The sequence below is a fragment of the Lepeophtheirus salmonis genome, chromosome 11, assembly GCF_016086655.4.
Source record: "Lepeophtheirus salmonis chromosome 11, UVic_Lsal_1.4, whole genome shotgun sequence".
Classification (NCBI taxonomy): Eukaryota; Metazoa; Arthropoda; class Copepoda; order Siphonostomatoida; family Caligidae; genus Lepeophtheirus; species Lepeophtheirus salmonis.
In genome coordinates this window covers 21,511,936-21,584,024 of record NC_052141.2, presented here as the reverse complement: position 1 = coordinate 21,584,024, position 72,089 = coordinate 21,511,936, and positions in this window count along the sequence as shown.

Here is a 72,089-nt window from a genome sequence, read left to right as displayed (position 1 = left end):
GGGGTCAACTGAAGGGAATATATTTCCGGGAATCGTATATGAATTTATGTCTTAGAAGCGTTTGGGGTAGAAAAAAACAACAACAACAAATCTACCCCTTAAATTACTTTTTGAAACCAATAATGAAATTTTATAGTAAAAGCGATAGGTTTACAAGACTATAAATTTCGGATGTATGATAAATTATCTATAACTACATCAAAATCATATCATGTTAAATTAGCTTTATTGCATATGTTTGATTTACATATCTATCAACTGATAATGTTCTGTAGTTTTCTTTCAATTTGAATACAGATGAGGTTCTTGGTAAAGAAAGACTGGTGGCATATTACATCGAATTTCAATATAGAACCATTCGATTTCAGCTTTTTCCGATATGTTAAAATTGGTGAATTCATAGACTTGATCTGGTTTTGTAAAGTGACCACCTATAGACTTAAGTAAATTTAAGTAAGCACTTCGTTTTCTATTCATATATTTATTTTGAGCCTCTTTAGCGCTAAGTCCCATTTCTTCCAACTTTTGTTGTGAATCATTCCATCTTTTCCAGATTGTCATCTTGACGTAGAAGACTACGGAATTTATTCATTTCATCTACTGGTTTCAATTTCATAAGGTCAATTGACTTTGCCGTCACGATGCTTTTACTCGCAGAAGTCGAATTATAAGCCCCACAAATGGATATTTCATATTGAACTGAACCTGCCACATACCTGGTTGCATTATGGAGTTTGGATTGATCGTTTTTACTAGGAAGGAGACTGCTGTTTGAATTAAAATCTCGAAATCCAAATGACTTTTTCCATTCTATCTTAATGTTCATTTACAACACAACTAATTACTGAAAGAATTTCGTCCTGATATTTACAGGATTGAAATGAATTTAAAGGCTGGCCTGGAAATATATAGAAGATATTTTGGATTGGGTGTCTTAAGATCATGATAAGGTTCCTTCATCCTATGGGTCAATTTATTTTATCCCACATTAGTGGATGATGTTATTAAGAGGAAAAGCTCAATTAAGTAAATACCTATCAATACACCAACGCCCAAATGGATTTTCAGAAAATTGACGTCCTCAAATGACCTCAAAAATCAAGCCACACTGTTAATGACATGTCCATACCTTAAAAGAGAGCACCAAATATATGAATCAAGGTAAATAATCACAGCAGATGGGTAAACAAAACGATTAAACCGTTCTCTTTGAAATCCTTGAGCTAAATCCTTCAAAGGTAATATATAAATTGAAAATTGTGAACTCTGATTGTATGATTTATGATTAAAATATCGACTGAAAAGATTCGTAATACAAAAGAGAAATGGTTTAGTAATTCAATTGTGCTGACTTGTAGATGTCGCCAGGAACTTATATTGTTTCCTAGCCTATTCCTTCCTTAATTAATTTAAAAAGATTGACAAGTTCACAGTTCAACATTAATGCTGGATGTGTATGGTATAAGAGGTCATCTGGAATATGATCAGTTCTTTACTCAACTTCTCCAATTCTCAAATTGTTACTAACTCAATCAGTAAGCCTAATTTTTATTTTTCTTGAATATATATCCTTAACGTCGTTGACTATCAGAGCATTAGTCCGCTCAAGAAATCCTGAGTGCACTCCTGCTCCGTTACTAATTTTGTGAGCGCTCTCCCGCTCGTTTTGTAAAGCAATGAGCGTCGCTCATTTTTTCGTGCGTATTTGAGCTTGACAACTTTTTATGTATGTATGTTACAAAACTCCAAAAGGTCTATGAAGAAATGTATATGTCTTTTGGTGTGCATTGGGTACGAAAAGTTTGGGAACCACTGTCTTACAGGACAAGTAATTACGAGGTATCGTGCAATTACATGATAATCAAGCCTGATAATTAGTTTGAGATTAAACTCTTGGTTCTCAAGTTTTCTAATTTCTGTTTGCGTGAGATTTATGAGCAGGCAACAAGTCAAACTTGAGATGTAGTGGCGCCGTCTGTCTTCGTATCGAAATTGGAAAAGTCTCTGAAACAGTCATAATGGCAAATGTTACTCTAGATCTGCGATATGAGTTCATTGTGTCATGGCATGGTCTAAGAAAACTGAGGATACGCCTGAATGCTTTCTTCAAGTCTATTCGAATGAATCTATCATCCTCCAAAATCTCTCCAAAAGTATCAAAGCCAAGTACAATGTGTAATTGGTGAGTTTGATTCTATTGACTTATTGGGAAATCGCTTTAAAATAATTACAGACCAATCACCTCTCATAAAATAATTCGTGGCTCTAATATAGACTTAATTGTAAATTAATTTTTATTTTGATACTGAATAAGTCCCAGGGAAAGAGCACCAAAAAGCTGATGACTTATCGCCTTATCAATTTATCCAGTGTTTAATCCTGTAAATAATGAATCCGAGGGCTTGCATTAAGCGCTTCACAACCAGGAGTTTTGATATTGAAAATTTGAATGATGCCAGCAAACATGATACATCATATCAAGCAGTGATATCAGCTCTTATAAAAAATATGAATCAAAAACAACTTCCTCATTCCCGTCTAATAAGATTCGTCTCCAAACAGTAGGATCTGCTCACTTTTGATGAAAAGACAAACTTATTAGTTTATAAGGGTCATTGTTATTGTTGGTAAGCCTTATACGCAGTAATATTTCATCATTTTCTTGTAATCTCTGACTGGGAAGAGACGGCTTCTAGTCTTGGTGGGATAGGCAAGATTTTATTTTTTAGCCTATATATTATCTCTTGGACTTTAGAGATGATTTATTAAATTTTCAGGCTCTGTTTGTATTTCGAAGACGTTGCTAAAAGCCTATCTGAAGGGTAGAGTTCTTGGCTGTACTTTTCACAGATAATACAATACAACATTTTAACAAGGGGAGCCACTTTTGAGTAAAAATAAAACAAAATGAATGAGGTCTCGATATTTTCTTTACAAAAAGAGCACATTCTAGACTCAACCATTTGTTTTGAATTATTTGTAAATAAAGAAGAGGTGGACAATCGGTATGTTAAGCATTTTTGATGGGAATTTGTGGAGTAGTTTTTCAGTATGTTTTTGGGTGTAATACCTTTACCATTACTTCCAGGGCCAGTCTCTCTAATCTTCTCTTGACGATAAGAGACGACGCTCCGTTGTTATCACCGTTTATTGCAGATCTTATTCTACTTTAAGAGAGTGCTTCCACTGCTATGAAGAAGGGTGTTGAAGGCTCAAGGTTACTGGTTTTGGAAGGGTAGCATAAGACTAATCTCTTGGTTCTACTGAATAGAATAAAACTGCCTAGCTTCATATCTCCACGAGATAGGTATTGACCAACAAAAGTTAGTCCCCCTTCCCTTAAAAACTTGTCCCGATATCTCAACCTTGGAATAAAGTTAAGAGATTCGTTAGAGCTCATGGTATGTAGATTGCCATCCATAATCGATTCCCACGACCTGCTCATCTGTCTCCAGTATTGAACACATCTTTTCATCACCCCAAATAGCTCCGATGGTCCCATAAATAATCTGTCAATCAGATCATGATCAATTTTTTTTCTCAAACTTATCCTTGATCCTCAACGCCCAGAAATCGATATTTTTCCTCATTCTTGTCAACCAAGAGAAGTTCAGCACTTTCCACAAAGCCTCTATATTTGGAGATCCGAGGCCCATTTCTTCGATTTGCGTATTTATACGTCCTCTAGAAATGTAGGCTCTTGATCCCCCCCGATTAAATTATTCTCCCTCAATTTGTAATCATTTTCACATATCTCGTTGGACAAAGGAGTATATCGCGAGGTGTGGATGACTTTAGTTATTAGGATTCAATCCCACATCTTGAGATTTTCAAATTTGGTTATGGGTACACCTTTAAACTCCTTTCAACGATAGATATAATTTTTTCTTCGTTTCCTTTTAAGGATCTCAAAGCGGACGTGGGCACTTCAAACCCAAGTAGGGATGCCGCTGAAACGAATTTGAATTTCCCAAATTGTGTACTCAGATCTTCTTTGCAATTGGTAACGATCATCATCTTTCCTATATTAATTGATAGTCCATACTGTAAGTATTGAAAATTTTCCCAATTTATTGAAGATTGCACGAAGGGATTCTGTTACTTCCTTTATGGACCCCGAACAGAAAACGGTGACAATCACCATGTAAAAGACATTTCAGAGGTATATTTCCCATCGATATACTTTTTATCTTTGAATCCAAGTTTTTCATCTCCCATAGACCATTCATTGCTATTATGAAAAGAGAGAGGGAAATTTGATCTCCTTGTCAATCCCCTCCAAGGATAGATCATCTATCAGATGATCCCGTCATATCAACTATTGTTTTGGAGTTTCGAAGTATTGCAGATATCTTTTCAATGAAGCCCTCCGGGAAGCCAAAGAGTGTCAATTGTTCGATGATGTATTTAGGTGAAACCGAGTCAAATGCTTTCTCAAAACCCACAAGCACCGCCACATACTGACTTCATGTTAAAGAGTCAATAACATCCTGAACAAAACGTGGAATATCTTCTATTAGGCGAAGTTTCATAAACCCTATTTGAGCCAGAGAGATGATTTGTGGGAGATATTTTATTATTCGGGCATTAAGAATGCCAGAGAGTATTTTGTATGATGTATTCAAGAGAGAGATCGGCTTGTAATTTTTTAAATCATATTGATCTCTTTTTTTTCAGGATCAAATCCACCATTAATAAAGTCTGAGATAAAGCCTTTCCTTTAATATTTCTTCGAAAACCTTCAAGGGTATTGGTGATAGAAGTAAATCAAACTCTTGATAGAGCTCGAAAGGCATGCCGGAGGGGCCGGGAGATTTGTATTTCTTTCTATAACTACACAGAAAACTGAGAATTTCATTCTGAGTAATCGGTAAATCCAACTCCTTCATAGTGTATGTACGAGCCAAATTGCTGATTTTTCTTTCTCTGTTGTAGAATTCCCATTTGCTGAATAGTAACAGTTTCCATTTTGTTGGAACCTTAATCAGTCTGCGACTGTAGCAGGAGTCACAGAGGTTTTTAGACGCGCAGTCTGGAGCCGTACAGGTGTGTATAAGAATTAATAATTTCTCTCGTAATTTCGCAGAGCTCTTCTGTGATCTCACCCGTCAGTAGTCTAAGTGTAGATATTTCCTTTGATTGTACCGCTTCTTCCATATGTTTGATTGATGATTTCCCTTTCATGTTTAAATTTATCCCTTCCTTCCTGGAGCGTATCAGTGCCTCTTTTCACAGTAGCTTCTTCACGGTATTTCTCACAAGAAAAGAGAGATGGAGCAATTGGGAATCAGGAGGCTAGTAGGAGGTAGATGTCAAAGCATGACTCAAAGCAAGGCCTCTATAGGCTTCTAAAATTAAATAAATTATAGTAAATATATACTGAAAAAAAAAGTTCAAACTCTTTAATAGATACAAATGTAATTTAAATATTTTCATCATTGAATAAAACAAAAATTATAAATTAAATAAATTATTCTTGATTGTAATATTTATTTTCCAAACAAAACAGTCATTAAATTATTGCTTATTTATCTATTTTAAAGTGCACAAAAAACTAGGTTAAAATGATTGAATGCTTCAAAATTCTTCTTATTTTAACTCTTTATATCAAGGATATTACATAAACATTCCATTAATAACTATAAATTATGTGAAAAATAGAGAAAAAAACGCATTTCTCTAATTTCAACGTAAAAGTGATGTAGCTAAAGGTTGTCTTATCTTAAACTACCACCTTTGATAAAGTAAATATTGCCTCAATCGCTTAATTAAATGATACTTGTAATAAAACAACAACTTTCCAATAAAGACGAAGTAAAGTAAATATGGAGTTAGGTATTTTGATAACGTAGCTCAACATTGTTATCTCCTGAGGGATAATGAAGATATTTTATCCTTCTCTCTCTCTCTCAAAAAAAAAAAAAAAAAAAAAAAAAATTACGCAAGAAATAGTTGAATTTGAATTCCTTTTAAAAAAAATTTGTTTGATCTTTACTTGTTTACAGGATTAAATTTACATAAAATTTTTATTTATTTTTTTAGTTTTCTATTACTTCAAAAATGTTCAATTGAACCTACATAAAAATTATCTGTCTCTAGTGCACAAAAATCTAAATAGCAATGAACAAATTTTTTGAGGGTTGGAGATCCAACTTTTGTTTTTATCCAATCAGAATCCAAGGACGCCAAAATGAAATAAATACGTCCGTCCACTTAAATTAGTGGTTCTGAAAGAGGGTTATACTGACCCTTAGGGGTCTATGTTAGCAAAATATAATTTTAGGCAGGTTTAATAAAATATACAAAAGCACATTTTGTATTCATGAATATAATTAAAAGATATAAATGAAAAGAAAAGTTTTCTGTAGGTACAAATGTCTCAATATATGAAAACTAGTCACAATATGCACTGTAAATAAAGATTATCTTGTTTTATATTTTTTTTTTGTTAACTTCACTTTGTTTGATTGTATCAACCAATAAGTGATCACACCTAGATTGTTTATGAAATAAAAAAAAACATTATTAAACTTCAGTTGAGAAAAAAAAGAAGAAAAATAACAATAGATTTCCTTTTTAGTCATTTTCTTGAGAATATCTTGAGTCATATCTCTTCCTTCAGAGTCTTTCTCTAAAAGATAGTAATTTTGATGACATACATGGTTTTGATGTCATTTCTAACTTGATCAAAAAATAATGTTAATGGAACGAGTTCTTCAGTTATGTACCACAAAGGTGCCCATAACGCCTTAATTGCTGCATCTACAGACGTTTTATAGATCTTCAAATAACTGATCAAGTTATTGTTGGGTATGAGATCGCTCAAAGGGGCTGCTGAAGGGTAGTGGACCTGTATTTTTGCTGAGCAGGTCGATTTTTATAGCATCAAGAAGCTTAGACATCCACTTTGCTATGTGTAAGGCACCAGGTCAAATGAACTGTCGAAAGCTTTATCATTTCCCTCACTTATGTAGCTAATTACCAGAATTATCAGTTCCATACAATCCCCACTGACAGAAGTTTTAGGAGACAACGTTTTGCAAAGCTGAAGGATACGTTCTTCTTCTCTTCTAGTAGGCCGTCCAGAGATGGATAATTGAAGTTCTTGATATCACAACAAAAAAGAACATATGCTATAGAATAATTTAACCCAACTCTCAAATGTGAATGTGAATGGAAATTTGTCAAAAAGTAATATCAATTTGAAACTAAAAAAATGAAAACTTACACACTACGCAGTAAAATTTGACACATGTACACGTAATTGTACCGGTATATGTGCTCAACTGACGTTAATACCGTCATATCTATAGAAAGATGCATCTGATTCTGAGAATGACTTATAATTTATAACTTTTTTTATCAGAATATAAATATAATATTTATATTCCCAATTTACAATTTATATTATATTAAAAAAATAAGTAATAAGAAAAAAAGTGAAAAAGGTTTTTATTTTCTCTACTAAAATTTAATAATGTTTATTATATTGGATAAATGCTCTAGGAACAATCACTTATTGCTCTCTACAATCAAGGAAATTAGAGTCGCAAAAAAAAATTAATAAGCATCATATTCTTTTTTTGTTCATAGAAATATTTTATTGTCAAACATGTTTTTAAAATAAATCACATATTGTGCTTGATAAGTGTTTTTTAAATTGCAATTGTGCTTGAAGTAAACGTCATCCCTTATCTTTTTTCTTTATACAAATATATTATATAAAAACATATTTTTTTAAATAACACACACACACACAAAAAAAAAAAAAGTCTTGTGTCAAACGTGTTAAAAAATATAATTGTGCTATAGTTAAATGTTAACCCAAGTTGCTAAAATTTTGTATGTGGCTTTTACTTATTTAGCTGTAATACCAAAATTAGGTTTTGTTGACTGTGACAAAGGATTTCTAATTTAGGGGCAACTGGATTACATGATGGTCTATTATCCTTCATATGTCCTAAAAAGGGGAGCAGGTTTTTGTAATTGGTAATCCATATAAATATAATACTAATTAACAGAAAAAAACAGAATTAAAACAGATAGGAGAGATTTATGAAAAGTTTAGTTTGATTATATTCAGGTCGTCCTAATCCATAGATAATCTAATATTATTAATTGAATGTTGTGAGATTATTTAATGAGTTGAAACATTAATGATATATATATATGTAAGAGAATAGTTCCGAGAAAGCTTTAATGCATTAAAAAAATATAGTGTAATGCAATAGTTACTATGTAATTAAACACCTTTCAGAACATAAATAAGACTAATAATCATTGGTGTATCTTATATATAATATTTATCAAATATTATATAGTAATTGATTAAGTATAGTTTATGTTTTGTTAATTAATGATGTTATAACTAAGTAAAGAAGTAGTAAAAGGCCTTAGTCTCTTTTAAGGACTAAAATATGATATACTACACTTTAAATGAGTGTTATGGGCATTGAGTAATAAGTAATCTAAATATTCTGCAACTTTCATCATATGAAATATTTCCCTAATGGTTCTTTAGTTTATAATTTCTGAATGACTTAAATTAATTGGCTAAAATTATCGCAAAAATAAAATATCCCTCATATTTTCCATTTTGCAGACTATTCAAAATGCCATTTTCTTAATCTTACATTTATTTTTTGTGCTAGATGGACATTTTGTAGTGCGGTAGAAGAAAGTGTTAGATACAACCCACAAACAAACAATAATAAATCAAAGATAGTGCCACTATTCTTGGGTATGCAAACAAACAACTGATAAATAAAGAAGGATCCTGCCCCATTCTCCTTCCAAACTATGAAATTGTGAAGCCATTACTGTTAAAAATTGTGGGAGAGAAACACATTCGGAAATACTCTGTTTTTAACTTTTAACTCTACTCTAAGTTCAACAAAGACTTAGAATTATAAGCACAGAGCAAAACCCTCATTGTTACTCCTCGTCATCTTTTATGCACTAGTTATTACTTTACCCCTTAGATATTCTCTCTTCAAGAATTAAAAATTAATAATAACAGCTTTGAAAAATTAAAAATATACAATTTTTATTTTACCAACTTGAAAAAAAATATTTCACATATTTAGGTCATATTTTATACAATCCTAGGTATATCGTTGCAGTAAAAGTATTTTCCTCCATAAGAGGAATGTAAAATTTTGATTTTTTTACTTTTACAATTAAATGGGAGAGGGAGGGAAAAAGGGTTAATTAAAAATAAAAATTGTCAAGTAACAAATAATAAATGTAATTTTCTATTTTTTATTTAATTTCAATACTTTATAAGAAGTGTTATAATCATCCGACTTAAGCCAAGTATACCCCATTCTATTTGATAACATGTAGTTAACAGGAATCAAATTTGATGATGCCCGTTTTGTAGAAGCCCTTGTCCGTATTGGCAAATGTATTAGTTTTTGTTGTAGAGGCAAAACATGTCTGAGGAGTTGTGTATTTAATTAAGTTGTGTGACGTTTCTGCTTTGTCATTCATATTTATAAATTTGATTTATGTCTAAAATAATATTTTTAGGAATGGAGGTCTAACTTTGTAGCTCCATTTATATCTCGTGGATATACAGAGCAAGGCAATTTCTTTCTCTGAATAAGGACCAAGAGATTAGTCTACCGTTTTAAAACTTTTAGCCTCGAGCCTAAAATACCCTTCTTCATAGCAGTGAAAGAACTCTCTAATAGTAAAATAAGGTCTATAATAAACTATGACAACTCTTATTGTCAAGAGAAAATTGATAAAACTTGACATGAACGAAATGGAAAAGGTATTCAACCCTAAAACAATATTTAAAAACAACTAAATAGATCAGTCAAAACAAAATGTTGAGTCTAGACTGTGCTCCGTTTGCAAACAAAACATCAAGAATTAATTCAATTTGTTTTATTTTTGCTCAAAAGTGGCTCCTATTGTTAAAATGGTGGATTACACTATGCAAAAAATGAAGGTATTGGTGTGCCAACAGAATGAAACCCATATTTATTATTGTTTTTAAGGCGTATACTAATAAAACTTTTAAAAGATATAGGTTTGGCCTTTAAAGCCTTAAAAAAAACACAATTTGTTAGGATATAACTATTATTCAGTGACATATTTCGACGTGAAAGGATTATATAGATGGATATAAAAGTATTTATAATTTGATACAAACATTTTAGCATTTGAAAAATAAATTATTTATTAATATATCTTGAATGCAATTAATCAAAATTGTGTATAATAGAGTGAAATGAAGGACCTTACTTAGAAGTTAATAATTTTTTATATTTTCTCTTCAAGTGCTTTATTTCCTTTCTGAAGCGATACAATAGATTTTATATTTCCTTTTAAAACGGTCGATTTTAATGGATTTTTGTAAATTAAGTTTTTAATATTTATTAAGATATTTCAACATATGGATATAAGGTTGCGTGAATATAGATTATAATTATATTCCGGTAGAAAGTGAATCGTCTATTATAATTTATGATAAAATTATAATGAATAATTTAGATGTAAGGAGATATGTTAGAAGCTTCAAATTCAAAATAATTGTGTAGTTGACCTCATAAGCGATTATTTTTCGAAAAACTTATTGTAATCTACATCTAGGATATCAATAAATGTTATATTTTATTATTTCCATTATTACACTATATCATTATATACTAATCTTATAAAAACTATTTCAATTTTAGAACCCAGGGGATTTATGAAATATGAGTGTGATTCAATCATCATCTTTTGGATATTTTTATAATCATCCAAGGAGCTCAACATTTTTTGAAATCAATCGGAAAATATAGTTATTAATCGACATTACGTTAGGATATGTGAATATGTAGGATACTTACATGCTTAACGAAATTCTATGATTTATATGAAACTTATAGACAAAACTAAATGAAAAAAAAAATAAAAAATAGATTGTTAAAATTTTTACTTAATATATTTATTTGTTTATAAATGGAAACTCAATCCAAACTTTTGAATTTAATGATTGAAGCTTATTAATTCATATTACAGACGTACTCTAATGTGATAATTTTCTTTTTTTCCCTAGCATAATGAGTTTAGAAGTTCATTTCATTTCAGATCATTTTCGGATAAACAGACTAATTCACCACAACATTTTTGTGGTGAGCATTCGATTATACAAAAGGCTATAAATTCGCTGACGTAATAGATTACATTTCTATTCTGGTAATTTTATCTATGTGAGAAATAATTTTAGAAAAAGGTTTTTAAATCATCTTCGACGTTTTGTAAAGAAGAGTTGAATTGAATGGAAAATTTATTTTAATTATCTAAAGGACCTAATCAATATCATTATCAATAATTTACAAAATTTGTAAATTACTTATTTCTATAAAAAAAAAATGATTATTAGTTGAGTATAATTAAATATTTCAGTAATAAATTAATACATCATTGTGAATTCTATGAAACGTAGAGCGAGTTTGATGTTTGCTACATTCTTATCCTAATAGCCTAAAATATTTTTGTTATATTGATGATAATGTTTTGATTTTTTAAAAAATTATTTTGAATAGTTTATTTTATTCTAAATGCTTAACTTTATCTTCTGGTTATGCGCGTCCCTCATAAAAGTTGTTCACTGTACCATATCTTAGAAGAACTGTCTGTATTTAGTAATACGAATCAAGTTAACATCTTTGTAAGTAAACATTCCAAACAATTTATTAGTGGTAAATACAATCCCACTAGCAGTCATACTAACTTTTTTCTGACATTAGTTCCTATGTCCCATATCCATCCCAGAGCCTCTAGTACTATCAAGTAAGAATTGAACATTGTTATATTTCATATTTTAGAAGTAGTTATTTCGTGTTTCAATAATGTGTATTCTTACAATTTCAGATTTCCTCAAGCACTACGTAACAAATGGCAATTTCTCATTTACCTTTTTTTTACCAGACACTTAGATGGTAATTTTTTTTGTACAAGTTCAACTCAGCACTTCCAAAATGGCAACCATTTTGTCCAAGGTTCACAACAAAATATGGGAACTTTGTTCAATATTAAAACAGGAAAAGAAATTAAAAATAATTTCTCAATAAAGAATTTATTGATAAACGAAAACTTAAAAACATGTTGTGGAGTAAAAATTGGATTGATTGATTTTTGACTGTTTTAATTTGAGGCAAAATTAAAAAAACAAAACAAAATGAAAGGCATGTCATTAATAGATTGCCTCGTTCTTTTCCTTGTTATGTTGAAGCATAAAATATCATTTACAATCTTTGCAACTATATTTAACATTCATAGAATAACCGTTTCAATAATTTTTTCACAATATTTGATATAGTTTTTTAATGGAGATACAAATAGATTTTTTGTCTGCCTGCAGAAGAAATTTGGTCCACTATGCCACAGCAATTTAAAGAAAATTATACACAGACTACTGTCATTATTGATGCCTGTGAAATCAATATTGAAACTCTGACACATTTAGATACTTTTTTTCTCACATACTCCAACTTAAAAAAACTCTCATACACTGAAAAAATTAATTTCAATTGCTCCAAGTAGATTAATAATGTTGTAGATTAAGTTTTATGGCGGACAAGTAACTGAATATGAGTATTTATTTCATTACTCAGGAACTTTGGATTAGCCAGAAAACCGTTTTAAACTCTCTCAATCGAACTTTGTTGATTTTATTTTAAAATAAAAGTGAAAAAAGGCTCAGAATTCTTTACTTCATCCATTACGCTAGTCTCCTCATATTTGCTTCCTCTAAACCATTTGATTGTGGGGTGATGAATATCTCATCTCAAAACTCATAAAACTCTGAAATTCTCTTAGCAAAATTTGTGTTCCCATCTGATATTAATTGCACAGGATTACCATGGACAAAAAATTATCTTTCAATCACTTTTTTCATCACTTGTGATGTTTTAATACTGAGTTCCTTTCGACATGGATCATTTTTATTTCCTTTCTCAGTGAGTATATCAACCGTAACTAATTGAATTACCCTAATCACTAACTGACTTAGTATTTGAGGGTACAGTTCCAAAATTGGTCAAAGCTTTGATATTCCTTGCATATCCTTACATCCTTGCATTGATATTTTTTCCTCTAGCTATTCCTTGATGACAGGCATGTGAACGGAACGGAAAATGGAAAAATGTTCCATGGAATGTGCTATCAATGAACGGAATATATATATATTTTTTTAAAATAAAAGCTTGGTATATATATTTTGTGGTTGTGCTACAGGCGAGGAGCCAGGTTGGCCACTTTTTGAAGGCTCTAATCGAACATGAATGTTTCCGTTATTTGTCCACTTTCTCTCTGATCTCAAAGAATAGCTTTTACCTATAATCGTCTTGTTTCGTAAATGTACCAATATCCTTTAAAATATCTTAATCTACCGTTTTACAATATGGGGGTTTCTCAATAAACTATTTTAACAAGGAACATTGCCTTTTAATAGACACAACAATATTACAAAGATTTTTAATTTCCGAGTAATAACTTTCATAAAAAGCTCAAAAGAAGAAAATCATCTGAGCGAGGAAGTACAAACTCTTTTATAAATCTTCTATTTTACTTATTTTTGTTTATTTTCTTGATTCAGCATTGTATAAAACATGTACTTATTTAAAAATAAATCCCTTTGAGTTGGGATCCAAGAAAGAAATCATACATTTATTTTTATTTGTGGGTTTTCAAATTAAACAAAAAAGCAGAACTGATGGTGAATCCTTTTAAAACTTACTGATTGATATCTTTACGAAGACTGCCCCTGAAAATAATTGACCCCTAAAAGAGAACACCGCATTTTCAGGGGGAAATATCTTATTTTTTTCTCATAATCTCCTTATATCTCTATAAAGTTTAACAAAAAATATACAAATTTCAAAAGTTTTGCTTTATTGCTGTGAAACTAATTTCTGACAAAGTTTTTGCACTGAGTATGAGCAAAATTGAACAACTCATCTTTGCACAGATTTTTCATTTCCAAATTTTCAGTATATATCCGATGTACCAAACTTTGTGAAATGTATCCAGTGTCTTCTACCTTGAGCAATTTTATCCGGCGATCATCTAGTGCTGTTTTATGAACAATTTCCGTAGTCGTTACCTTATTTGGTAGATCAGTACGATACCCGTCTTGGCAGTTCTTAGGATCTAATTTAAACTCAGCCCGCCAAAATTTTATTTCTGTAAACAAAGGAGTAGAGCAACCCAGAGTAGAATTCAGTTCTACTTTTATGATTGTTGGGCTGAGGCCTTTCAAATAAAAGTAATGTAGCACATAACTCTGAAAATTTTTCTGTAATCTTACATATTTGTTGACAATGTTCACACTTGAAGACACCAAAACAAATACTGAACATTGTGGTGACTTCAAACTTGAAACATATGGTCTATCAATTAAGTACTTTCTAGTACTTGGATTTCATATATTTATATATGTATTACGACGATTTATTTAGGTTCATCTTTAATTTGATACAAAACAGTTATAATAAATTAACAATTCTAATTAAATTAAAAGTGGAAACAGTATAATCATTTAATGCATCATTACTTTAAAAACTTCAAAGACGCACATATGTATATAAAAAAAGGTGTTCTATGTGAGATTAAAAAAACAAACAAGAAAGTAACAACAAAATAAATATTATAAAATTAATCAGAGGATATATCAAGCGATATGCATCAAAGAAGGGTCATCATGTTAATATAATTTTCTAATGAAAAGTAGGGAGTCTGTTATGATACACTCTTATTTTCTATTTTCTTTCAATGCTGGGGTCATACTTATGAGCCAGTCGCCCTCCGAAATCATCACCTCCAAAAGTGCTTAATACTAAACCTTCTGCTGCCTTACGGAAAGGGGCCACTCTTATGCAGACATAATGGTGAGATTACTTTACTTCGATTTAAAAAAAAAAATGTGCAAAATGTTTTCAGTGGGTTTGAGGTCTTGTTATTTGTAAATAATGAGGCTGCTGCTAATTTATGGCGAAACCACTTATATCTCAAATTTATGAAGAGATTTTGAGGAATAAATCCCACATTATTTCGAATAGGGTGGTGGGGGGAAGGAGACCTAACTGCTCCAGGCTTATTTTTATTAAATATATCGGGTTATTCTCCAGGATTAATCCAGAAAAAGACTGTCCTCACTCTGTTGATGCTCAATATCGACAGAAAAATCATACCAATTTCAGGGAGTTCCGATGTTTATCACATCGTTGCTTAATTGTACGACCTCTCACCAAGAAGTTGTGGGAAGTCGAGGAGGGCTTCCTACCCTTTCGTTGTCCGAATGCGGTGAGTTGATCTGATAAGTATAATTCCTCATTACTACGTATCCTTATATTATAATTTAGGGGTTCATGTGGACTTAATAAATAAAAGACCGATGGGAAAATAGAATTCCATGACCACACCATTTTGGCCTTGAAGGAGTCCAAAGTCCATATTGTTTTTGTGAGATCTAATGAACCAATACTAGTTATTTCGCTCAGTCGATATCTTGTCCGGATAAAAATGTTATTTTTTATCCTAACAGGACAAAGGTCTTTGCTTTTAGCAACCCTTGAAACCCACAAGGAGCATAAGGATTTCAATATAGATTTATTCTTAAGCCTGAGTTATCCTTAAATATATTTAGTGTTTGGCAAGCTGTTATGAGAAACTGGGTTAAGCTCTCTGGAGCTCTGGTCTGACAATATTCCCTGAAAAAACAAAAATACTCAGTCCATTTAAGGATATAATAGAAAAAGAATGTCCAAACTTCAGAATCACAGAGGATATTACGGTCCTAGAGACTTGGGTTGGAAATTATGGATATATATATATATATATACAACGAAAATGAGATCGTAAAAATGACTTATCAGGCCAGTTTCTTCTTTAATAAATTTAACCTCCATGTGTGGGAAAAAATCATTACGTGGAACATGTACATTTTATGAAAAATGTTGCACTTAAGAGTTACTCCATGCTATAAGAAAATCTACCAAAAATTAATCGAAATCCAAGTCCTTCTCATAAAAAAGAGAACAAAATCATCTAACGCCAGGCTTCATGGTAAACTGAAGAAGGGGGGGGGGCTATCTATGATAAATATATCTGAAATGTGCAAAATAGTGAACTTCTTCTGGGCGAGAAAAATGTGGATGAGCAAGGAGCCCTGGTGCTTCCTGTTTAACCATTTTTTAAAACGAATTTTAGTAGATTTTAAAAATAAGTATGAAACGGCTGAGTGAGGGCTATGTGGAAGTTGTTTCAAAACTTAAACTCTCCTCGGGATGGGAATTGCTTATACATGAACATTTCAATTTCCCTGAAATACATATAGTTTCCTCAGATATCGCTACAGAGGTTCATTGGTCAGCTTCACTGATAAACCAAATGGCTCAACTTTCCATTAAGAAAATACTTGGTAAACTTTCTTTTGCTCAAAAGACTACAAAATTGCTCACCTCCTCAGAAAAATGGTTTAAATAGCACCAGTTTTTTGAACGTTGCAAGTACGATCTAAGTTCTTTGATGGCCAGCCTTTATATTTTCTACACAGACATGAGGGAGACAACATATCATATAGAGCACTATATAGAAATATACCAAAAAGAGGCAGATTATATGTTAAATCAATATTTGGAGCACATATTGGCAAGGAGGAATTCTTGGCTTACGTCACCTGAAACGAAGAAGAGAAAGTCAACGCAATATCAACAAAAACGCAGGAATCCGTATACGTAAAACGATCAACAAAACGCACCACCCTAAAAAATATATACTACCTATCGTGGAGATGTCAATCAAAGTATAAAAAAAAACGTCGTGAATTTTATCAGTTAAGTAGTTTTTATTGATGTTATTTATATGGGTATTTTACATTATGTGCACATTTTGTTTTTATTAGGTTGTTTTAACCGAACCTTTATATTGTTTATATATATTCTTATGACACCATTATTACATTTGATAAAAGGTTATAACTGAACGCCTAAAAGTGTGAATAAAGTATAACCTCTTGGCCAAGAACAAAAATGCTTGGGAGTACATTTGCCAATCTCATTTTTAGTATGCCTGTAACTAAAGTAATTGGTCTGTAATGACTTATATCTTAAACATCTTTTCCTTTTTAAGGGAACATCACCAAAGTTCCTGAACTAACGAAATTCCAAACACTACCTTCATCAAAGATCTCCTCGTGGGCATACTCAAACTTGCCACTAGTAGCTTGAATTACTTTGTCTCCAACTATCGAAGAAATTCCACTTGATGTCTTTGTTGCAGTATTTGCATTTATATAAGTTCAAAAAAAAAAAAAATGGTCGTCAGTTTTGAGATGACTTTGGATGATTGGATACTGAGCCGAGGGGGAACCTTAACGTTTTCTATTTTGAAATTATTTTTCCGTTCATTTTAAATTACCTCTACCAGAGATGTTGCCTTTAAACAGCTCAACTTTTGCTTTTATGATATCACCCTTGTTTTTATATGCCACTATTTTCTTCAATTTCTTTTTTTTTTCTCTTCAAATCCCTCAAATGCTTCGATTTCCCCTATGACCGAATATATTTTCCTTGTCTCAACCTTCCCTACATAATAAGTCTTGACGATGTGTCCATTTTTCAAGTGTTGGAAGAGATGAGTATATACTCATATCCTGTCTAATTGTAGTGCACAATTTGAAGAGGGATCCGTAGTTCCTATCCAGCTTTGTTCAAAGAGTACCCCAACCAAACCGATGAATCGCCTCCCCCAACGACTTTTCTGTAGCTACATGGCAAGAAAGGTTTTTTTTTTATTATTAATGTATAAGTATATTTTTTTTATAATGTTCTAAGCTCGACATATTCCCATTTTTAGGCGGAAAAAGAATGACTAACGACACTCTTCTTTAACTCTTCTTAATTCTTCTTATAACTTATTCATCATTCATATGACGAAAGAATGTCAAAACTTATATTTTTAGTAAAATATTAAATATTTTTTTGTTAAGACGCATTGAAAAACTATACATATCCTAGTACTTGGGTTTAATTTGTATTTTTTTGTTGGCTTCAATGTGACATCATCTGCATATGTATCAAGTAAATGTTAAGAATGACCTAAACACATTCTAAATTTTCTATATTTCCTCTTCAGTGATGTACAAAATTCTTCAACTGGAGCAATAAATAACAAAGGTCCTATTGGACATCCTTGAATGTAGCTTCTTTGAGAAGAATAGGCTCACTTACACAACCAGTGATCTCGAATGTTGATTCTCCATTATAGACTAAGGCTCTTATAAGATTGAAAATGCGGTTAGACAATAGCCTGGATGTATTTTGGAATATTAGAAAGGGGTTCAAATGTTCAGAGAAAAGGCTGCAGTGGATTTCTTTTTTAGCAAATAATAGTTTGATTACCCAAATATAATATAATTGCAATGAAATTGCATACTACAATGTTGTTTGCATCGAAATTACTCACAGTCAACAGTTTTGTCTCGTACATGCACTATTGTATTTTACCACGCAATGGTTTTGCCCTCAGCCTCCTTACCCCAATCATTTTACTGGACATCGAAAATCAGAGTTCTGGCGTGCCAAAAGTAACTCCTCCTCCTTTTTGTTTGTACGAGTTATTTTATGTATGGTTTCAGGCATAAAAATTGTCTTCAATTTTTTTTTTTTAAATTATATAAAACCAAATTTAATAATACATGAAGAATCTGTGACAAAAGGATAACTTCCTAATTTATTAGGAGCTTTGTTGCTATAAAGAATATCCTTTGTGTTTATAAATTATTATTATTCTGCTTTTTAAAATAAATTCAAAATTGATCAGAAGAAAGAAAACAACAATCAATAATAGTTATTAGATAATTAGAGAAAAAGACATGGCATAATTTAATTTTCCATGAGTAAAATGATTTGATTTCCTCCGTAACACGTTACAATTTGTTGAATAATAATGAACACAAAATCCTCAAATGCGGGAAATTAATTATTACCAGTTAAGACTCTTTCGAACTCTCCTGAAGTTGATCATCCCTCACTACGTATCAAGGAGAAACTCATGAATGAATTAAATGCATATTCTCTTGAAAAATCTTTATCCGATACGATGTGAACTCTCTATTATCTTTGTGAGTGAGTCCTTGGTCACATTCTTTTAGTTCAATAACCATCAGTTTAACTTGGGTTAAATTTTGATATGTTATTTTTGATACAACATGGAAACTGCAAATCATGGAACACAATTTAGAGTCCTGAAATATTTATAAACAAGGTACACAATTTTTTTGTCCAATAAAAATAATAATAATAAAAAAAATATATAAAAAAACCATTTTTGAGTCATACTATTAAATTTGAGACAATATAAGAGGCCCTTAGTGGCCAGTTTTGACTCAAAATTCGATTTGTTCAAAATGCAATAGCCTGTACCACTCATAAAATTGCCCTAAAGAACATCAAATTTTGCCAAAATTAGTTATTTTATTGCCCGTAACAGAAAAAGTAATTGTACAACCAGAAAAAATAGAAAAACTAGGTGACAGATTTTTTATTAATATTATGGGAAAGTGTAAACTTTTGGATTACAATATAGATCTAAAAAAAAAAAAAAAAAAAAAAAAAAAAAAAAAAAAAAAAAAAAGGAATTAGATATGATTTTCTATTAAAAAAACTTTTTCTCTATTGCCTCGTTTAATGATAAATCAGCCACTAAATATTATTACAATGTAGTGGTACACTTTTCTCTAATTATCATACTTTTCTCATCTCCAATTCGATTCTTAAAAAAATATTACAAATCTAGACACATCATAGGGATTTTAGTTCCTAATACTTTGACTTAATTTTAACAAAAAGTGTTTATTACCATTGACATCAAGTAGTATTTAATAGAGCTTTTGATCTTTTTTTTCTATTTATAAAGCCATATGATGAACTTTCATCAGGGTGTGTTTGAGGAAAAATCAATATTTTCATTTTTTCCTTCAACTCCGAAACATGAGGAAAAATAAAGGATTTTATGGTATTAATTTTTGTAGATTATATTATTTATGTCAATCATAGAGGGATATTACCTGGTTTTTTTTCTCAATATTTATATATGGCCTATATTCATTTTACCTTAAAGGGATTTTATTGATTAGGTAGCAGGTTTGTCAATAATACGTCATATTCCAATATCATATTTTCCCCCTATCTATTTTAAGAATAGGCCAGGTACGTATTTACAGGAAGCAGGGATCAGATTGTCGCCTACTTTAAACCTTGATAACTTGAAGACTACATTATCAAATAAAAAACTGGTTACCAAATAGGAAAGCTATTCTTGTCAGCTGACGATAAGTAGTTCAGTTAGCGTCATGCCGTCATCATATGAGGAGATCAAGAGCTATAAGTGGAACGAGGAGCTTTCGATGTCCGCCGTAGTCATGGCATTGGTTAATAATGGAGGTGAAATCTCCCATTCAACGATTGCTTCAATCTTAGGAGTGAATTTACGGACTGTTCAGCGTATCCGTAAGAAGCTAGAGGACACCTGGGTTGTTGATGCCACCATAAAGAGGGCGCCCAAGGAGGAGGGCGCCGACAGGAAGGTCAGGGACACCGCCTTTGTCGACAAGGTGAAGAAGATGGTGGAAGATGACCCTACAGGTCCATGAAGGCCATGGCGAGGGATCTGGGCTACCATGAGAAAACAATAAGGGACTGTGGATCTGAGGATTTAAGGTGCCATGTGTCCAAAATCTCCATGCAGTGGTTAACCGAGAACTGTTATGACGTCGTAACCAAGGATTTGTGGCCTCCTAACTCTCCTGACCTTAATCCTTTGGACTATTTTGTCTGGGGCTATGTCGAGAGACATACTAACAGACATCCCCATAGCACCAAGGCCAGCCTGATGGACTCCATTAAGGAGGCATTCGGCAACATGGACAATGAGATGGTCAGAAGAGCCTGCGGCCGGTTCAGAGGCCGTATTGAGGCCGTTATTGATGCCAACGGTAATTATATCGAATGAATGGCTACTCTATACCTATATGCTCGTCATAGTTTTGATTTTCAATAAAAATGTATATTTTGTATTGTTTTTTGTAGAAGAATATTTTGGCGACAATAATTTGATCCCTGCTCCCTGTACTTTATAAAGCTTGTTTATCCTTTTCTCTGGTATCCATGTATATTTACATTAAGTAGAACGTTTGGCACATTAAATAAGTATATTATAACAATTTTATTACGTATAATATGTGACTTACTGTTACTGTTATTATTTAAACTCAATTACTTTTCCCATAAAGAAGTTTTCAAAGAAAAAAGTCAAACATTTTTTTTCAAGTCTTTTTTCCTTCTTACAACAATATATTAAGTTTATAATGTTTACACTAATATACGTATTACTACAGAAAACTACTTTTGACGTATACACTTTTGCCTCCTTGAGATTTTTGTAGCCTTTTAATGTTATTAACTTTAGTTAAATTTAAGAAAAGAAAAAAAGAAGAAGAAGTGTGCATTCAATTGTTATTACCAGCATGAACAGTGTTTTTTTTTTCTAATGCAGTTATGATTATTTCATTCTTGAAAGGAGAACATTTAAATATAAAGTTTAACATTTTTGGTATAACTATTGTCGAGGTGTATATATGATGTCCTAGAAAGCAATATTTCGTAGTTACAACTCGAACATGATTTTTTATTTTCAAAAGATGCATCATTACACAATGCAACATCATTTTTGCCCACAGCAAAAACTACATTTATTATTGTTTTGTAAGCTGTAGAACACGAATATGACCAGTAAAACTTATAACGGATATCGGTTTGGCCTTTAATCAAAAAAAAGAATTCTAATTTTTAGAGTATAACTACGATTCGGTGCCATTTATTGTCATGAAAGCCCTATTTAGATGAAAATCAAATTACATAACAAATTGATACAACCATTCAGCATTTGAAAAATAAATTATAAATTAATTTATCTTGGTTACAATGAATAAAAAATATATAAAACCACCAAAAAAATCGAGTAAAATGAAGAACCTTACATGGGAGCTAATATCTTTTTTTTTCTGTGCTGTATATTCGAGGTGAAACTATAGAATAGATTTTCTTATTTTTTTCTACAGAAAATTTTATTACTTTTTTGAAAAGCGTCTTAGTCACATTTTTTTTTCTTCGTCATTTTCATTCACAGATTTAACCATATTTGTCTTGAAAATCCTTTAATTGAAAACAATGTATTTTAATTTAAGGGATTATCTTTTTTGAAAGTTCATTATTTCGTTTCCTTATTCTCTGCCTTTCTCTTGTAACTTTTTTCCAAAAGAAATCAATGAAATATTATTTTGTAATTATACCTTGAATATTTTAGTATAAGGATGTTTATATGTCGATATTTATTAGAAACATTACTTTTATGTATGTGTGATTGGATTATACTTTAAATACTGTAGTATTTATATTCAGATATTGAATAAAGTATTTTCTTTGCAAAAAGTGCAAAAATCAGGGTTTCAGTATAATGGAATGTAGTTGGAAAGGAAGTTAAGCCCTCAGGAGTTACATAATAATGACAGCTACTAAAAAACATAAAATTCATTCTTCAGATTATCAATTCCAAAAAAACGGGCCAGCTGAAGAATATATATCAGGTACAAATTTAAACATTATCATTGGTGAAAATAATATGACCGCTCTTTGTAGTTACTACCTGAATACATGATTTTACTTTTCTATTGCTGTTTCCATCATTCTTTTATTCCTTAGAGAGAGGAAAATAAGCAAAAAGTAATCACTAGTACTTAAAAGACGAAGAGTAATACTGAAGATTTTGATACGGTAGGGGATTTTTTTATATTTCCTCCAGCTAATTAAACCTATTTATGTTATGTATCAATACCTGCAACGTCAGTTTCTAGTACAAAGGGACTTTGCATCAGCTGAGGAAATAGTTTCTAAGGAGAGAAACATAATTTAATTACTATGTAGCACATATGTTAATTACCCTCATTATTCGAAGGACCAAATGGACCGGTCTAAGGCTGGACTGGGCCAAATGAATACAGACCAACACAACATTAGCCATCACAACAATGTTGTGTGTAATTTAAATGCACTTTGATTTTAAGATTGATCACAATAACTTATATCATGATTATTTTTTTGATGGATTGGAATTTTGATTGTATCTAATCATTCTAAATTTTGTATTGAACATAGTACTTCCTTGGAAGGGTCTTGATTTAAGCACATAACTTAGAGTAATCATTACCTCCAAAATATATCAAATCAAATTAATATTGGCCACGTCAAATTGATCACTCGTCAGACAGCACCATCTCCAATTTTTTTAAATTTTGCATATAGTTTAATATTGAATAAATATTCAAAAATCTAAAATTTTAGTCTCCTTGACTTTGAATTAGAGGCTCATAATGTTCCAGCCCCTAGGCCAGCTCCAGAATTGATGAACATGCTTCTCAAGACGTGATCAACTTTTATAAATCCAAAGATGCGAACAAGATAATGCCTGGACAAAAAGATATCTTGAGTGCTTATAAGAATGGAGCCAAGATCAAAGAGAAAAATCACCTCATATTATGTAACTTACGAGAGCCTCTTCAAACAAACATATCCACAATACAAAATTTGTTTTTCAAAGTTTACAGCGTTTAGACCTAAGGAATGTGTATTAGTCAGAAGTTCTGGGATACATTCTGAATGCGTTTGCATAATTCACAAAAATATGAAGCTCATCCTCCATGGAGCTAATTTTAATACATTGTGTTGGATGTAAAATTCAGAATATAATAATGTTAGACTTCAATCACTCGATGATTTCCTCATTATTCTTCAATGTAATCCTGGGTCACAACTGGAAACATAAGTGAAATATAGTAAAAATTTAGTCCAAGATTTTACTCAAGGTCTATCAAAATATCAATGGCATGCTTTTATAACCAAAATATATTCCTCCAGCATTAAAAGAGAGAAGAAAGAGTTAGAAGATGGAGAAATGGTAGTAGTTTGTAACTTTTCTGAGAATTTTTCTTTCGTTGTTTAGGATGAGGTGCAAAATTTTCATTGGAACAATTCTATAGTAACACTTCCACCTTTCTTTGGATATTTCAAGCAAAACACCAGCTTAAAACATGTTAGCTTTGTAGTGATCTCTGAGTGTAACACTTGCGATACTGTGAAAGTCCGTTTATATATTAAAAAATTTCTGCAATTTGTTAAAGAAACATTTCCTTACATTAATTACATAAAATACTTTTCGGAAGGATGTGCAGGACTATATTATAACTGTAAGAACTTTTTAAACCTTTGCTACCACAAAAAAGATTTTGGAATCTCAGCGGAATGGACTTTTTTTTGCAAAAAGGGCCATTTGATGGTTTAGGAGATACAATTAAACGGTTAGTGACTTAAATAAGTATACAGCGTTTGTCAGAAGGAAAACACTCGGAACCAATTGTAACTCCTTTGGAATTTTATAAGTTTGGTGAAGAAAATATTAAGAATTTAAATTTTGCATATTCCAAATGTAGTGAATATAATCAAGAAATGGCTTTCTTAAGCGATAAGCAAAAAAGGGCCACCACTGGAACTCAGAATTTTCATCATTGATCCCTGTGTTGAAATTTTCCTTACATTTTACTATTCCTGGGGTATAGATAGTTAAAAGAGTTATCGCCACACCAAAAAAAAGTTAAGTATTGACTTAGAAATTATATATAAAATACAGCGGCTGTAAAAAAAAAGAAAAATATTGTCTGCCATTATAAATTATTTGTGAATTCTTCATAACAGAAAAAAAGGTAAAAATTTATCTCGTGATCTTTTCATTAGTCAGTATTTTATTGAAATTGTAAATTTGGTTGGGTGGATATGAGTTAATAAGTTTTATTTTTTGAACTAGGTAGTAAATTTTTTTATTAGTTTAGGTTTATAATACCCTATATATTTACAAACAATTAAGGTCATTGTAGTATACTAAAACTATATAACTTGTATTTAAAAAAATATATATAAATGAGTGTAAATTTGTCTCACCACTATTCTAAATTAATTATCTTTTCCAATATTGTACCCAAGTTTTGTACTTCCCGTTCTTAGTATTTTGCTTGTAGCGTTGCTCCAAATTTGAAAGTAGCCCCAAATCTTTTTTTTGAAATGAAGTAATATATGATGACGGTCATTTCATGAAAATTTGAGAGAAATGGAAGTATACCATGTTTGAAATTTTAAGGTCAAAGATTTGACCTCATGACCTGAAGGTCAAAAATACATTTCATTAGGTAAAAGTATAAAATATAGAATAATGATTGTCTAAATATCTATCTCATAACGTTTAAAGTAGATCGATATCATTAAAAACACAAGAGATAAAGCTGTTTTAAGAAATGAATGCTGCCCTCGAGGTTGGAACTTTAGGACCCTCTAACTCCTGATATGGAGGTCAAGGGAGACTAAAATTTTCGATTTTTGAATATATATTCAATATTAAACTATATGCAAAATTTCAAAAACATTGGAGATGGTGCCCTAAAAAATGTCCCTTTTTTGATCGATTAAGCGTGGAATGACCCTATGGCTTTTGATGAATTAAGGTTTCCAGAAATAAAGTTGTTTAAAAAAAATAAGATGATTAGCCCTTAATATATAGTTGCATTGAATAAGCCTATTTTGCTTCTCAGAATGTAATTCTAAAAATAATCTCAATATGTGGTAATCTTTTAAACAAAAAAATTCTTAAATTTAATAGAGAATGGACCTTAAATACTAAAAAAGACTAAAATTAAATTTATTTAACTCATAGAGCTTTAGCTATATCATTTTTAAAATATTTCGTTATAAATAATGAGTGGTAAACATTGTATATTCAACACATTTTTTCGTGATCCTTTGAATAATTTCTTTGTCACCTAATGATATGAAATTAAGAAGTGTTCATACAAAATCTTAAAAGTATGATAGTATAAATAAAAAAGTTTGATGCCATTATTCATTTACAGTATTTAGAGCCCACTTTGTATAACGTAATTTTTCTTGATATGAGTTTTTATTCAAGTGTTCATATTTTCTAGTTGGTTTGTTAGAAATTGTTCAAACTAATTTTGGAATAATAATTTCAGAAAACATTTGTAGAGTTGAATAACAAAAGTATATATGATACTGAAGCAAAATCACATCAACTTAATCAGAAATGGAGTGTAATAAAAAACATTGGGATTCGCTTATTTATAATTATATCATTCTTCCTTGGTTTAGTGAATGGCAAAGTTAAGAAATTCATCATTAACACAACTATATCGGGGAAAAAATTGGGAAACAATTGCAGATATTATTAGAAATATCGTAAAAATATGTATTCTTATAATCATGAAATAGTTGGGATGCACAAATACCCATACTATATAATTAAAATCATTTGTGTGTATGAGGTGCTGGGCTATTTGGTCAATTCCATTACTGTTTTGAGCTTAGAAAAGGAAAACAGTCGGTAAAGAATTTCCCTTCTTTTAAATTTATTTATTATTTATCAAACTATTGTTGTGCAAAGATCTCCTATTGTTCGCCGATTACCTTTGCGTTTATAAAATACCATTAGTGAATTGGCGAAAAAAAAAAAAAATCTCTCTAGGCCTGGATTGAAATTTATGGATCTACCTACAGGACGACAACTAAATATTTGTTGAATATGCCTATGTAAGTACTCTTACAGTCCCCCATGCCGTGTCAAACGGCCCTTAATGTCCTTGTCCCACATCAAGATTATGAATGCATACGAACAACATTTGACTCATGATGATTCTGACGACTTTTTAATACCAACGACCTCTTAAAGATGCTAGTTTCCTGTAATATACATTTTTTTTCACCGTGGAGAACCCCATTTTCTCAACATTTACGAACAAATATGCCGATAAAACGGTACCTAGTAGAAGGACTCTACATAGATTCATGAAGGCTGTCGGCAAGGATGTAGTCTCCAAAATTAAAGTGAAAGTTGGAGATAAGGATATTTTCATAGCTGTTAATGAAACTAAAGACAACGGGGAACGATCAATGACAACTATATAGATGAGTTCTATTCTTGGGTTGTCCTTATCTAATCAACATGTATTGAATTTAGTATTCAACTAACTTTTAGTTTGGAATTTGATTAAAATAAGTTAAAAGTTTTCAGCACTGATACAGCGTATTACTTTAAGAAAGCAGGCAAAGACCTCAAAAGAAGCTACTCCAAATTAAAACATGCTATTTGTGTAGCTCATGGACTCCATAACCTGGCTGAACTTCCACGTAAATAATTTCCAAAGACAAACAAGATCATTTTAGAGTTTTTTTTTTAATGCTGGACCAAGGAAACGGAACTTTACTGCTTCTTACTAAATTCCCTTACCTCCAACACCTATCGTCACACGCTAGGGAACTTACTTAAAAGCAGTTGATTACTATTTTTATAACTTTGAAGTAATCAAGGAATATTTAAACAAACTTAATGAAAAAACCCCAATAGTCGTTAAAGCTAAAGAGATTATAAATGATGAGTTTATTTATGAAGAATTGTCAATAATTAGTCATAATCTCAGAGCAATTACCAAGGTGATTACCGTGTTAGAAGGAAGACTCCCTTTACTTTTACCTTGAAAATGGTCGAACATTTACGCGTCGATATAGAGCTAAAGCCATTCAAAACAAAATTAAATACATTTTTAGATGAAAATCCACCGTACAACGATTTCCAAGACCAAGCAAATTCCGAAAACACAATTTACTGAAACACACCTATTGTAAATTGTGATTTAGTGAGGATTATCATCATCTTCAGATCCTGTTATCAGTAAAAAGTGCCAAGAACAAGCTAATTATGTAATAAAATTTTGAAATATTAGATTAGTAAAAGTAAGTATTTATCAAATAACTTTTTTAAGAATAAATTACAGTACATGTTGGTCAAGAACAACTGTTTGAATGAACTCAAAAGGGGTCTTAAATTCAAATGGTGTGCAAATAGTTTGTCTAATATTAGTTCCTTTGTGTACAGACCAGGTTAAGTTATTATTGATGTATTTAAATACTCAAAAATTAATTAAACAAATACTTCTTCAAATTTAGGATTAGCAGATAGATAAATGTTCATAATCTCCGAGATAAGGTGTTAGAGAACTACAGTAATATGGTCAAGAACAACAGCATGAACTGTGTCTAAGAGGGACTTAGCTTCAAATAGTTTGTCTAACATTAGTTTCTTCAGGATAAGAATGTGCTATGCTACATGGATTCCAACATTTTGAATTACAATTTCTTTAAGGTAAGTATATGTCGTTTTAAATACTGAACATATTAATTTACTTTTTCATTTCTTATCTTTACAAATGGATTTTATTTCTACTCCTAATTAGTATATTTTTTTTCTGTATAAAAATGTCTCATTATTTTTGTATATTTATAATTTACATTTGTCCCTAATAATTTGTTGAATCCATTCGTAATATTAAGTATTAATTACTTCAATTTCGTATGATTTGTCTCTAATAATTTGTTGAATACATAATAACAAACGGCACTAAATAATACAAATTTGTGTTATTTAGTGTCGTTTGTTATAATTAATTTGTTTCACTTTTTGTATTTTCGTCATCATTAAATGTTTTTTATATTTGTATTTTATTTTACCTATACTTGATTTAATTTAATACCACAAATATACGTTATAACACTTTAATTTTTTTAAATTTAGTAGTAATTAATAAAAAAAAAAACATTTATAGGTACACTTCATATAAAACATACAATTAGTACAGGCACATATAAAAATGTCTTTACCTTTTGGTGCAATAGTTTGCCGGATTAGGTATTATACTGCAGCCTTTTCTGAAGGTGTTAGGTATAGGGATGGTGCATTTTGTAGCCAGTCTCTGATATCAGAATTCATTAAAAAACTGGAGAAGCTGGAGACGGAATGTCTAATTTATTTGTAATGTACAAATACGGGTTAAGTGATAATTATAAGTTTTTGACTACTAATTTTATGACATATCATATTAGCGACTTTTATTAATATTATAAAAAAAATCTATAGTATAAAAATTTGGAAGTTTTTTCATGATTTTCACGGAGTAAATATGGTATTCCTGTATTTGAAATGTTTAATTTCTTTTTATATTCACTCTTCTAGTGTAATATGAAATATAGAAGATTCTTATTTTTATACCAGCATCACGTGATATTTTATCATTCAAGCCGTGACTTTTAATCAATAATATCACATGTATCGCTCCCACTTTTTACACACACTCGCTCGATCCCAGCCCTAGTAATGTAGGTCTCACTTAGTAACAGAAAAAAAAGTATATTAAATACGAATTAAAAAAGGGAATTTGGAAGATGACGAGCGAGTCAATTTTTGTATATATCTTCAATCTTCACTATGGTTGAATAAGGAACATGATAAGCTAGCAATGACAACCACAATATATAAACTACTTGATAAAACATTTGAAAAGTTCCATTGTATTTTTCAAAATCAGTATTTCCACATGGTCAATTATATGTTGCATTTTGAAGATTGCCATAAGGGGTGCATGTTTAATCATATTTACATCAAATTGACAGAAAACACCGAAAAATGTTGTATACAATGAGATTTTAAAATCGAAATTTTCCTTATATATAATTATAGTAAATCATTTTAGTTTAGAATGTTAACATGGAAAAGTTATTTTTGATTGGCTGTCTTTAAGATGACGTATTCGTGCTAGTTTAAAAAAATTATTTTTTGCATTTTATTTTTAATTGACATGGATCTTTAAAATAAAATATATTAATAATTTTTGGTTAAGATTAAAGTTTTATTATTATTTTTTTTTTTTCAGACGTTATTAATTTTCTTTTTTTTTTACCCCAATGTGATTAAAAACCATATTGTAGATCAGACAAATGTTAAATAGTTTATCTGTATATGAGCCAGAAAGGAAATATTTCAAATTGAAGGATCTTATGATCAGAGAACAGTTCAGGACAGTTCTAAACTTCATTAATCTCTGAAGATTATTCAGGAGAGTGAATACCAATATCAATTCTAGAGGATCCATCTCCCTTTTTCTATAATATACAACCAATCGGATTCAAAATACTCAAAGTATAAATTTGATTGAGCTACAATATCAAATTTTTAATTTAGAGGTTCATTAATATAGTCTTTTTTTTTTTTGTAAACCTATTGTTAATATAAATCTATTTTTTTAATCATTTCTTTCTTTCATCAATCTCATCATGTGATATTGACTATATGCTATTTAATTACTTTAGTTTGTTAATTTTAACTATGTTAGAGGAATATTTGTTTGCGTATAAATTATTTAGCAATACAAAAACTAGTCTTCTCTGCTTGGACCTTAATAACTATTTCGAATGAAATATATGAAACATGGTGAAAAATACATTTTTCTAGGCTTAATAATCTGCTTGTATTTTGTTATAAGCATTAACCAGAATAAATCTTTTGAATGCATTGGAAATGCATATGAGGGAATAGATAAGAAATGAGGAAAAAATGTCCACCAGCATGTTGGTTGTGTAAACTTTGTTCAATTGAAGGATAGAGAAAATTACTACTTTATATTTTAATTGTGAAAAGGTGATGATCATTTAATTTTATAAGCATTATGCGAAAAGTTCACAGCAAGGTGTGACAAAATAGAAGCTCGTTATTTTTGTTCTGAGACCTTTCGTTTGCATGAACGTAAGTTGAATAACATTGCCTTTGATGATCAATTTCTATTTTTCTACGTTTTTTAAAGAGATTCAGAGATAAACAACACAATATATTTGAGTCCCTAATTTAAAAAAATAGGGTTTGTGAAAAAGGTATTTATCAATCATACGTTTTAAATGTATGTAAAAAAAACTTGTAGAGTTTGCAATTCTATTAGAAAAGCAACAACTAAAAGTCTTCGTTAGCAATAAAGTGTACCAATTATTTCTTTTTTAATAATGCCATATTTTTTTTAACAATTAACTTCATTCATTAAAAATTATATCTGTAAAATTGAAAACATATTGAATAATTTTTATTTTTCTTTCAAATACATTTATCCGTCCAATTTATTATTTAATTAATTTTTTGTTTAAACAGAAACTATATCCCAACCAATTAGTTAAAAATACATACATTAAATCTCTTTAATGTTTTGATAACTAACATTAAGATAAAAAGATATATAAACCGTTTTTCAATCATTTCTGTAGTTGATTAAACAGGTAGTTAATTGTTTTAATTAAATATTATAATTATTCAACAATTTTAGTTTTCTTATATTTAAATGATTTTAATTTTATTTCCAAATTCAGTGTGATAAAAATCTGTGTGTCGAATAAATTCAAATTTTTTCATGTACCGTAATAACCATTTAAATGTCTAAAAACTCGTGGATACAATAAGTAATTAATTCAACATAATAGTGTTGAAAGATTTAGTGATCAACGTGTATATTGCCATTATATCCCAATTAAATGCATCGAATATTCATTTAAATTTTTATATTCTGAAACTAGAAAAAATTGTTCACGTCTTTGTGGCTTGTGCAACTGAGGATGTAAAAATATTTAATTAAATCATTAGAAGTTATTACAAGTTATTTTCAGAATAGGAAGGTTCCTAATTTTTGTTTGAGTTCCTGTAGTTTATGTGCAAGCAAGTTGAATTGTATTGCAACTTAGTTTTCTAAGTATTGTACGGCGAATTTATTTTACAAGTGACTTAAATTGTATATATGAATATTGAAAAAGAGCTCATTTCATTTATTTGCCTCCAGTATCAATCAGGGCCAATATCTGGACTCAGAAGGAAAAACAAGCCTTGGAGGAGGAAGTGGGGCAATCTAAATAGGACGTTAAAAAAAGTTATCAACATATGGTATAAAAATGATAATTTTTAGGAATCAAAGTCATTACCCAACTAAGCGAGCAGTGAAACTTGCATCGAATTTCCCATCACCTTCTAGAACAGAAAAACTCTATCAAAATAATGGGTGGCAAATGGAAAATGATCGAAACAAGAATACAACTCTAGAAATTATGTAAAATAAGATTAATCATACTTGTCATTCTGATATTTTGAACGGAAATAATATGTAATGATTCTAATTTTGACATTTTATTAAACTTTATTTGAGTAGTAAGGCTAAGAGCTTTAATTTGATGGACAACCTGACTAGTTAAAGTAAAAAAAAAAAAAAAGTTGGGATTTTGTATGGTTTCAATATAATACATTTATAAGTGCTTCGTGAACCCTTTAGACCACCTCCAAATGCCTCATTTTTTGGACAAACACTAGTGGGATCAAGTCTGACATTAGAGGGAGTGCGTAACAAAACATATGAACCTTTGGGCGTTTGATGCACCCTAATGCCCCTCTATACATTTTTTTTTTAAAGGATATTTTTTTCGTTTATTTTGTGTGCCAATTGTCCAATTTTAACAGAGCTCTATCAAACTCAGAATGAGGATGTAAACTATTCAAAAGATTTAAAATCAATCAGTTTAAAAAAATTCAAAAAGGGGCCAACGGAAAACAAAAGTCTATGGACTAAAAAGTTTGAGAGACTCTGCCTTAGATTTAAGTTACACTCTATTTTATTATCAGCTGTCAATTTTCTACTTCTTTTGCCATCATCAGTGTCCTAGATGTTCTATTTTCCAACCTTTTTTTATGAACCACTTTTAGCCTCCATCCACTACGTGTTTGAATCAAACAGATTTTGAAATTTCCTTCTTTTCGGAAGGCAGGATCAACAAAAAGCCATATTCAAATTTGGGTGCATAGAATGCACCCAAATTAGATATTGGGGTAGTATTCCCAAGGAGATATGTTTCTGTATATAGTGATGATTTATCTTACATACTCAAGTTTATAATTTCTTCAAATGTACACCATTTTGAACATTTTTTTCTTATTTTGAAATGATATCCAGGAGTGTTCATACAAAATTTGTGGTGTTCCACCCTGTATTTAAATGGATTTCCTCCTTTACTTGATTTTTGTTGGATATTGATTTTATGTTCAGACATAGCATATATATAATCAAAGTAATATCTTCTTACTCACACTAAGTATGATTAATCCCTTCATAATCTCTTTCCTACTTAACAATATATATAGATAAATATTCCTATGAAAATGTTACTATTAGTTTTTTGTAATAAAATGAGTTTTGCTTCTTTTCTAGAGATAGATGGGATTTCAAACTTACCCATAGAGAAAATTAATTAAAAGGTTATTAGGATTTTCGACATAAAAAATGTAAAGAAACCTATATTAAATACAAATTCTTGGGCTTGCTTTTTAATTAGCTAATAAATTAATCCCTTTTTCTTGTAAATAGTTTTATTACTAGAGTTGTAAAAATATGACTTGCTTGTATGTATAAATCAAAACCCACATGGAAGGACATGGTCAACCTAAGGATTTGAAGCATTTATTGAAGGAAATCAGCTTCTTAGTCATCATTACCTTTCATTAAATCAGCTGCAAGTAGCTATGAGGACAAAACACAAATCCAACTCTTTATATATCTTTATATATTTCTCTTTTTTGACGTTACATTAAATTAGCGGCTATGAGATAAAAAAAAATTATACAAACCTCAATGTGACTCTGTGTACAACAAAACCTTCAACTTATATTTCCGAAACGAATCCTCCGCGTTCCTCTTCGTCATTCATGAGCATTCATTATTTCACATTATAACCCATTAAAGCCACACACACAGTAACACCTTGTCTAGAAATAAATAACAACAAACAAAAAAAAAACCTTTTTGTTAAATTTAGGTGAATTAAAAACATTTTTTACATTAAGTAGTGTTAAACTGGGAATATCTAACGTCGATGTCTATAAATTAAAACCTTCCATCTGAAAATGTTTTTTTCAAATATATTACTACATTATTACATTAATTAAGTTAATTAAGTTGATTTAAATTTCATTTTTATTTAAGAAATCATTTAGTCATTTTTTTATTTAAGAAATCAATGATTTAAGTCATTTAATTTTTATTTAAGAAATCAATGATTTAAGTCATTTAATTTTTATTTAAAAAATCAATGATTTAATTCAACTTTTTATACTATTTTCACTTACATGCAAATTGATCATCAATTATATAAAATATTTAATTTATTAGTCGATTAATTTTGACCATAACTTCCCTAGCGACTTCACTTATCGTCCATAAAAATGGGCCAACTATTTATATATGACTCGGGACAATTTGAACATTGTGTGCAATATGAGAAATTGACCACCTTCTCGTGAATATCTTGCCCCGATATTCTGATTATTTTGAAAAAAATTAAAAGTATGGACTAAATTACTTTTCACACCTTCAATTTAGAGGTAGCGAGCTAAAATATTGAAAAAAAACTGAGTTAATCATCAATTGTAAAGATAAAGCTCTCGGGTCTTTTGATTCTATTAGCATATTTCTCATTATTTTGACATCAGCTGCATTGTCCGTTAGTACACTTCTTACATGGCAATTGAAATGGAAATTAATCCCAAGAAATAATAAGACAATGATATCTGATCAGCATTTTGAGGAACAACTTCCAATGTGCAATAACAAGATGTTTCAATTATAAAATTTGAGATTAAATTATATTCATTTCATCTGAATCTTACTCTGCTCAAAAATATATAAGTTTATTTTTGAAGATGAAATACATATATCAACTACACACACTTTTTTTTCGCAGCAGGACTCAGCACTTGAGCAGAAAGTTAATACAACCCATACATGGTGTCTCAAACCCTTCGCCAATTTTGGCCTTAAATAGTGTGGCCATCTTCAAGCTGGATTTTAACCCCTTGGACTTCAGGGAGGCTGTTGAGAACCTGCACTCAAGTGTTGAAAAATAAGCCTGACTTATCCGTGGACTTTGCCAAAAATAGGAGGCCTTGATTGCTACATATTGCACCACTTTGCAAAATAATAATTAAATATGTATGGATAAATAAATATAAAAATTCTCAAAGCTAAGCTCTGTGAACTTTTTGAGGAACTTGAAGAAGTAAATCCCCCCTCCAATTTCTTTTTTCCATTTGATCTCAGCTACCCATACATTAAAAAAATGTATAGATAAGACAACGATAAAAGGTGCCAACGAGAGCTTCAAGTCAATTGGATTACTTGATCGTAGGGTGGACCGATAAATTTACATTTTAAGATTACTTAAAAAAAGTACTCATCGTTAATGTATTTTAACTCATTTGACTATTAGTAAATTGATGTATGTTTGTTGTGTACTACTTTGGTTTGTCTAACTTGAAGTATCTTCAAGTAATTGAGTAAAACGAGTGTCAACTTTCCCGCCCTACTCTATAGAAAGTGATAATATAATTAATTATCTTTAAGAATTGATAAATAATAGGACTGACTGTATTCCATATCTTAAGTTATTAGATGTATTTGTTTCAAGTGTTTATACTTTATAGTTAGGACCTTCTTGTGTTCCTGAATGCGACGTTTAAAAAATTGTTTTTGTTCCTCATCCGCTCTAATTACACCATGGAAGTCTTTTGTTTACTTAATTGTTCTCTCAGCTATATCAGTTACTGCTTTAACTTTGAAGAAATCTAAATATTCCAATAGTCTTTTAATTTTTGAAAGAGATATGAATATTTGGACTTGTTGTTACATGTTTGATTTTCCTTTCAAAAACACGTTTGAAAATCAATTCATGAAGATGATGACAGCAAGAAAATTAAAGGATTTTTCTTTCAAACTTTTGATACAGCCATATAACAGTACCATATATACCGGGTGTCCGGAAAGTCCTGACTGATTTCGAACTTCCAACTTCATTAAGATCTACAAGGACTAAAAGTAGAGATACAGAGAAATGTTTTTAATAAAAAAACTTCGCTTGGTTATAATCTATAATATGATTTTAACAAATTGGCCTTTAGCTTCCATAACAGCCACAACACGGGGACGGAAGGAGGAGCAGGTTTTCTTGATGTAGGTGGGGTCCATCTTGGCCCAGGCCTGGGTGATACTGGCCTTGAGAGCTTTGGTACTGCTGTGGCGTTTTTTGCAAGCCTGCCTCTCAATGTGCGCCCAGATGCTGAAATCCAAGGGGTTCAGGTCGGGGGAGGAGGGGGCCAGAAGTCCTTAGGCCAGAATTCCACATTCTCCTTCAACCACTTCTGGGTGTTCTTGGCTGTGTGTGCGGGTGCCCCATCCTGCTGGAAACACACCCTCTTGCCAGGATACTCCTTCCTGATCCATGGGACCACCTTGGTCTTGAGCACCTTGATGTAGTCCTCCGAGGTGAGCCTGTATCCCTCTCGGAAGAAGACTGGAGGCATGGCTTTACCATCTGAGCCAACAACTCCAAGCATCATGATGCTGGCTGGGGCTTGGTCATGGACACATATTTCTCAGATCCCACATAACCATTAAGGCTTATGTAGCGATCATTTTTGCGGTTGAAGACTGGATCCACTGTAAAAGTTTTCTCATCGGAAAAAATGAGAATTCTGTCCCCATTGCTTTCCATGTTGTTCAAAATCTTCTTGCATCGGATGTATCTGGCCTCCATATTGGCCATGGACAACATGGGACGGGTGGTTCAGACCAAGGACTTGACCCACTGTCTTTGACAATGTTGGCAGCAGTAGTCTTACCCATGTTGTTCTTCTTGGCAATTGTTCTGATGCTCAGAAGAGGGTTTATCTTGATCTTCTTCTTAGTGGCCTTGGTGGCCTTTAAGACATGTCTCCTACTTCGAGGCTTGTCTTCAAGGCCTTCCCCCTTGACCAACCTCCTTTCGATCCTGCCAATGGTGCTGGCAGATATGCTGGTGGCCTCAGAGATCTCCTTGTGGCTGATTCCTGCACGAAGTAGAGCAGCTACTTCATGTCTTTTAGCCTCCATATCAAAAACAATTATGAATTGCGAAACTTTATTGAAACAAAACTTGTTAATCTGAAAACGGTCTTTAACTTTAATTTAAGCAACATTTACGTAAAAAGTCTTTAAAATCTCGAAAAAAGCCATCGAAGGTACCGGTCAAGACTTTCGGGACACCCGGTAGGACCAGTATTTGAAGCTGTGATATCGCTGCTGAGAACTTGCAGATTTTCTTTGAGCTCCCAGTCTAGGATTGCTTTCCAAACAGCTTGTCTCTCTTATTTTCCTGTTCAATTATACAGCCATGGAACATCGATAATTTATTCTATATTTTAATAATATGTAATGAAAATGGGCAAACAATCGTCTTTCATCTTTAAGTTATTCAGAGCAAGCTGTAATTTTCCATCTTAATGTAAAGCTACAACATCTGGTACTTAGTCTCTAAAGACAATTTTTCTGCGTTCGCCCCATCTTTTCTTCCATCCCTCCGTATCCTTTGGATAGAAGACTTACTAATAGGAAATTCATGAATATTCAACCACAATGAATCAATTCTTGCTTCAAGAATAAAGACTGTATCTCTCATTCTTAATTGGCACATATCTAATTCAGCTATGCACAATAGATTAATACAAAAATTCTCAATGTTTGTATCATTTAAATTTTCAGATTAACTAAAATCAGGATTCAAATCATTAAAAAAATTTTTTTTGTTCCCAGCTGATGAATTGGATGACAAAGTATATTTCAATCTTTTTTGATCATCTACTATCCATAGTCTTGATCTTTCCTCTTTTTCTGACAGTTTTTTAACTACTCCAACCAAGTGATCTTGTCAGCCTGGTTTTCTCTGTTGTTGGAAGAACAACTTATCTAGTTCACTTTTTATTAATTGGTATACATCGATATTTTCTATGTCAAATAAATTTACCTAAATCATTCATGAGCTCGTCCCGACACCGATCAAAGGTGTCCTTTAATTTCATTTAAAAAAAATTGTATCCATGTCTCTAATACAACTACTAAACGATTTTATTGTTTCACACAGTTGTAGAAAGATTTGATTTGTATTCTTGTTTTTCCTGGAAGATAATACACTTACAGACAGTCAAACTAGCGCTTTGATTCAGAGACACATTTACTTTACGAATGTTATAAAGTCAAACCTGAGTAACTTTTCCATTTCAAGAAAGTTTCGAACCCACTATTAGATGTTTTGTATCTCCAATGAAATAAACACTTTTTTCAAACTATGTAATGATGTCAGTCACAAAATGTAAAGAACCACTATCCTCTTTAAAGAAAAATCAAGGGGTCAAATACTTTCAAACTCCCAAATTTATAACCCACAAATGGACCCAAATGGGGAGATTCCTGGAACCTTAAGAAAAAGGCATTATGGGCAAGTGTAATTACTGTTTTTTTTAATACTCTGGGTATTGGTTCTAAAAGTAGAAGGGCGTTGTAATTTGGTGACAGACTAAACAAACAAAATCAACATGGACTTCATTCAAAAGGGTTGGAAAGAATAGGGACTATAAAGGAAGTCAGGAATAATGATGAATGAACGGTGAAAGTTGATGGATCTCTTAGATTGATTTGAAGGAATAAACATTTCCTCTGTCCATTTGATGATCTACTATGGACTATCTATAACAAAAAGAAAGATATAGCTCGAAAATGGTGAAACTTCAACTTTCCCCCTAAAGAATAAAATCGTCCAGAACAAGAAAATAGAATAGATATAATATTGTAAAATATTTAATGATCATACAATATCCGGCAGGGTATGAACAGAAGAAATATCAAATTTAATTATTGTTATATCATTTAAGATTTATTTTTCAGCAAAGTACATACTTATCATATATCTCAAGGGGTTACTTATTCTGGCTTCAATTCCTTTGTACAAATATTGACCATGGAAATTGGTTGCCTGTGTTAGAGAAGAGAAAAATATGACAATGAGAGAAAAATATTTTATATACTTTCCATTGTTAAAGATAATTTGTATCTATAATATGAAAATTTGATTGTCAAACAATGTAATAACAAATTTTTAACATATTTTAGGGTTGGATGTGCAATAACACTATGCATTAAGAGGATAGAGGGTACAGTTTAAGGGTTTTATTTGTTGATCCCATTTTGGTATCCAATAGTTCAATAATAAAGGGTTTTCATTGTTATAAAGTAGAGTTGTTAAAATCCCCTAAAGGTCTGACATCAATAAATATAACCTGGGGGTGTCCAACGGATTAAATTTAGATGGGAGCCTGGAGTTTCTTTTGAAAAAAAAAAATATTATTATTTTTTTATTTTTTAAATTGAAATAATTTTAAGGATCCATAACCTCTCAAACTGCCATGGTGTATATAGTAAGATGGCAGAAGGAGTTATATGCCCATCAAAGGTAAATTTGGGCCGTATATGGACCGTGAGTCGTAGTCTGACGACCACTATATGAAAAGATGTCGTAATTTTTTTTTGGTTTACTATAATTGCGTTATATTTTAATGAAATTGGTTAAAACGAAACGAAAATTCGTTATAAAAGTGAAAGATTAAACGAATTCAATTTGAACGATGTATTGAACTAAACGATTTCAAAAAATGCACAGTGATATTAAACTAAGCGATTAAAAAGGATGACTGGCAATTGGGCTACTTTTAATCAAGACCAGTGCCAATAAGCTGAGAGTCTCTACGTCTAATGGTGATAAATAACTCTCATTTCAGAAAAAAATAAATAGCTAGGGGTGAATTGGCAATTTTCCAGGGATATGGCATCCCCAAATCCCTTGGAGATACATTAATTCAGGGAACTAACGACATATTTAAAAAGTTAGGCCACCTTGATAACACTAATTCTTGCAGAAGTGCTGGGTGGGAGGAGAACTCAATGCGGCAGAAGATAAGAGTGAAGGCTGTCCTAAGGAAGAAAAAATGTGGGGTATATTCATATTCATACATGTAAATCCGGTGTGTTTTTTTAGCTGGCCCGTGAAATTGTAATTGGTAGTATAAAGAAGTACTTTTATTTTCCTTGACTGTTGATATTATTATTTCATTCTAGAGTAGTGAACATCCTTTCTTAAATACATTCAAAACCTGTTTGAACGTTCGTGTGTACTCATAAAAGACGGAACGTAACCCTTGGGATTTGTTGCAGAGTTATAATTGAATGTCCTTGTTGGATTCAGAGTGGAATTGAGATATACATCAGAGTAATTCTGGCAGATTTTCTTGTTGATTCCTTTCCTCCTTCTTCTCTTTTCACAGCTGATTGTAGCTGATTAAATGAAACGTCATCATCATTATTCTTTCTCTCCTCCAAAATATTTTTCAAATTGTAAGGGTTAACATGTTGATTGTCAGTTTCTTTTTTTTAACATGCCCATTTTACGCTGGATTGGAAAGATAGTCAAGGATAAAAACTAAGAGGCTTCACCTCAAATATAAGGCAATGCGAGAAAATCTTTGTCAATTTTAGATTAAAAGAAGACAACATTAATAGGCTGAATGATTGTAAAAGTGGAGCAGGATTCATAGCCATCATTACAAAATTTCTTGCAGATATAAATACATAATTTCTACATATCAACGTCTTAATGTAAATTTACGATATGCATATTTTAAGATCTAGTAACTTTATGGAGTAAGGGCAATTCAATCCCAATTTGAAATTATTATAAATAATGGTTCCAAAATAAATATTAGTATACCGAAGGAAATATTGAGCAAATTTGGAGAGTTGGTGGGTGATTTAGAAAAAATATGCCACAGGATAGAGGAGGACGAGAACGATCATAACGAATATGTTACTATGTTCAATGGGATCTTATCAGGAAAGTTCAAATTACGTATAAAACTATTTAAAAGGCGTCCGTCCATCGTCATTGTGGGAGGAAACAAAGAGATATTAACTTTTAAGAATCAGCTCGTCCAATACTTCCGGCGTCTAAAGTTTGGCCACATCACGGCTAAATGCACTGTTCTGTAGAGAACACCTTAAGGGAAGTTCGAAAAATAAAACTTTAGAAATGAACAAGGACTACCTATCGAATGGGATTGTCCAGGAGAAAGAGGATGAACAAGGAAAAGAAGTTCATCAAACTGATGATCTAAATAAATTGACATGAGTTCCATTGAAGTGAATGCAAACGATATTTCATCAGGAGATTGTAACCTAGACCCAATACCAGCAGAGGTTGATCAACCCATAACTAATGACCAAGGAGAAAATAAGCGTTTAGTCAATATTAAGAGGATAAAAATTCTTCTGACGAAAAAACTACTATTGGGCAAGATGAGTGCTTTGATTCCAATACTAATAAAGACCACGAACTAAGGGATGACTTGAAACTCCTCCTCAAGAAAAAAAATCAAAGACCAAATCATAGGAAACAGAGAACTTAACTCCAAGATCACCAAGATCCAAGCGACTATTTGAGTACCAAATATATAAAAAAAGATAAAAGGACCAAATGTCTGACCCATACCTCTTAACCGTCCAATCATAGACATTGAGAGCCTTGGCATAATTCCACATCGGTTTGGCTGGACTTCTGGTGATCTTGGTGACCACTTCTTCTATGAATCAATTTCTGGCGTATAGTGTTTCTAGGGAACCCCTTAAGTCTCTGACCAGAAGACACAATTCTTTAACTTTTATAAAAAAGAGAGCACCCTACAACCTAAATGTGCTCCTGGATATGCAGCAGCTCAGATACCCTTTGCCTTATCGCCTCCATGTTGATACCTTTTCATTTAAAAAAATAAAAAATAAAAATATTTATTAACCAGAATAGTCCCAAATTTTAATAACACAACCTAGTATTTTATAATATTATCCCTAAGGTTATGTAGATTGATGCATAGTCAAGTCCACGATTTTACAAGCAGAAATATTAAAAGGTCTTAAAAAGTTATAGAAACGATTTGGACAAAAAAGAAACATGTTTTACGTGCTTGTATAAGAAATAAATTGAGGTTCGTATAAGTGTATACACAATGAAGGTAAATATTTAAAAAGTGTACCACTAAAAAAATAGGACATGCAGAAGGGTTCAATATGATCGGTTTGTTTACTTAAACAGTGAATGATGTTGAAACTATATTATTTGTTATTCAGCCATTTCACTTGTATAAAGAAGGTACTCTTTACTGTTGGTTCACTTGTTTGATTCGGCATAATTTATACTGACCTAGATAAAGTCCCTGATATTTCTAAAAGAAGAGGATTTAGATGAATGTTTATATTAAGATACATGAGTTTGTAGAAAATAATTCAACGTTTGACAGCAAACATCGCTCAAAAATACATTTTCTATAATATCTTATGGAAACAGTATCCTTTGGATATTTTATACTAGAATGACCATCAAATTTAAAAAGCTTCAATGTTGACTCCATGACTTTATTAATTATTAAGGTCTATAAAAATGATAATTATATAATAATAGGTTTAACCTCAATATCTTTACAACCCTGATATCTATGTTGATAAAAGTGTGCACATGAGATCCAGCTGACAAGATTGTATGAAAATAAGTACCAAATACTTGAGATGTTCTCTAAATATGAACTCCATGCAGTCTTTATTGAGTACCCAGCTCACACACAAGGACGTAAATAACTCCATAGACATAGATGCTAGAAAGCTAACATTGATGTTAACAGTTATGTTGTCGTGCTACAATTCTGAATTGATTTTGTTTGTCCAAATGGGCTAATTGGAACCAGATTTACATCTTAGTTAAGACCTTTATATTTTGGAAGTAGGAAAAGTGGCCACATAATTTGCCAGATCTGAAACGTTTGAACTACTATCTTGTAGTAGCTTTCATTCCCAAGGAAGTGGCTAGTATGGCGAAGTAGTTCTTCATTAAGGCTAGAGCCAGGTTCAGGGCCAGTTTGGAGGCTGTTCCTACTCTGTATATTTTAAGGAGTTGGATTCGATCATTACTCGAACTCTAAAAATATTTGAAATAACTAATTACGACAATTTTGTGATAAATTACTCCAACTTGTTTAAAATATCATTTGAAAAAAATGGCATAGTTTTGAACTTGAACCACGAAAATGGTTGCAATAATAACATGAATCATGAGTAATCAATTATTTAGTTATATATTTTTCGATATAGGTACAGTAACATCAAACTATTCCTACGAAATACAAATTTATCAATAACTATTCAAAATAAACGATGCTAATGGTGTCAAATTTAAAAACTTTTTTAAAATATAATTATTTATAACAAAGGATAGGAATGGGGTCATAACCTACAGAATATATCAATTAACTAGTTATAAGGCCCGCCACACGCATACATTTTAAACTGCACCGGCTAAGGCGCATGATAAAAATAAATGATTTCATCGTGATTTTATAATCAAGATAAAAATATAAGGGGTATTGATATTTTCCCTGTTAAAAGAAACAAATTCAGACTGGGACTTTTGGGTACGGGTTCATCCATCTCTGTGTCCCCTGTAGACATTGTCCAATCTATTAGGACCCATAAACATCAATAAGGTTATAAATTTTTTTTCAATTGAAATGATAAAAACAATCAATCTGTCTGGGACATCTACATCAATTACACAATGCAACAAAATTTTGCACGAAGTCTGAAACCCACCTTCCTTATATAAATGGATGAAAATCAATGAAAATAAACAATTTATACAAACATTCAGGATTTAAAAAATGAATTATTTATTACGTTGTCTTGTTATTAAAAAATTAATTAAATTTAATTAAAATTATTAAAGAATTCTTATAAAATAAGCTATGTACGTTGTGTGACAATGTATTACAATATTTTTTTCCACGGAATATTGTAATCGATATTCAACGCCATCTAACCTATTAATTTTTGAAAAAAAATTCTAATAAATATTAGTACAAAATAGTCCAAAAACTAAACAAAATCGTCCTTTGTTTAAATGCAATTTAAAAAAATTAAAATGTAAGGTCTATTCTAAAACTTCACTTAAGATATAAAGCACTTGAAGAAAAAATAAAAAAGATATTTGCTTTTACTAAGGCCCTTCATTTTACTTTATTTTTAGTGGTTATATGCATTTTTATTTATTGTCCCCAAGATAAATTAAAGTATATTTCATTTGTCAAATTCTGAATGTTTGTATCATTTTATTTATTTGATTTGATTTTCATCACTGTAGGTCTTTCATGTCAATATAAGGCACATAATTGTAGCTATACCCTAAAAACTTGATTTTTTAAAAAGGATTCAAAGGCCAAACATACATACTTTGACTGTTTTATTGGTCATATTTGTTTTTACTGGCGTAAATAATAATTATAAACGAGGGGTTCAGTCCATGGGCGCTCCAAAACCTTCATGTTATCATATATTATTTCTCTTCTACAAATCAATTCAAGTCTATTTGCCCAAACTCTTAAGGGCACACTCAATTTTTATTTTGTAAAGATAGAGATTATTTGTTTAAACAATCCTCCTCCTCATTTTCCGTGGTCCAGTCCAGTCCGGTCCCGTACAGTTGAGGTTACTCCTTAATGAAGGTAAAATCGATCCCTCTTGACGTCATTGAGAGTGTCTTCCTTCTTTTGATTATTTTGTTATTTACTTAAATAAATTGTATAATTCAGTACAAATAGAATATGTTTGTATCATAGTTCATTATTATAAAAAATGAATATTTTTCACAAGATATGTGCAAACCCATTAATACTTATCGCTTATATCTTTTTTCCTTAATAATTTATTATTAATTCATCAACATCAATAAAAAAAGTTGCAAATAAATAGTAAATATATTAAAAAGTATCTCTTTAATATGTGTTTTTAAATTCATGAAATTGTCGGGATATAAAAAAAAATCCTATTATATAAAATTATTTTTCAGCTTATTTTTGAGTGACATGGATTTAAAAAAATTAAATATAATACTTTAAAATTGTTATTATTATCATTTTTTTTTATATTATCAATTTACTTTTTTTTACTCCAATGTGATTAAACCCCATATTGCAGATTAGAAAAATGTAAAATAATTTATTTATAGATGAGTTTAAAAGGAGGAATAGAAACTAAGTTTCAAGTTATTGAAGGGTACGTTTAAAATCCTCCCCTTCAAAATCCATTTTGGGAACCTAAAAGTTTTAGAGATAAAACAATTCAACTTCACGCATGTTATGATCCTAGAACAATTCAGGACGATATTGAACTCCTGTAATCTCTGAAGATAATGCAAAGAGAGTTGAACAATATCAATTCTAGAGGAGAAGAAAGACTGCTTTGTTTTCCTGCATTGAATGTGATTCGGGAAGTCCCATTGAGTAAAAATCCTCTACTGACATTAAATATCCGCCTTGTTAAATACTTTGTAGTTGTTCCCAAATTGTGTTTACGGGAAATTGTGTCAAAATATTTTCTAAAGTCTACTCAATAATGATACCAATTTGTTTGTTCTTTTTGTTCAATATTATATGTTTTTCAGGGGATGTTTCTTGCATACTTTGTAGTTGTTCCCAAATTGTGTTTACGGGAAATTGTGTCAAAATATTTTCTAAAGTCTACTCCAATAATGATACCAATTTGTTTGTTCTTTTTGTTCAATATTATATGTTTTTCAGGGGATGTTTCTTGCAATATCTGTCACTATTTAAGTACTTAGAGGACGCCACTAAAATTGTATGCCAATCAATAAAAATAAATAGACACATCAACTTTTTTATATAAAAGTTAAGATTTGTCCTAAAGCTCCTGATCCAATTAAAAGGTATGAGGAAGGTAAAAGGGGACAAAAGATCCCAAAGGAGGAGACACACTACTTGTTATTTTGTAGTAAAATTATGGCCGACTTAAAAGTTAATAAATGTACCTTGAAGGTATTTTTGATTTCTCTCCATTATAAAATTTATTGAAATTATTTTTGTTTCTCTTACATCCAATTGGCGAATAGAATGATTTTTGACTCTGTCAGGAAATAACTCAAATATTTGTGATTAAAATTTACCTGGACTCTCCATTACATTTTTTTTTTTTTTTTTTGTGAAACACGCTTAGACTACAGTTTGAAAAGTGATTATAGCCAAACCAGAACAGGCAGCTATAACCCTTTTGTAACCCCAAAGTTGCATTTGGGGCGTTTCCTCCCTCTTTCGGAATAAAATTAAATTGGATCTATTTCTTTTAGTACTGCAGATTGAGAGTGAAGTATTGTCGCATTTATTTTTTTAACATCAAGTGAGATTTACAATGATTTTTATATAAATATTTTCTGGTCTTATCTGAAGTCGAGTCGTTCCTTGAAGACGTTTAGACAATGCATCTTCCGCAACAATAGTGTAATCGTTATGAATTCTTCGATGAAGAATACACCTCCCAGTTACATTGAAAATCTGAAGAATCATCAAGTTTAGTCTTGGAGTCGTTAGATTCATTCAAAATTGTTGTTATTGGAAAAGCAAGACAGAGGTCAGTCTTACAATCCTCATCAGTCTTTTTTTATTCGGTATATTTCATCAAATTATAAATATGAGATCGATAATTTTTGATAAACTTTTATTCATATTTTTTTTGAGGATTTTAATTATTTTTTCGACAATTGACCATCCCAAGTGTTGTGCATCTTTGACATAAAAATTATGAGAACAGCGTGGACGAAATATAAAATGCCAGTAATTGGCTGCACTAGTACCAAGAACATAAATGATATTCACACTTTCATACACCGGGGCATTTGCTTTACCCTTCCTCTAAAAATTGTACAAAATGGTGTAGTTTTCTTTGCTGGCGTCCATTTTTTACCATTGCTCAACAAAACTAATCCAACTAATCAAAAAACTGTCTAAAAAGGTTTTTATTACAACGAAAGCTTATCTTTTTTACGTTTGATTAAAAGAAACTTTAATTAATAAATGTATATTTTTCCTTAATTAGAACATATACCAATCAAACAAGTAGGAAGAAGTAATTGTATAATTAATTATGTTTGATGTTATTGATCAATGAAGACTACAATCAAAAAATGAAAATTATTTTTTGATTTAACATAGTGCAAAATTACTACTCATAAAAAAACTCTATAACTAAAAAAATATTAACTCACATCTACATTTTATCAATTTTATGGATCATTTTTTTATCTGATCTATCTAATTATGTGATATTGACTATATATTATTGCTATTTGATTACTTTAGTTTTATTTTATTTTCGGAGAACATTCTTGTACAAATAAATAATTATTTATCTGTCAAAAAATGGATTTTTTCTCCCTCGACTTTAAAACTGTTGCCAATGTCAAAAATTTGTAGAAAATAAAATATTTATAGACTAATTAATCTACTTGTATTTATTAATAGGTGTTTGCCGGGATGAATCTATTGAATGCATCGAAAATGCATTCCTTTGTATATATGAGAATATGGGAAAAAAATGTCTGCATGAATGTGGCTTGTGTACAATTTATTCAATTGAATGATAAGGAATTTAAATACTTTATATTTGATTTTTTTAAAGGTGATGATGATTTCACTTCAGAATCATTCTGTGAAAAGTTGAAGAACATTGCATTTGATGAACACTTTATATTCTTCTTTTTCCAGTTTTCTAGAGAGATGCAGAGATGAACAACCCAATTTATTTAATTGCCAAGATTAAAAAAAAAGTCATTGTGAAGTAGGTTTTTATCAATCATATGTATTACATGTCTGTCAAAAAACTTGCAAAGTTTGCATTTATATTTAAAAAAAAACACACATAAAAGTCTAGGTGAGTAAAAAATTAGATAAATCGTTAAATTTCAATTACTTCACGAAAAAAAATATCTATATAAATGAATGATTTAATTATAACTATATACCTAAGAATATATATAATCACATCTTCATTTCTTACAAGTCAATTGATGCATCCAATTAATTAATCTAGACATTGTAATAGGAACTACAGTATCGAGTACAACAACCTCATATAATTTTTTGCTTCACATGTATTTTCATGTTTTTATATTTATCACGGAAAAAATAATTGTAATTTGATATGAGTAAAAAAATCATCCTAATTATCACATACTAATTACTTTTTTTAGACAAATCCATTTTTTAACAATATTAATAATGACATTTTAAGAGTACGACTAAAGCCTCTTACTGATTAGATACCGCTAACTTTTTTATACTAACATATTTTATTTTCGATAACTTACTATAACTGTTAAAATTATATTATTTTGGTACACGAGCTCTTTCTAGTGGTACGTGGTTTCTTCTCAATTTTTTATTTTTATTTATTTTTTGCCAAAAAAATTTAGAGTGCCACAAATTCATTTTATTTTAGCCAAAATTTATTTGTAAGGCTCCATATCGATACCACTATATCTATTTGAAATCAAATAGAAGTTATAGACTATTGTTAAAATAATTATGTATCTTAAATGATCCTAAAATTTTTAATAGAATGCATCTAATCGACTTAAACATATATTAACAAAACATTGGGATGTACGTATGTACTAGTATATATGAAAGTACTAAAGTACTCCCTGGCTCATCCCGTGGTATTATTTTTTTATTTCTCAAGCTGATATCATTAACCTATCATTCTTGAGGCGATAAAATCCAAGTATTTAGTAGCTACCTGTGACTGTGTTTATGCAAAATTTAGAGTACCACTGACAATTTCTTGAGAATTTATCTTTCTTATTTAACGTCGGGCACAATTTATTTGCAGATACATGGTGCTAGTATTGTGTCAAAAATCAATTTGATTTTTAACAATTTGTCATGACTGAAAATAAATATGAAAAATCATATCACAAGAAAAGGAAACAACGGAGTATTTCAATTATTTTTAAAGAACTTCCACTCAAATTAGGTATACAAATATTGCAACTAAATACAGATTCTATACTAAAGCTAAAATTAATGTGTATTTCAACTGATTCCTCAAATTTGATGTAAAAAACTATAATTTGCGTAAATAATTTTATTGAATATTGGGATGTATATAGAGAAACATTCATTTAGTTTTTATAATGCACGGCAATTAGACTGTTTACGGAGCAATGTAGTTTAATTCTACTGGTGTAATTCTATAGTTCTCAAGGATATTAATTCAGCTTTAATCATGCATCTGAGTATTGCCTTTGTTTTCGAGAATAAACGTTGTCAAAAAATAATCTTATAAAATATTTCACTCAATCTTACTAATTACAATTTTTTGTCTTAGTTTTTATTGGTGTAATTTTTCAAAAACAATTTATGGCTTCAGTTTCTTATAAACAAAAAAAAAATTAAGTCAAATCATTTTCATAATTTGAAATTTGTAAAATGCTCTCTAGGTAAATAAATTCATAGATAATATTGAAGAGCTTTTAATTGCTATGATAAAAATTGTAAACACAGATTAATTACCTGATCAAATCATCATCCACAATTATATTATACAACATATTGTCAATTAAATTCGGCATATTTTGGTATATAAATATTATCCCCTCCTCCTTCAAAAAAAAAAAAAAAAATCCCAATGTATGTTGTTATCATACAAAAGTTCAGTTTATGAACAATGTGAGACGTCTCCTAACTGATATGAAATATCTGAAAAGAAACTTCAAAGTGATTTTATCTTGATAAAACAAAGAGGAAATACGGCCACTGCACCTTACATTTATAAAAAAATATATAATAAAATCCTTATTATAACTTTGTTTGTTTAAAAAAAATTTGGTGGGCCTTGAAATACGAGAAAAAAAGAGAGTCAATAAATAAAGCAAATTAAAAAAAAAAAATATATAATTATGAATTTATATGAGATTATGATACTGTACACGGACAATCATTCGATATTTTATTATTATTTATTTGTAATGAATTACGTATGAATTACTGGTATATTATTTCAAATATTCCTAATTTTAAATTTGCATGTTTTGGTTTTTGTGAAAGCTCGGTAATTTAATTATATTATTAATTTTGAAAAGGTCTCTATTGCAGACGAAATTGCTCAAGTGCTACTGATCCTCTAAGCATCTTTGTGTTATAGTGTTGGTTGAGTCAAGTCAATCTTCTGTTTTGATCAAAATTTGATCTGATTTGTCCTATAAGATCTACTGAAAGGAGAAATGAGAGTCAGATTTATAGTATAAGATGCAATTAGCTGGTTCTGTAAGATGGTCATTATCTTAGTGCTCTCTGGATTCAAAATTAACAATATTGATTACACGAGCACTTTCATCAGAAAGATGCCAGTTCCCACTTAGGAGAAAATACTGAATCATGTACCTTTCAACGATATGTCGCTCTCCAACACGTCCAATACGATGTAAAAATGATGTGTTATTCAATTTCCTAGCTTTTGTTGCGATCCAGTTTGTATTTGATTCATTTGGATTTTGGAATATAAAGGGTTTTTCAATAGGGACGCTCACATTTTACATTGATAGGTCTTGAAAACGACGTCGTATTTGTTATTGTTTATTCAACAGCTGTGCTCAGAAATAATTGTAGTTTTATCATGGAGCAATACATACTCGAGCAACGCTTGTAAATTATTAAAACTTATTACAAAAGTGGTGGGCCTTTGAACCAAACTTTAAGAGCGTTAACGCCAATTTAGGGTCAACGTAATCGACCTGCAAAATCAACAATTCAACGTTTGGTGAAAAAATTTGAGTCCACATACATGCTATATAATGTTTCTGTGCCAGTGAGACAAAGAAATACACGAAGTGGAAAAAATATTGCTGCCGCAAGCGCAACAGTTCAAGATGACCCAAATTTGTCTCTTACGCACCGTTCTCAATCCTTGGGCATCCCTGTGCCATCGTTGGGGCGAATTTTGCGAAAAGATCTTGGCCTACACCCGTATAAGATCAAATTGACACAAGATTTGAAGCTGCTTGACCACTTCAAACGTCGGGAATTCGTAAAATGCGCTGAAGGAAAATTCGAAAATGATCCTGATTTTCAACGTAAAATCATCTTCAGCGATAAGGCACATTTTTGGATCAATGGCTTTGTTAATAAGCAAAATATGCGCTATTGGGGCGGAAAACCCCCACACTTGATTCATGAGGCGCCATTATATCCCCAAAAAATTACTGTTTTGCATGCTGGCGGTGTCATTGGCCCGTACTTTTTCCTCGATGATGACAATCGTCACGTTACTGGGAATGGAAATCGTTACCACGCCATGATAACCGATTTTTTTTGGCCTCAATAGGAAGATATGGACTTGGACGAAATGTGGTTTCAACAAGACAGCAAATGTTACAATCGATTTATTGAAGAGTAAGTTTGGTGAGCGTCTTATCTCCAGAAATGGACCAGTCGATTGGCCGCCTCGCTCATACGATTTAACGCCTCTAGACTATTTTCTTTGGGGTCACGTGAAAGCCCTGGTCTACACCAATAATCTATCGACGTTAAAAGAGCTCAGAACAAATATTCAAGGTGAAATTGCTGCAGTTTCAGACAATTTATGCGGAAAAGTAGTCGAAAATTGGGTTTAACGATTGGACTTCGTAAAACGGGCACGTGGTGGTCATTCAAACGACATTGAATTTCATATATAAATTAACTTGAATGTATTTTAACGGCAAATAAAGAAATTGTCAATATCTCCAACCGTTTTCGTTTTATTTATTAAAAAAAATGGGAGGGCTGTTAATGAAAAACCCTTTACTTCATTTTGGAGGAAAGGATCAGCAAAAATCCACATTCAAATTTGGGTGCATAGAATGCATTCATAATTAGGTATTGGGGTAGTATTCCCAAGGAGATATGTTTCTGTATATAGTGATGATTTATCTTACAGACTGAAGGTCGTAATTTCTTCAAATGTACACCATTATGAATATTCTTTTTTCACCAATTGATATGATATCCTGGATTGTTCATACAAAATTTGAAATGTTCCATCCTGTATATAAATGGATTTTCTTCTTTTTTTGATTTTTGTTCAAGATTGCTTTCATATTAACGCATCACATATATATAATCAAAGTAACATCTCCAACTTACACTAAGTATGATTAATCTCTTTCATACTTAACAATATATATTTATATTATCCATTATAATTTTCTTAATAGTCTTTTCTTATAAAATGAGTGTTGTTCCTTTCTAGAGATAGATGAGATTTCAAACTTACCTATAAAGAAAACTACTTAACCTACCTTCCCTGTCGACTTCATAAAATTAGACCAGCTATTCATATATGACTCCAGACAATCTGACATTGTGTTCCATCGTTTTTTCTTGCTGTATGATGAGAAATTGACCACCTTCATCTGAATATCTTTCCCCGACATTGTGATTATTTCGAAAAAGTTTAAAAGATGGACTATATTACTTTTCACACCTTCAATTTAGGGGTCATGAACTAAAATATTTAAAAAGTGAGCCTTGCATCCATATGTAAAGGCTAATCACTCAGGCTCTTTTGATTTTCTTTGCAAATTTCTTAGAACACTTTTTACAGGAGAATTGAAATTAATCCTAAGAAATAATAAGATGATGATATCTGATCAACATTCTGAGGAGCCACTTCTAATGTGTAGTAACAAGTTGTTTGAATAATAATAATGATATTTAGTTACAATAATTTCATCCGAATCTCACTCTGCTTATAAAAATAAAAATATATTTTATGAGATGAAATAAATTAACTATGTACACTCACCCGCTCAATGCAAAATAATTTCAACAATCCATCAACTCCAAAACGGGCCCGATTCATATAGTAAGAGGATAGAAGATAATGAGTATATGAGTTAATATAATTTTTGGGATGCAATTTTGTTTCTTCTTTCTGCTTGTAACTATTGGAAGGAGTGGATCTGTAGGGAAGAAGTTAACCTTCTTCTTCCACCTGATGGAGAACGCATATAAGGCCTCTGCTTGGTCTCTCATCTAAGGTACGTATTTTGACTTTGCGTGAAAATCATTTGACCCAAAGAAATCCACATTTGGTTGGAACAAACAGGATGTTATTTGGTGGAATAGTTTATCCTTCAGCCCGAACTCTCAAGTATGAAGAGACTCCCTTGATACAAAGTTCACTTGTGATCTCTTTTGAAAGGAGCCCATACAATATCTACCCAAATTTTCATATCGATATCATTTAGACGTTTCACCTTGGTACACCCTTCTTTAAAAAGAGTAGTTATAATCTAATATCTTTGAGTGGTATGAAATCAAAATAACGCTTTATCTACAACTCACATTCTAAGCTCATTAAAATGAAGATCTCGATCATTCCGCGTCCACCAACCCAATTCAAAGGAGCTGCATCATAATGAATTGACATAAACTCTTAGGAAGCATCCGTAAAAACTTATAGCATTACATCAATTTTTTCTCAATGGTGCACAGGATATTCTTATATCTTCCCACTATAATATATATCTTTTTTGTTCTCAGAGGAGATTTGTATTAATGGATTGAAAGGGTCATCAAAATTTCCATTTTCTATATCTAACTGAAGATGTATCTGAAAGAGTGGGACTTACTCAAACGCTGGTCCCACACTTTCAATTTACCCAGTTATTTGTTGACGGTCTTGGACTGGCAAAACTACTGGCAAAATTTAGAGACATGATTTTAGATATTTTGCACAGTTATTTTTGAAGGTTTCGGACCAACAACCCTAGCCTTTGTCGGAATTTAGTAACTAGATCTTGGTTCTCTTATGTAATCATTTATTGAAGGTCTCAAACTAATGACCCTTGCCTTTGGCGAAATTTAGCAACACAATCTGGGATCTTTTGTGTAGTTATGTGTTGAAGGTCTCGGACCAACACCCCTGCCTTAAGAGGAATTAAGCAGAAAGATCTTAGATATTTTGAGCAAATATTTGTTGAAAGCTTTGTACCGACAACCTTCTCCTATGGCTGAATTTAGCGACAAGATATCGGATCTTTTGTACTTTCTTTTCAGGCAGGTGTAATATTCATGGAAACATAGCCTTATAACAACCGTAGATGAATAAGTTTTGTCCTTAGAATCCAAGAACTCTTATTGATATTGACCTTGAAACCAAGACGTTTCAAACGTAAATTATTTGAATTTTTTGAGAAGCTTGATGACGTTGATCATGAGGGAACATTTACAAGATTTTCTTCCCATCATTGTAATTTTTTTATTTAAGAAAAAAACACTTCACTTCACTTAAGAAGACCGTGGAGGGATTTATTGTGAAAAAACTATCGGAATCTAAAATTTAGTATGGTATGGTATGGCTATCTAGTATGATTTTCAAAACTGTGTAAAACAAGACAATTAATGTCTACTAACGATATGGAAAAAAAAATCAACTCTTTTATTTATAAGACTTTTTTTATTGCTTTTTGAATAAAGGAAGTTATATTGTGGAACCCTGTATAAATAGATATGTGTCCATTGTTTGTGTCACCTTACTTTTGGCTTAAAAAAAATTCCCTTGCTGTGTAACCCTTCCATTTATTTTACCTAAATGGTTTATTAATATACCTATATTTAAAAAAAAAAGCAAACGTCGTAACCATTACTGTATCTCGTAACATTTTTTCCCAATATCATTCTTTTAAATCTATATGTTATCGCTAATACTTTTTATTGTACTCCTTAAATTTTAAAACTGATGATATGGAATTTGGTATTTATTTAGACATTGACTTGTATATAATTTATTCGTTTATTTAGGAATTTTTAACCGAGGTTTAGTAATTCTATTGCGATCAGAAGTCGTATTCCATTTGCTTTCTTGTATTTGTCTTTTTTTGAACGTGAGAACTGACGTGTACATGGAATACTCAACCATTCTACATGAGGAAAATATAAAGGCAGTGATTGGTTGAAAAATGATCTCTCGCCTATCAATTGTGAGGGAGATCCCCTTCATTTTTTTAAAATATATGCTGATCATATCTTTTACAATTATAGTCATTTAAAGGGTAGGGCAGGAAAACATGGACTCGGGAGATGGATTTAAAATACATCAATAATTATTCATTTATACATTAAGTGTGAAGGTCTGTTTGTGCCTGTTTGAACTTCAATTACGACGGAACCAATGGATTGGGGTTCCCGAAATTTTTCATGTAGGTCCAGAAAAGGATCTGCTGAATACATTTTATAAAAGGTAATTGTGCAATGCTTAAAAAGAACTTATTTAATTTTCAACTAATCAACTTTAGAAAACTTGTTAGGGTCATTAGTAGCAATGGATTAAATCACTCGATTTTTTTGGTTTTTTTTGTTTAGTTGCCAAACTGAAGAGGGAAATTTCTCTCTTACTAGCTGCTGTCATTCTTATTTAGCTACTTCAGATAAAGCCTAATGAAAGATTTGTGTAAGCTCATTAACGACAAAAAGAAGATTTGTTGCAAAGTTTTAATTGTAATCCGTAATTGGATTCTGATTAGAAATGAGGATCGATATATGAGTAATTCTTCCCTAAGTTCTTATTTTTCCCCCTTCCTCACAACCAATTGTAACTAATCTAATGAAACGTCATGACAGCGAAGCTGCTCTTTTGGACTGTCAATAATAAAACTTATTTAAAAAAAAATAAGTCAAGTGTTTTAATCAAGGACTGAGCTGTACCCCACCGAAAGTCAAGTGAATAGAGGTTCAGTCTTTAGTTCTAAATAAGAATTGAAACATCAATATCAATTTGCTTTAATTGGCATTAGTAGTAGAACAATCCACAGCTGATAAAATAATACGTTGTAAATTTTCATGTTAGTAGTAAAACGTGGATTATTTATCTATTTTTCAATGTAACTTCCAAGTGACCTAAAAAAGAAAATGTATGAATGTGTGATTTAATCAAAAGCAAAGTTGTCAAAAGAAGGTATTTTATGTAAATTCTTATTTGAGTGAGTACATTTACAACAATGTCCTAAAAAATTATGGTACCTTTTGAAAAAGGTGACAGAAAATAAATTAGACGTAAGAACAAACGACCCACAATTTAAAAGTCATAAAGTACCTAATGACGGATGTGCCCTGTCAACCTAACAGCAAACTATTTTTTCAAAAACTAGGAAAAGTTATTTTTATTCCCCTTTCGGTGCATCACAAATTCAACTTAAAGTAACTCTAATTTTGCATATGTTGTCATTTTTTGTAATTTATGCTCTCTATGGGAAATTAATTATTGCTTTAAAAAAAAAAACCTCTGCAGTGTATACAACAGTATTTCACGAAAAATATTGAATTTATATTATAGGTGCAGTTGAAATAATTAGACTATTTTTCATTGATAGATGGATCTAATAATGTGTATCACACAAATTATAATTGCATTCATTTTATGCTTGAAAAAAGTTAATTTGACAGCTTTTTGATTTTTGACATAGTTTTCTTTGAGCTCTTGTCAAGAAAGGGAAACATCAAAGAGAAAAAAAGTCATATTTAACATGGGGAAAAGCAAGACAGGCTGTGAAAATGTAAAAGTCATGTACATCTGTTATTTTGCAAACTTAGAATTATGCAAAAATTATATTGCAATTTAATTAGAGATGACTGTATAATATTGCTACAATTTACAACTAAATTTTTGACTAAATTAATTTAGGATTGCTAATTATTTATAAAAAAACTAGTTTTTTCATTTTTCTCTAAACTTCAAAACACAAACTTCTTTAATGGAATAAAATAGGGTGCTCTTAACTTTGAAAGACATATATATATAAATATTTGTAAATTATTTGTATAAAGTTGTAATTGACTGCTATTGACTCTGATGTGGGTTTGTTTGAATAGAAATATGATTTGAGTACTATCTGGGCAAAGGGTCCAGTTCATTTAATTTTCCAGGGTTCAATTGACTTAATTTGAATATTTTTAATAAATATTTGCAAATTATAAGTATGTATACTATCCTAATTGACAGTTATTGACTCTGACTTGTCTCTTTTTTAATAGAAATGTGAGTAGAGTATTATCTGGGAAAGGTCTAGTTCATTTAATTTTTTTGGGTTTAATTTATTTAATATGCATATTCTATTAAATATTTGCAAATTACTATTAACTCTGTTTCAGTCAGTTCGTGGAGTTATAAATGATTAATTTGACTTTTGAATAATAAATGGTTAACTAAATTAATTAAGTAAAATATTGCTAATATTTGTAAATTAGTTGGCAAATTAATTAAAGATGACTGTATATGTTGGTACAATTTACAAATAAACTTTTTACTAAATTAATTTAAGATTGATAGTTATTGGCATGAAACCCCTTATTGGCTCCTAGGTGAAAATCTTTGGGCATAAATTAAAATATTAATACAATACTCTTAATTTTTTTAATTTTTATTTCATTTTATTACTATATCTTATTATTGTTCCAGTATTTCTTGACAAAAAAATTAACAATTAAGAAAATTAAGAGCATTGTATAAATATATTAATTTATGCACAAAATCATCATAAATATTTTTTTTTTCGAAATTACGGAAAAGGAGGATTCGGAAAAGAAGCACGTGGAAAAGAAGCTATGAAACTGTCCAAAAAAAGGCTTCCCTGAAATAAACTTGATAGTTCAAACATAATAATAATAGAACTGTAAAATTAAAGTCAAAATAATCAATCATATTTAACAAACAGGAGAAGGCAAACATATCAAACACTATATTTTTTATATGCTTGGATAGCAAATGAAATATAAGAATTATCCTAAAAAATTCTGGTGAAGAGGATTTTGAAAAAATATAATTAACTATTTAAGTTCACAAATTCTTTCGCAGATTAAAGTTTTACAACTATAAAAGTTAAAAAATTCAATTTCAAAACCAAATATGCATATAATAATAACTGAATAAAAATCAATCAAATAAAACAATATAATATACAAACGTTTTCATATCCAATCCCGTCAACAAATGAATAAAAAACAAGCCATTAAAATGTAAATATGTACTAATAAGAGCCAAAATTGTTTTTATGCCAACAACTAGTTCGTTCTTCAAGCTTTTTCTAAAAAGTTTTAGTATCTCTCATAATGTCCAAAAATGTATATATAGGTTTGATTGATATATCTAATACTATCAGAGGCCCAGTCCTAAGCACGTTCAATCGTATTATGGGTCTTCAATAGATCCATATCTTACAACTACCAAAATTAAAATTGTACGAATATCTTCTGCAAAACTATGGGGTTTGCATAATAAAACTATGGGTTTTATGATTATATTCTTGGCTAGGTAATCCTTAACATAAATCTATTGATTTAGTTTTAGGAATATTATCTTTATTTTTGGATGACACGTCGAACATAATTTTTGGATTGAATTATGTCAGCTTTTTTCCCCAGACAATTTCAAGTTTAAACTAATTAGTGATTTCAGAATATGTAACTGAGAACAATTCCAAAAGGTGTGTCTAATGGTGTTGAATCATTAGACACAATCTTTACATGGATTGCGGAAAACTTAATTCCTGTAGGTATTTGAAATTTTGAAATAAAAGAGGCCGTTCAGATGGCTATCTAAAAAGTGGAGCTCCCGCTTTTAGTGTACATTTTTCGACCCCTGCAAATAAGTAAGATTGAGAAACATAAGCTGTTGATACTCTTTTGGAGAACAAAAATTTCTTCTCTCTTAAAGACTTTTAAATGAAAACATTTATCCCGGAGTTTGTCATCTTATCAAATAAAAATAAAATCTAAAAAACTAAGAGTACTATCTTTTAATGTTCTAAATTGATTAAATTTTGAGCAATAAATACTAAATTAATTGTGTTACGTTGTTACATTTTTAATTAGTTTCTTGTACATATATATATCTTATAAAAAAACGACACTTTAAAAAATGTTATAGGAGACCTTTAATTATTGTCTTCACACGCACTTATTGATGTGGGGATATCCTTTTCTCACAAGGGAAATATTCCAAATCTATGGGAAGCAATTTATTAATGCAGTTGAGGATTCCAATTCTCAAAGTTTTGAAATTACAATGGTATGGAGATTTTTTAATAAAATTCTAATTAAATTATGGATTTAATTTTATTTTCTCTGTTACATAATCACGTTACATTTCCCATCGACAATGACGTAGCTAGCCACTTTGGGAGGGGGGGGCTCAATCCTCCTCCAAAAAATAAGAAAGGTTTCTTAAGCCCCCCATAATATTTATTATTTAAATATAAATTTGTATATATGGTATATAGAATCACATTATCTTTGAGTTCAGAGTGAGGCTTTAAATATTTAGTACAGGATCCATAATTATTCATAGAGAATAAAACCATACAATACTTTGTAAGTTTTATAAATTTGATGGATATCAGTGGATAAGGATCAATGATTTCTTCAGTTTTTAGATCAAGGACACTTAAGGACTAAAATCAATAAAATAGTTTTCTTGGAGTAGGAAGCAAAGAGGAGTTGACTTCATTCAGAATTGACCCAAAAGTTTCGATGACTCTGTCGGATTCTTTTATTCAAATACTTTGTCTCTTTATGGCGGCACTTCTCTGTTATAACCCCCCTTATGGTTGTATTTTAAGTATAGGGTTATTTCAGACAAGAAACATCACATGTATTTTTGAGCCTATAGACAATGATCAACGAGGTAAAAGTCACACTACGGATTTTGATGTTAAAATACATCTGTAGTATGAACAACCCCTTCATTAAAGGTGATGATGTCCTTTGACATTACTTTTTCACGTATGAATGCGTGTTTTTTTCAAAAAGTATTGCAAAGAAACTTACGAATGTAGGGATCATTAAAGCCTTTTTCTGCTTAAAGCAATAGTTATATAACAGTTTATAAAGTACAGTTTTAAAGTACTAAAACAGGTCACCTTTTTCTAAACTTTTATTCTAGAATGTCTACTATGGTGTCTAATTTTTAGCGTAACCTATTAATTCAATCTTCTGTTGTATTATAACGATAAAGTTTCTGTCTTTACTGTGTGTTTTTGTACTTCTATGGACATTGTGAAAAATACTTTTTTTTAACGACGTTCTCTAAAATTGAATATTCTCATTTTCATGAATTAAAACCCCCTCCCCCCTACTGCCATTAAACTAAATTATGCCCACTGACAAGGCATTAGAATCTTGTCCTAGGGTGGCAGATCTCCCAAGATAACGATTAAAGTAGTAGACGTGTGGCTAAGATATCCAAATGAAAATATTTGACCTCATATGAATGATGGATAGATGAAGATACATATATCGGAATTATTAGTAGAAAGAAAACCTTCCAAATGAACAATACCACTATCTAATTAATAAATCAAAATGACCGAACCGCCTCTGTATAATTAACACGCTGTTTAAATTCTTCTGTTTTTATTTTTTTATTTGCATCTTTTAACTAATGTGCTCTAGTGAGCATTTTCTTCATGTAACTGGTCGAGTTTCTCGATTTTTTTTTTACTTATAAGCCTAATTTTTCATTAGTTGATGTTCCTACATCTATTACTGGTTGTGTAATAATTTATAATCTAATTTATAAAATATCATCCAAACAGAGTTTAGTTTTTAAATTGACCGAAATTTGTTTAAGTTTATTTAATTTCCTTATTATTTCTTTTATAAATTGACATTGAATCTGCAACTTTACAAAAGTATTTGTTGTTTCGTAACATTTAAATAGTTTATAATTAGATACAGAGCAAAGAAAACCTTGAATAATTAGAATGCGTCTAAAAACAATGTTCCTGTCTTGGATCCAAAAAGGTAGAAAGGATCAAAGATTATCATTTGTCTTCAATAATTCTTCATGTGATCCTTAAAGTGTTTGATCTTTTGTCAAGAAGGTCTTCATCTTGGGGGTTCAGCTGCTGATATTGTGGCTGCTAATCAGTCCTGTTTATTAGCAGAAGATGTAGACAAATTCATCTTTTTATTAAAAATTCATAAATATTAGTAGTATATAACCCGTTTATATCAACCTTTATTTTTTATAGTGGATAACTACGAGTAATTCTAATAATAACTTATTTGTGTCGAAAATAAGTATTGAAGGAATATAATATCGAAAAAAAAACAAAAACTACACTACTTATGAATAGTACTACAACCTTTTTTGCAGTTACAATTATTTCTAGCATAAAATAAGTTGAGATCCATAGAGGAACGATATCCTGAATTAAATTATGCTTTGATTGATGGGCATCTGCAATGTATGCAGAAAACACGGTAAAAATGGAATGCCAATATCTCCCAAAGAATTTGTCATATTGGAAGCATTATCACTACATATACGTTGGATTTTATCTCAAGTTATTTACCATTCCTTTAAAGTGTCATTGATTATCTTTTTATATTTATAGCGGTGTGGCTGTTTGGAAAATGGTTTTCCTTCAATACAATTTCATGAGATTGAAAATCGTTGGTTAATATGTATATATTCAGTTAATACTAAAATTTCTTTTCTGTTTTTTTTTTTTAATTTCCAAAAAAATAATAATAATAATTTAGTGAGCTATTTTACTTGACGTAAGAACTAACTTTTTAACATTAATTGCTACTTTATCATAAATGTCAGGAATAACGTACCTTGAAAAAATTTCATTGTGGAATTTCATGTTTTGTGCATGCACCTTCATCACTCTAGAAAATCCCAGTTTTTAGACTATGCAGAATAATGCAGTACTTTGAGAAACACTTTACTAGACTACTTCAATGACAAACACATTTGAATAATTATAGTGTCAGAGATTACCTCAGGATGGAGTAGTGTCTATCAGCACTTGACCAGGTACATAGGAGCTCCAACACATTATATCCAAAGGATGGATTCATTCATATTGAATTTCCTTGTTTGAACATTATTACTTTGTAGTTATTTCTTTTTTTGGGGGAGTTGGTATGACTTTTGTTACAAAGGTTCTTATGGGGGTTCGACCCAACTGTTGAAGCATCCTCATAATGAAATGAATCAATTAATAAGTAAGTAGCACTTAATAGTTGGAATTCGAAGCGAACAAATAAATATTTTATCTTTTAAAAATGGGATAACATGAATGGGAAGGACTATAGTATGAATCATCCTCAAATACATGGAGTGCAAACAATCTAGCCGCCACTTTGGCAAACAAGAGGAATTAGGTAGCTGATTTTTTATATTAGATAGCTGGCTCAAACTAAACAATTAATTCAATTGACGAATTTGCTTTCTTAAATATTTGGAAAAGGCACGGACGGAGCCCTCTTTCGAATAGGAACCTGGAGCAACAACATAATCATTGCTCGAACTCTGGGACTCAGTGAGACGTTCATTAAGATTAAGAAGGAGCTTGAGGCCTCTAAAGGTAATTTTGAGGGTACAGCAATGCGGATTGAGGTCAAAGTGACTGTATCTTGATGCAAGAATTCGTGACCGGAATCCAGTAAATTGCCATTGAGAACCCAGGAAAGTTCATCAGGGCGATTGCTCAAAAAGTTGGCTGATCGGAATAGCTGATCTGGCTATTCAGTAAAACCTTCTTTACTATTCATACAAGATGCAAAAGGGTCAGACATTGGCAGAAAAAAAAGCTAAGAAAAACGGTTTTAGTACTCTCAAATGTTCTTTTACCACCTCAAGTACGAACCTCTTTGAGACATTCTCTGGTTTTTCTCAAACGATAATTTTTTTGTGTCATGACCAGAAGGTCAACATCCATAGGGACAAGGGTTTGGATTTCTGCCCCAAGGCTGTACTCGACGTCATATAGACGAAGTCTCCAGCCCCGACATAGTGCTTTAGGTGGTTAGCTCCAAAGGCCACGTTATGCCTCCTCTTATGTCCCAAGGCATTCGAGTTAACACTGATGCCGACAATGTCGCGTTAGAGGCCAAGGTGAATCCCTGGATAGACATGGTTGCCAATGGTAGTCCTTACAAGTTGTAGCAGCACTTGGCTCCTCATCACACCTCAAAAATAATCTCAAATATCTCCAAGACCATTTTGACGAATTCATGTTGCTGGACTTTTGGCCTCCAAATGCACCAGATCTCAAAACTTTTTTTTTTGTTTGTGGGGGGTGGATATGTGTTCGAACCAAAAACCAACAGAACCCCCTGCAACACCAAAGACGAACTTATTAGTCGGATCAATAAGTGGTTCCAGTATTTGCAAAGGGGACAAAGTACCGAAGGCCTACTTGCAATTTTGGCATCGTATATAGGCATTAATTTATGCTGGAGGTGATTATATTCTATAAAATAAATAAAAATCCAGCAAGTCTTCAGAATCTGATTTTATTTTTTTGATGTAATAACTGGTTTGGGATAAAATTGTATTTAAAAAAAAAAAAAATCAATTTAGCAGTACATACAGGACCCTCGGAAAGTTCTGTTAAATATTTATTAAAGTACACATTATAAAACTCATCAAATAATTAGCATATAATTATAGACATAGGTCGAATTAAGTTTCAAAAACATGAGACATCACTTTCATTAGAAATGGTCGCCCTTAGCCTTAACTCAGCCCAAAGTTTCTCTGGAAAGGACTTTCATGGTACACGTACCATTTCTATGGAGATAGAGTCCCAGGTAGGACCCAGTTTGACCTTCAGGTTTTTAAATTTCTTGCTGGAGATCCCACAGGCTCTGCTCTCATGAATGGACCACATGAAGTAATCCACAACATTTAGGTAGGGTCTGGAGAGGGGGGGTCAGACTTTCTTGTCTTTGAAGCTACTCAAATTGTAGAAACACCCCCGCCGCATCTCTCTGGAAATGCGGGATGGGGGACCATCCTGTTGGAAGATAATGAGTGTTGAGTAGAACGAACATGGTTATATAAGGAGTTAAGACAGAATGAATATTTAATTAAGATCTCATCATATAATTCCACCTAACCTCAATAAATATATTAAATATATGTTGTATATATTTTCTCGTGTATCATAACTCATTGTGAAATATTAGGTGTACATACACTATATTAAATATTGATGACAGTCGCATCTGTGGAATACATATTAAATGTAAGTCAGTTTTTTTTAATACTTTTTTTCAATTACGGCTTATACTTAATACTTATAAATATAAATAAATACTACTTAAAATACTTATAGTCATTCAAATTGTTCAGGACCTTCCTTTGCATATTTATTACATCACTTCAATTTTAACAATGTGTTATTGCTATTTCAACATTGAGAACGTAGAACTTAAATTACCTTAAACAGGTGCTTTTTGAAGTAATCTTCAATCTATTTATGATGTCAAGTCCTATAGTATATTTTTTGCTTTGTATTATGATGTCAAAGATTTTGAACTGTTTTCCAATTCCGAAAGGAAAAAAATTGTTCATATTATGAATCAATACAATTAGAAGATACATTTGAATGCATTTTTGTTAGTGAAAATGACGTTTATATGATTATAGAAAAAATAAGTAATGAATGAACCAAATAATAGGCTCCCAAAAATTAACCATAGAAAATGACAAAAGTTCCTTTATTTTTGTGACGATGTATTTAAGTTTCGTTTAAATTGTGATTTCAGGTTGATAAGATTCACAGTCAAAGTGGAAATAATCATAGTTGCAATTTTGTCAATCTACGACTAATTCTTATGAGTCAATGAAAAAACATTAAGTAAAGATTCACAGGTCTTGCACTCATATGTCCAAAGAAGAAAAGTTGAAAATACCCTTCCTGCAGTGAATTTTTTTGCAACGTTGAAGATCAGCAAACCCTTATGAATAAAACACATGCAGATTTTAAAATAACTAAAGATTTCAAGTGTAAAATTTGTATCCTTATAAGTCCTTATAAAACGCTTTGTGAATACATTTTCAAAGAATTCATCTAGCAGAGCCTCTTCTAAGCATTGTTTCATATAAGTGTGATATACATATACCAAATTATTTCCAGTGAAAAGTCAACTCCATGATCATGTAGCGTAGAAGTATTAAGGCCAAGAAGAGAATGGATGTAATGTTTGCAAATTGCCGTTCAAAAGCTTTTAAAAATCATGAAAAAAGATGTACATTAAGTTCTTAAAAAGAGTCAAATAAGACTCGAATTCCTAGAATAAGAAATAATGGAAATTTAGTCAAATGATGCATCTCGTGGAGTTGAAAATGTAGATATTGGACAGGCATAATGAGAAAGTTAAAACGTGAATTTTGTAACACATCTTTACACACTTCAAAAACCAGGGAGACGTCCCCACAATGCCTGGCTTCCCCTTACATGTCGTGAGTGCAATAAAGGATTTCAACCAAGAGTTTATTGTTAAACCATAAAATTAAAGATGGAAACTATGCAAGTTTTTGTTTTATTTTGGTTGAAAGAGTTAGGCATAAGGTACTCATTTATAGAATACGAACTCATCAACATGGGCCTTAAGTATATATGTCCTCATTGTCTACAAGAGTTTGTTCAAAAATCCAATCTTTTGAGCCAGATAAGAATCTATTTAGGAATCAACCCTATATATGCAAAAACTGCCAAAATACTTTCTTAATAGTGCTTATTGTACAGCTCAAAAGGCCAATGAATCGACTTAACTTAGTATCAAAATGAGTTGCGAAGTTTGTGGATGAAAATTTCCTCTGAAGCAAAAATTAAACAGTTTTATAAGGATTCATACTGGAGATGGATATTTGGTTGTTGACTTACTTCAAAAAGTATTTACCAACTCTTAATCCATGAAAATACTCCTATTAACACATTTGGAAAAAAACATGATTTTGCTTGTAATAATTGTTTGCATGTATTTTCATCGAAAAATAAACTTTTTATTCATTAACGAATTAAAGAAAATCAAGGAAATGGACTAGGATTTCCCTCTGAACCTCAGTCTTATACATATTTAATGAGATATCATAAGGAAGTCAAATGAGGTTTCAATGAAGGTTTATAAATGCCGTGACTCCTCTTTTAATAGTTTATCGGATATTCGATTGCATTTGCTTATGAAGCATACAATTGATAAAGATCCCAAATACCACTTTATTAATACCTTTAGAAATAAGAGTGAAAAACATCAGGACCATACACGTCCCAGAGTTAAAAAAAAGTTATTTGCTTGCTTTGTGGTGGACTTATAAAAAGTACTGAGGATTTTGACCATGCATGAATTAAAACAATGCTGTCCGATATTTAATCTGGATATTGGATCGTACCCCTAGTAGTTTTCAATACTCACATTCGTTCCTCACATCCTGAGTATGTATGGCCAATGCTCGAAGAAAAAAAAATATACAGAATGTGAGTAATTTGATTGAAGAATGAGTCTCACATACAAGTTGATCTGGAACAATTACAGCTGTTGGAACTTGTATTTAAAAATAAATTGGTGTTTATTTAGATTTTTTTGGACATGCTACATTAATTAATTATGAGCTTTTATTTTATAGGTGTACAAAATGTCATACATACATATAAGAAGGACTAATCTTAATTAAGAAGATTAACATTGAGTATAATTTATAAGGAAATAAGTAAGTATTCATAAAATATCAGCTTAAAAGCTCTGATGCTACATTTTATATGCAGAATGAGGAAAAACGAGGTACATGAAAAAAAAAATTGGATATACAGGTAGTTGTATAAATACGCGGAATAATTTTAAAACGCTTCTATCTCGAGGTTCTGTGACTGGGAATAAAAAATTCCAGAACAAGTAACTCGGTAAATCTTTTGGCTTTGTTTTTGTTTTTCTTACTGTCATCAAACTAACACGTTTACGATGAATGACGAGGCCAAACGTCATATGGTTGCCACTCTCCTCCGCGCCGGTAGGTCTGTCAAGGAGATAATCAAGGACACTGGACTATCCAGGACTACTGTGTTCAAGGTCCAGAAGCTTGTCAAGGAGGAAAAAGATCTGAAAGACCTGCCCATACCTCTGGAATGACTCAGGATTGGCTCGCTGCCAGCATGCTATTTTGGAACAAAAACATATGGCCACCTCAATCACCTGATTTGAATTCCCTGGACTACAGTGTGTGGTGGCAAATTGAGAAGAAGGGCTGTGCTACCCGCCACCCGAATTTGGACTCATTGAAGGCCAGTGTCGATGAGCAATGGGCAGCCATGGAATACCATACATAATTAATGTGTGCAAGGCCTTCCGCAGGTGCTTGGAGGGTGTCATAGCAGCTGATGGGGGTTATATTCAGTAATTATATTCAATTTTATACCAGAATAAATTCTCTATTAGATACTTCTCAAAAAAAATACGTCATACGAATTTTATTACACATTTAATTATTTGCCTCAAATAGTCCGCGTATTTATGCAACTAACTGTATAGATGATGGACCTTATTGCAGTCTATTAAAAAAAAAAGTTTTTTTTTAAAGCAACCCTATAGAGCAAAAAAGAGAATAATAAAAGAAAACTTTGATTTCTTTCTTGCAGAAAAGGTTACAAAAGTATGCACATTATACGTGGATCATCAAATTTTCCTAACTTTTTTTTCTTTTATTGTTCCCGTAGTATAAAAACTCTTTTTAACATTTTTTTAAATAACTAAATATACCTTATAAGTATCTATTTTGAGAAAGTAAGGAGTTTATGCCTAATTTCATACTATGACCAAGACGTTTGACATAAAGATCACCTTGTAGGACATTGCCATTTTGAATAGGTAGTTTTTGTACACTGTGACAACTTTTCCCCACTACTTTCGCTTGAAAAATTTTTTAAACTGAAGAATAATTTTTTTGGAAGACAGCAAAAATTCAATTAATCAGCCTTTCCAGCCCCCCATTTTGAACACTCCTTCCTGTAGACTTGTAGTGTTGTGTCAGTTTTTAAAATTCATCCGGTCCGATTTTAAGAGCTCTCCTCAAGACCATCAGTCTTTCAGACTATCAGTACCAGAATTAAATAAAAAAGAAAAGAAAAAAATCATCAAGGACACAATTGACATGTAGGACTGAACAGGTGTCCCTCCAGTCTTCAGTCTTACATAAGGACTGACAAAACACATAATATTTGTGTGATTATTTTTTTTTTGAAGTTCAAAATTTATTATTTATTTCTGAAAAAACTATTAGTTATCAATTTTTTTTTTTTTTTTTTTGGAAAAAGATAAGGTGGTTACGTTTTTTGGTAATAAAGACCGATTAGCAGTGACAATATCACAAGTGACCGAAAAAAACAAAAACACAAATGTACCTATAGTTGCAATGTATCGTGAATTATTTTTGGAGACATTGCAAAATTTATTAAAATTATACTTCCACCATATCACTGGGGTTTCGGCAATAGGGATGTATTTTATCATTATGTCCTTGTTTACACAAAAGCTTTGTTAAACAACCACATTGTTCAACAACCAATTATATCTTTTATAAAAATATGCTTCAGGATTAAAATCTTACATCATTATCAAAATCTATAATAAAAAAATAAAAAGTATCCTGTGGTGGACACCTTTACCGCAGGATAATATTGAAAAAAAAATTATTTGCTTCTTAATTTGGCAGAATAACCTTTTTTTAGAATAGAAATCCTTAAAAAAAATTATCCTCCTATGCTTCAAATTTTGTCAACCCGACTACTTTTTTATAATATAATAACCTAAAATTCCTTCTATTGTGGGAGCTACACCCCCTCCCCATTGACCCTTCTGCGGAAGCTCAGAGATATCTCCTGATTGGAGGGGAGCCGGGTTCCGTCGTTTACTTCAAAGAGCTAGCACATAGAGAGCTCGAACTTCACATCACTAATACGTAACACACAAAAGTAAAAACGTATTGAACCAAGCCGCAGTACGACCCTGTACTAGTAAATAAAGTACTGTCTAGTAAATACTTAAATGAATATGGACTAAAGCTTTGATTTTAGTTTTTGGGGACTCAAACTGGGACTCATAACTCATTCCAATATTTTAATGAATCCAAGGTAGGTAACTAGGGATATTTGAGATGCTTTTGTCAATACCCGTATACCGAGGGCAACAAGTGTTTTTAAGACTTCATTGCCGCTACATCTTCTTCTACTTTGGAGAGTTTCACAAAAATATCTCAAATTTAAAGTTATGTCAGTATTGAATGCAAGGACGTCTCCACAGTTATATTTTTGAGGGGTGGGGCTTGGTTTTTGGAATGGTGTAGAAAAAATTTGAAAAATTCAATTTCAAATATAATTTTTTGTGATTAACAAAAAATTATATTTTGTGAAAAAAAGGAAAAATATTTAACTTTGTGGAAAAAGTTTAAAATATTTAACTCATGGAGAAAAAAGTCTAAAATTCATAGCTAATAAAAAAAAATTTAAAAATTCAATTATTAATCTTCTTGTAATTTTTTTTTCAAAATCCATAGTTTAACACAAAAAATTTCAAAAATTCATAGTTATTTTCATAAACTATATAAAAAAAATTGAAAAACTCACAATTTTCCGAAAATAAAAATATTTTTTGGAAAAAATTGAAAAAGTCAACAGATGTTAACAGTATTTTAATTTTGAAGAAAAAAATAAATTTTAAATATTTACTGTGAAGGGTGTACCGCAGTTCGTACAGAACTGTTGGTTTAGAATTTAAATATTTATGGTATAACTAACCCTATCCAAAAATCATAATATTGATTTATATCTAATACCTAAAGTTGTAAAAAAGATGAAAAAGAAAAAAAAAACCCCAAGGTTTTAGTTGTAACTACGATATGTGTAGCACTCGTGGGATGTCATATTTTATACAACTATATTAATGTTTAGGCCTGTAAATCCTGAGAATCTTTAAACGTTTTTTTTGTTGGATATCGGAAGAGTTCCTTTTTTTAATTTACAAATGATATAATCATTATTATTTGATTCTTGAGGAGTGAACATCTAAATATTGAGTGAACCACAGGTGTGTGTGTGTGTGCTCATAAATGACAGAGAACAAGATTGAAGATTATTTGAGGAACTAATATTACAAGTTTTTGTTCGATTCAGAGTATAATTAAGAAGAGTCACCAGACACCAGAGTCAATTGCTAGCTATATTCCTACTTGCTACAGAGTGGTAATTGTGTTTACTTTCTTTACCACCTAACTATGTACTTGCAGTTAGACCGCCCCTCCTACCCCTCCCCATACCTCCCCCTCCCCCTATTCATAATGAAAAACATTTTATACTGTCAGAGTTACCAAGCCAAATTTCCGGTTGCTTTTTTACAATAGCTTACAATTTACAACTCTACCCTACTATTAAAAAAAAAAAAAAAAAAATTAAATAAAGGGATTTTTACCTAACCTCATCATTTTAGAAAGTCCATAATCTAAATTAATCCTCCATTAGTGTACTAGGATATCCTGTATAAGTTTGCCGGCACGTCCCAATTTGTTTTTCTATCTCAAAATGGGAAACAGAGACAGAGGATACTTCAAATTCAACTCTCGCAACCTTTTAATAATACGAAAATAATATGACACACTTTATTGTTGTGTATTTTTCTTTATTTAAGTATGCCCTTCCACAAAAGGAGACACCTTCCATCTAATATAGTGATCTTTTGAAGTGCAAATTATCCGAATATCTTCGAAAAGGTCGAGATTCTTCTCCACTTCATATTTTTTCTGGGCGTTCCTTCCCTTATTTCCTTATTATTAAAAGGTTACAAGAATTGAATTTCAACTATACTCTGTCGTTGTCTCCAATTTCAACTTATACAGGTTACACAAAATTTTAATTAAAAAATAACTCTTTTTTTTTCTATAAGAAATTGAAACACGAAACTTTTGTCGTTTAGATTATATTAAAATGAGGATTTATTGTTTATCGATTTCTTATATTCATAAAAGTATTTTTTTTTCTTTTCATTGATATTTACGAGTGCACAATGCATGGAGTACTTGGAAAAATTAAGTTTAAATGGCATAATTATTATAATCGTTGAGCAGTTTATGATGTAATTAAATGCATTCAATTAATTGAGGGTAAATCAATCGAAATATTAAGTAATAATTTTTTTAATCCTTTTTATGATAAAGAAGAGGGTGAAAAATCCTGTCCTGTCGTCATAGTTTTCTTATTTTTCGAGTAATTCTTACCGTGTATTTGAATGTCATGATGGGATTAGGGACATATAATGACTTGAATTTTTTCGGTAGACATAAACCGTTCGAGTATCGATGTTGCCATTATATTTAAAGCATGAATAATTTATGATATTTAACATTCATTTAACACTTTTGTAACGACCAGATACGTTTTTCCATTGATTATGTACTTATATCACGAATGTGTTTAGAATTATTCCAATACCACTGGTTATTTTTTTTGGTGTGGAAGTCAGTCTCTACTCCAATTACATCTCTAGTCCCATTTTTGCCATAAATTTAAAAATTAATTGTGGCCAAAAAATTTCAAACATTAAAATTTTTTTAAACAAATTTCAAAAATCCATGGCTATTTTGAAAATAATTTAATTTTTAATATATTTTAAAATTTCAGAAATTAATTAAATTTTTTGGGAAAAAAATTTCAAATATCCAAATCTATTCTCACCAAATTAAATTTTTGAAAAAACAAAACAAAACTTAAAACATCACAGTTGTTTACAAAAACAAACTTTGAGGGAAAAAATCTTTCGCAAAGCTTCTAAATAATTTGTCAACTTTGTTTGATATAACAAATATGCTTACAACATTTATTTCGGCTTATTATGAAATGTGTGACGTTAAAGAGAATATTTGTAGGAAACGGCTCTTCCTTAAAAAAAACAAAAAACTGATAGTAGTACGTACCTTTGTTTTGGTCCATATTTAGGACGGAAATCGGCAGTTGTGTCAAGTTAATTCTCGGTCTGGTCAAGTTCAGTTATGCATATCTGTCCTAAAATTGATCAAGTTTGGTCTGTCACTCAACTTTATTTCTTCTTTTTTTAATTTGTTCTGGTTTTGAAATTCGAAAAAAAAACAAAAAACACGGCTTCAATGACTCATAAGACTAGTCCTAATCTTGGACTGGACTGAATAAATCAGGACTGCCAAAACTACTCTGAAATAAGAAGAATTAACATATTGAAATACATAGTGTGGTAGAATACTATTCATTCAAATACATCATCTCCAATAAATTATAGAATATAAAATTATGCAGCTAGCTGGGAAACACTCTCCGATGAGAGTCCATGAAATCTGGATTAAGATATGACATTTTTTAAGAAGACACAACATTATCTCTTAGAGGAAGTGAAAAAGTTATAAATATTACAAATTCATTTTTTTATTTTTTATTTACTTGATATTTTTTATATATTGAGCAAGGGTATAAGTAACC